Genomic DNA, 69,685 nt, shown 5'->3' with positions numbered 1-69,685 from the left:
CCAGCATCCTTTGCTACTGACCAGTCCTCCTTTATGTTTATTCCTTAGTCTGTTTATCCCTTTGCTGATGGCTATTGGTTGTTCCTGCTTTATAGTTCCTGTGAATACTGCCTATTGATTGACAAGTCTATGTGGAAAATTTAAGTTCACATTTCATCTGTTAATTTATAACTATTCGAGGAGCCTCTAAATGTCCATAGAGATATATCTTATATGTCCACCCTGCGGGCATCTCTACATTCTTGTGGGAGTGTAGTACTTGTTATTTTATCAATAATAGTTACCCACACCATATGAAGTATGGTTTCATTGTGCTTTGATCTGAGTTTCTATAATGACCAGTGATGTTGAACCCCCTTTTGTGTGCTTATTAACCATTTGTATGTTTTGGAGACATCTTCAAGCCCTTTAAAAAAAAAAAAAGACTGGCTTCTGTTGTGTTTTGCTGAATTGTATGAGCCCACCTTAATCTAGGTTTCTTTACCGTGCTGAATATCGAACCTCTTGCATGTTGAGCATGTGTCATTCTTTATCTTAATTCTTTTTCAGACTATGACTTGCCCATATTTCTGTCATTCCCGTTTGTCTTTTTCACTGTAGTCTTACTTTGCTTGTTGCCACAACAAAATAGCAGACAAAAGAAACTTAAGGAAGGCATGGCTTCTTTCGGCTCACAGTCTGAGGGGATACAGTCCACCAAGGTGAAGAAAGTGGTAGTGGCAGGAGCCTGTGGCTCACTGCTCTGCTGTCAGGAAGCAAGGAGGTGAATGTGCTCACCTTGCTTGCTCTTTTTTATTCCTATTGAGGTCTCAGCCCTCAGGCCAGTGCTGCCTTTGTACAGTGTCCTTCCTCTGGAGTTGAACCTTCCCAGGGTCATCCGACATCTCAGGTTAACCCTTTGATGAGCAAGTTTAAAATGTAATAGTCCAGTTTATGTTATTTGTTTTTGTGTTACTTGTGGTTTTGGTGTCATAATTGTTGCCAAGTTCAGTGTCACTAATGTTAGTCCCTGATCAGTTCTCACTTTTGTATCTGATGCAATAGTCTCCTCTCTCTTCTCTTCTTTAAATGTCGGCTTCTAGTTTTCCTAGCCCTCTTATTGAAAAATAAATAAATAAATAAATAAATAAATAAATCAAAACCCAACCTCAGGTTCTCCCATCCAATGGTCTTTGTACCCTTATTGGAAAAAATATTACTTAAGCATATTTCTGGGCTCTTTTATATCTGCCTGTACTCAGAAATAAACTGTTTTGACATGGAGTAATTAAAAGGAAGACTTGTGAGTCTTCTAAATTTCTTTTTAACAACAGAGCCTCATTGTGTGGCCTGGCAGGCCGGGAACTCAGAAGTCTGCCTAACCCTCCCTTTCCAGTGCTGGGTCACGTGTACCACCATGCTGGGCCCCAGATTTTTTTATTCTTACTACTTTGATAATTTGGTATTTGCTCAGTTTGTTCTGCTTTCATGATTGTAATTTTGATAGGACTGCACTAAATATATGAAATGTTTTGGGTTATTGCCATTCTAACAATTAAATTTTAGGGAGTATGTACTTGGGATGTCTCTCCACTTAGGTCTTTAATTTCACCCAAGGATTTTTTTGTAGTTTTTAGTTCACAAATCATTTTCTTTCTTGGTAAAATTTATCCTTAAATAATTTTTATAGATGCATAGGATAAATTAATTTCCATTTAGCATTCTTTTTTTTTTTTTTTTTTCGAGACAGGGTTTCTCTGTGTAGCCCTGGCTGTCCTGGAACTCACTCTGTAGACCAGGCTGGCCTCGAACTCAGAAATCCACCTGCCTCTGCCTCCCAAGTGCTGGGATTAAAGGCATGTGCCACCACCGCCCGGCCACTCTTGTTTTTAAGGCATAGGAATGCAACCAAGTTTTACATGTTTATTTTGTAGACTGGCACTTTGCTGAGTGGATGTATCAGCTGAGAGAGGAAGAGAAGGAGAAAGGGAGAGAGGGTGAGAGAGAGTTAGATTGAGGTTCTTGATCATTCTTGACCAATTTTAATGATTCAGTCTTTTTGTTACTGGTTTAAAATTTTCCATTTAGTATTTCTTCTTGGTGGCTTAAAGGTGCCTAGTAATATACACGTTTTCTCTTGGTTATTCAATTTACTACCATTTAATTATTACTCAATGTCTTCTGGTCCTGTGTATTTCTGTTGTGTTGGTTAGAACAAATGCATTTTCCATTTTGATTCCTCTCTCTTTTCTCAGTCAAGTTATGTTTTGTTGATTATTTTTTTTTTCTCCCATGAAAAAGGAACAGTTTCCTTTGAGGGTATCCAAACCTTTTGCGTTGTTTTTCTGGTGTCTTGTTTAATTCTCTCTCATCCTTATTACTCTGTTCTTTCTACAGACTTTAGGCTCCTCTTAGTCATCTTTCTGTAGATATGAGACATAATAAGATTGAAAGTATGTGTTGATGTGTGTGTGTGCATGTCACAGTGCTTACCTGAGTGCAGAGGACGAGCTTGCGGAGTTGGTTCTCCTTCCTTGTTTTCTTTCTGGGTTCTGAGGATCAAACACAGGTTGTCTGACTTGAGACAAGTGTTCCTGATGAGCCATCTTGCTGCCCTAAAGAATCTTTTTTTTTTTTTTTTAAACGTTAGCATTTATTGCCATAAACTTCCCCTCTTAGCATTACTTCAGCTGCACACAGTGAGTCTTGGCGTACTGTGTTTCTGTATTCATTTGTCTCAAATGAAAATTATTTTAGTTTTCTTTTTTTGATTCATTGGACTTCTGTGTGTTTAGTTTTCATTTTAAGAGCTATTATTTGGTTCCCATGAACTGGGAAACATTTTGAACTTTCTCCTTTTATTGATTTATAATCTCACACTATTGTGGTCAGAAAAGATTGTTCTTACAGCTTAGCTTGGGACTTGGTTTCTCCCCTCCCCCATTTCCTTCCTCGTGCAGTATCTTTCTGTGCGTGCCTTATGCAGTGAACCAGGGGCTCATGCTTTGCAGTGCTCTAGTTAGTATTGAGCAAGTCCCTTAGTCATCTTTAAAATTTTCCTTCTGTGTTGTTAAAGGCAAAATGAGTATTCACCATCCATTGAGATGTATCTCTTCAAAAACCAAAATTCATCTTATTTTAAAAGTGTGTGTGTGTGTGTGTGTGTGTGTGTGTGTGTGTGTGTGATAATGTGGGTAAATCATGATTGGACAGGTTAGAGAGTGTAGCCAAATAATGAGTTTTGATTGCTGGACCTTGGCAGTTTGATAGTTGGACCTTGGACTTTTAGTCAGGCACAAGGAAGTGGCCAAATAAGGGGGTAGACCTTGGTGGCTGGCTTTAGGAATGTAATCTAATGGTTTAGCAAGGGAGAGGGAAGAGGGGTAGCAGAGATCTGCTGGCACCTTGTTTGCCGTGCATGGGCTTGTTTTGTTTTGTTGTTTTTCGAGTGCATGGGCCTATTAGAGGGTTGTCAATACGTATTCCAGAGTGCAGGCACCAGAGGAGGCCAGAGGGGCTGGATCTTCTGGAACTGGAAGCATAGGAAGTTTTAGCTACCCAATGTATGTGTTGGCAACTGAGCTCTGATCTACTGCAAGAACAGCAAGTATTCATGGGAGCTGGAGAGATAAACTCTGTGCACTTGCTGTTCTTGCAGAGGACCAGGGTTCAATTCCCAGCACCTGCTACACAGCATCTCACAACCATCTGTGACTCTGGTTCCTGGGATTCTGACACTCCCAGGCACTGGATTCATATACACAGGCAGAAAAAATATACACATGAGCAGTTTTTGTAAAGAGCAGCAGTATTCTTAACCAGAGTCAGCTCTCCAGCCTCTGTGTGCCTTTACTGGAGAACTAAACTAATTCACATTCATGCTGTATTGGTAGGGAGGCTTTACCATTGCCACTGGCCTGTTTTCTGGTTCTTTTACAGACCCTTTGTTCCCTTCTTGGTGTGTTTCTTTGTAATTAGATAATTCTTTTGAAGTGTAACTTCTGATTTCTTTTTTTTTTTTTTTTTGGCGGGGGGGGGGGGCAGGATCTTGCTGTGTAACTCAGAATGGCCTCTATGATACTTTCACATGTGTATGTCCCAATGATACTTTCACGTGTATGTCCCAATGATACTTTCACGTGTATGTCCCAATGATACTTTCACATGTGTATGTCCCAATGATACTTTCACATGTGTATGTCCCAATGATACTTTCACGTGTATGTCCCAATGATACTTTCACATGTGTATGTCCCAATGATACTTTCACGTGTATGTCCCAGTCCAGTGATACTTTCATGTATGTGTGTATGTCCCAGTAAGTTGCACTAGGGATGGTCACATGGATATGGGTGATACATGGATAGTTTACAGCGGCATGGACACTTGAGCAGTGGCTACATCAGTGAAGAAAATCTCTCTCCCCTATCAACCATTAACTGTGTCAATCCTGTGGCCGAAGAGGTGGCTCAGTGGTTAAGAGCACTTGTTGTTCTTGTAGAGGACCTGGGTTCAAGTCCTAGGACTGACATGGCGCTTCACAACCATTCATAACTCCAGTTTTAGGGAATCAAACGTCTCAGGCACCAGGAGCTCCTGTGGTACACACGCAAATAGATATGCATACACATAAAAAGAAATACATCTTAAAAAACAATGAACCTGTGATAAGTAATCCCAGCTGCTATAAATCCAGGATTGCCACAGCTAAGTCATGCCCAGAAGTCAGAATTCTACACCGCTCCCCAACCCCTTACTTCCTGTCTCCTTTCCTCCTTCCCTTCACTCTTTTTCTTTCTATTTCTTCTCTCATCATGTTCATTGAGCCTTAGAGAGGGTAATATCAATATGGATGTCCCATTATGACTGGGAGTTCAATAGTGACTTATTATCAATACTTTGATCGCTTATGAGTCTGTGCAGTCACCATCTTGAAAACAAACACACCAACAAAACCCCAAAAGTTTCTCTGACCAATGTAGCCGCCCGCGGCCACAAGTCAACTGGATTCACCTGAAAAGGGGGCTGGGAATGAAGGGGGAAGGAGGGCGAGAAGAGATGAGGCCAAGACAAAGTTCTCTGATCAAGGCCCCAAAGCTTTAATGTTCGGCTCTCAATTTAAAGGGGAAGACCCAACCCACAACCCCTCCTGGTTTCAGATGGGTGGGATAATCCATAGTCCATTCCAGGTCACGGCCGGAGATGCCTCAAGGCAAGCCCAGGGGCAGTTCTGCTGTGTTCCGGGCAGCCAAGGTGGGTAACTCCACCTAGATCCCGTCACTTGACCTTGCTGTGGCAACCAAGGTCTCAGTCCTGCTCATGGGGGGAGAGTACAGTTTCCCCCGTTTTAGTTAACTAAAAAGAAAAGAGAGAGGTGAAACAGGAATAGGGTCGTCGTCGTGATATCTGGCTACTTCCTGCTGACATTGGGGGCGACGTGTCTCTAGGGGGAACCTAGAAGAATGGGTATGTAGGAGGGTCGGCTGTGTCCTGCTGTCCAGGGTTTATGGAGCCCATCTGAGGATAGGTCAAGAGGAACAGGTCCAGTAGAAGCAGCTGTGTGGGGTACACGACTTCATCCCATCTGAGGTGCGGAGTAGCTGGGCTTGTTGGGAGAGATCTTTATGTGAAGGCAACTTATCTGCTTGAGACACAAGGTTCAAACGTTAACAGCAATATGATTATCCAAGCCAAGTAGGAAATAAGGTTGAAAATGGAACTGTTTTAGTATCTAATCCAACTGCTGGTTGACAGGGATCAGATACAAAGTCTATGACTACTCAGGCTGGTAGATTTCAACAAAGGCTGTCTGTTTACAATAATTCATAGCCCTCTGTTTCAGTGTTTTTCCATGGAGACCTAAGACTCTGAGTGGGCAAATAAGCCAGGCCTATTGCTGAATTTTAGGCTTATAGCTGATTTTAGGCCTTCAGAGTTAAGCAGGGCTGTCCCTGAAGTCTCCTCTCTTTTCCAAGTAAAGAAGGACCGTGGCAATTCTAATCTTACCCAGGCGGGGATAGAGGCCTGACCTCCAGTAATTAAAGGGAACCTTGTAATGGCTCCAGTCCTCCTGTCGTTGTCCAGTAAGGCCTGAAGGTCATACCCGTCCTGATGTCTTTTTCCTGGAGAGGGGATACTTTTGACATCAACCCCTATGCAGTCAGGCTTGTCCCTCAGGGAACCCAGAAACATATTTTTAACTTTTATTTATATTCCCCTGCAGTGCTTAGCCTCGCAGCCTTAGCAAGAATTCAGATTGCCAGACAGAGGGGTTCTGGGTGGCCCCTCTCTGCTTGGTCTAGGGGCGGAAGTCCCCTCTTTTAGGTTGGATGGAGATGAGACTTGGGAACACCCTGGATAGAGTAACAACCTTATCTAGAGTCTTGGGTCCTCCATGGCTAACACTGACTAGATTTGTTATCAGATTCTTCATTATCAGAATCATAATTATTAGGCTCAAGATCTGTATCTACTTGACGGACCAATCTTTCAGGCAGCCATCAGGCTCCATTTTCTTTTTCTGAGAAAATACAGACTGATCCACGACCCCAAATTAAGACAGGGTCAGGACCATTAGTTAGGGGGTCTCTCCATTAGACCCTGGAAGTGACTGGATGCCAGTGGCGATCTGCCGCAGACTGACCTTTAACATCAGTTTGCAGAAAATTTAAGAGAAATAACACAAAAGCAAGATGTGCTTTTGGTGATCTTGGAGGGTATAATTCTCCCCCCCTTTTTAGTTTAAAAAGCCAACCTTTTAGAGTATTTGTAAAATCAGGGAAGAAGCACCAATAGCTGTTTTTCCCACACTCAGAGAGTTATAAAGATATTAAAGTCTCATAACCTCTCTTTTACAATTTTGAGGATAATAAGGAATTTCAATATTAAATTGTCAACAAAACATCTCAAATGTTTGACTGTAGTCAAATAACTGCAATAGCCAGTTCCATTACCTATCTTAGTCTGGTATGGAACACCAAGCACAGGGAAATAATATAGGCAATAACTATATTTTTAGTTGCTTCTCTTGTTAAATTAGTTGCAACTAGAAAGTCTAAAAAGTGTCAAGTCACATGTACATATTTTAATTTTTAAAAATCAAAATGAGTAACATCTATTTGCCAAAATTGATTACATATGAATCTAAGGTTTAACACCATTATGAAAAAAAAATTGAAAATACTGAAAACAAGTTTTTGCAATTTAACTTGCACACTTTTTAGAAATGCCAAATTATTGTATCAAGATGCTGTAAAGAATAAGATAGTATGGCCAATTATTTGCAAGGCCTATAATCTGTCTAGTATACAAATCTGCTCTGGCATTGCCCTGGGGTTCAGGCAATCCAATGAGCTTTTAAATGTCTTAAAAAGTTCAGAGACAGTACATGTTTTAAAAATTAAGCTGTATTTTTATAAATAACTATAAAATTTGAGAATTAGCAATATCTAAAAAAGGAACAATTTTAAGCAATTATAAATTATGAGCCATTTACTGGCTATAAGTATATAAATTGAAAGCTTGATTTTCTAGTATTTTAAACAGTGACTACAACACATAATTTAATTATTTGTGCTCAAGTAGAGAAAACTCAAGAAAATAAACATGTGATCTAAATATGTGATCTAATTACATATACTGCCTTCTCAATAGATGAGGCATCTGTAAATACAGTAAATGTCTTTTCTATGAGCTGCATGCGTAGTAAATTTCAGGAAATATAAAAGCATGCAGAGAAAAACTGTAACAACTTATCTTTTGGATAGTGATCACCAAATTTGCTTAAAATGTTTGCCATAATAGGCCAAATATCATTTTTCAATAACCAATTTAATTGCTATTTGGAATAAGGAATAAACATTTTATTGAAAATGTTTTTAGGATTCTATCTTACAATCTTTTATTAACACAAACTTTACTTGTAGATGAAGAAGGATGAATCTACATAAATGGTTTCTTTTGCCAAAGGGCTGATGTGGGCATGAGTAATAATAACACAAACAGCCAACAATTTTCATAGTCTATATAATTTGTCTGTTGATAACTAACAGCTTACTCTACTTTCCGCAAAGCTATTTTTCCTTTAGTTAATTGTCAAGGGGAATTAGGACTTGTATGTCCCTTGAGAATATCAAACATAGGTTCAAATCCTCGTATGGTAAGCTTAAGATGAGGTTTTAGCCAAATAATCTCTTAACAACTTTTGAAAATCATTAAATGCAAATGAAATTAAAAGCAAACCTTTCCAATAATGTGAGAACCTTGGATTCTCAATTACCAGCAAATCTACTAAATGCAAACCTAACGCCTTACCAGAAATGTAAAGGAATGGTATAAAAACAATCTTCTAGATCTATAATAATTATATACATATTTACTGAAATGGCAGCTGGAGTAGGCAAGTCAGGCTGTAATGCCCCATTAGTCTTATGAATCTTAAGTTTAAACTTTGTTTTGGATTAATTCAATAACCAATCTATTTTAGCAGAGTGAGAGTATCAGATGAATGCCAAGCTGAAGGCAATCTTCTAATTGTTACTGAACTTAAGATTAGGTCTCTTGCTAGTGATAGACTGAACCCAATATATATTAGAGGAACCAAAGCCATCTTGTCCTTTCTCTTTCTTAACAATTTGGAAGGAACTAGATGCAAAGGAACAAAAAAACAAGTTGAACAATTCTTTTTCCAGCAGGTAGTTACAACGCCATGGGCGGAGCAGCCATTATTTAAATTTCTCCAGCATAATCATTACAACTCTTGGCCCTGAAGCTGACCCTTCCAAGGAACAAACAAGGCAATAAACAAATTCCAGAAAACACCCTTCAAGGGGCTGGTCAGGATGACCAAGGCAAAAAGAGTATTTGTCACACAAACTTCTGCCGCACCCATTGTACTTAATCCGCACTGTACTTAATTCAGATGTAAATGTTTTTAATCTTGGCCTATATCCTGAGGCCTAGCCCAGAGATTATCTTTCCTGCACCAAGGACAAATTTCTGTCTTGTGACCGGATTATTTGCTAGTGCCTGTTTTTGGGACAGTCATTTTAAAAATGACTTGAATCTCCACATTTAAAAACATCTTTTATCTTTACGGTTCTGTGCAAGCATTGCTTGTACAGTGGTCCCTTGTAAGGCAGACAAACCCTGATGGTAAGAGGGCCCAATTTTAGCGCAAAGACGAAAGTCTCCATGTAAGTCTGTCTTTGCCTTATGCAACAGGCTGCATTAGCATTTTCATAAGCCAAATGAGTAACAAAAGGAATTCCTGTTTGAGGATCTCCAAAAATTCTACCAGCTGCTTTCAGCAGCCTGTCCACAAATTTCTGGAATGGTTCCTCAGAACCCTGATTAATACTGAATAAATTTCCACTAAGGTCCCCTTTAGTAGGTTGATTTCAAGCACAGCAGGCAACCATTGCAACCTATGTATGCAATCCTGCAGGCAGTTTAACCTGATTAGCATTACCTTCATATTAACCTTCTCATAGAAGCATGTTAAGATCCCAATCTGCATTGCCTGCCTGGGCAATCATCATGGCGGTTTTCTTACTGGTATCACGCCATTTTGAGCTCCAAAGCAAGTAATCTCCTCCTAACAAAGTAGCCTTACATATAGTTTTCAAATATTTGAGCATTAAATTTGCTTCTACCACAGTATCCAATAAAGCTTGTGTGAAGGGGTCATTAGACCCATATTGTGCCACAATTGTTTTTTAACTCTTTTTTTTAACTCTACCTGCTATAGCCTTTCTTCTATAAACATAACCGAGTCAAAAAGTTTTCAAGCTCACAATTCAACTGCCTGTCAGCGGCAGCCAAAGGAATGTTGGCAATTAACCACATTTTTAAGTTTCCTTTGCAATATTAGCATATAACCATAATTTTTGGAAACAAAACCAATTTTTAACAATGTAAGCAATCTATTTTTCTCTAAAATCAACACCAAGTGGATTACCTTACAAAGTTTGTCTGCAGTTCTTATATATGAATGCACGATAGTGCAGCCTTTAATATCTCACTAAATAGACATTGCTTTTATATCTTTTATACATCTGGTTTTTGAATGACTAACCCTGTGTTACCAGTTTTAAGCCAACTTTTTGTTACCAAAGTTGTAAATTTTTAATCAAACCCAATAACTTATAGGCCAATAATTTATAACCAAGACATGAACATATTTGTACCTTAAAACCAATTACAAACAAAAATGAAGTAACAACACATCTTATATATTTAAACCAAACAAAATTTCTCGCTTTTTCTAGCCACAATTCTAAAATAAAAGCACCTTGTCACAGAGATTCTTCCAGGACAAACAACTCTTAACTTCCTTATTTAATCCAAGAAACCTGCCTGTCCCTTTAAAAGCAGCCTTTCCAGCTCAGCTCAGCTCCCAAACTTTTAGCTACAGGTGTTAAGCAAACTTATCCGGTGCTCTGCATATTAAAACTGCCTTTGAAAACCAAGTTAAACCAAGTGTTGAATCAAGCAATTTTAACGATCTTTTAAACATTAAACATAGAACATGAAACATAGACGACCAATCATTCATACAACGAGACACATGGACAGAAAACACAATGAGACACACGTGGACATTGGTGCACCAAGGACAAGACAATAAACAAAGAAAGCAGAACTAAGAATTTCTCTTAGTTTCTCTTAGTCTAAAACGTCTCCTGAATTTTCTCTTGTTCCTAGGAGAGCTCTGAAACAGCCTTTCCATTCTTTTTGCTGGCATAACCCAGAGAGAGAACAACTGCTTTTCAAAACCCGTTCTCTCTCTGAAGTTTAAGATCTAACACTTTATCCCTTTCTTTAGGAGATGGCTGTGGCTGCTTTTTTAGTTTTCCAATTTCTTCTAACCCTGCTCTTTCTCGTCTGAGGCAGCTCTTGAAGGCTGCGGGCATCTGCCAGTCTCCTATCCCGAATTCACTGTCACCCCTAGGCAAAGTAGGCATCGGGTCAACACCTATTTGACCTAGACCTATACCTATCCCTCACAACGCACTTCCTGCAAACATGGCCTCCCAAACTTACCTAGCGCTAGATTCAATATTGTTTGCTACTTCCTAAGTGCGCGGGATACATTCTTTTATTACCTTTTTCCCGTGGGGCCCCACCTAAGACAGTGTTTCCTCAGCTGGTCCCCGTTTTCAAGTCCCACGATGGCGCGCCAATCTGTAGCCGCCCGCGGCCACAAGTCAACTGGATTCACCTGAAAAGGGGGCTGGGAATGAAGGGGGAAGGAGGGCGAGAAGAGATGAGGCCAAGACAAAGTTCTCTGATCAAGGCCCCAAAGCTTTAATGTTCGGCTCTCAATTTAAAGGGGAAGACCCAACCCACAACCCCTCCTGGTTTCAGATGGGTGGGATAATCCATAGTCCATTCCAGGTCACGGCCGGAGATGCCTCAAGGCAAGCCCAGGGGCAGTTCTGCTGTGTTCCGGGCAGCCAAGGTGGGTAACTCCACCTAGATCCCGTCACTTGACCTTGCTGTGGCAACCAAGGTCTCAGTCCTGCTCATGGGGGGAGAGTACAGACCAAGACTAGAACCACTGTTAATAATCTATGAGAATAAACATAACTATTTAAAAGGCATTTTGACAGCTACACCGTGTTCAATTAGCAAACCATCAGTGGCTTTGCCAATAGGACATATTCCCTCCGCAGCCACTGGGTCTTGGTTGGTTTACAGTACCAGATGTGAATTTTCCATTTGTGCAGTGGGCAAAAAAAGCCAATCACAAAGAGATTGGTTACCTCCTTGACAATCTAGCCACTTATGCACCAGTGGGCTCATCTTTACAGTCGATCAGAATTGTTGCACACAGGGTCCACAGTGAAATAAGACTTGGATGACAATTTTCTTCCAGCAGTTGGCAAAGCATATTCCAGTACCGTGAGGGCTCGCCAGTAGAGACGAACTTTCTAGACCAGTTCTACCTTGATTTTCTCTCTGTGTCTAGAAATGAAACTATGTGGTGTTCTTAGCAATTTTTTTTAAAGTCTTACTATCCAGTTCAGGCAGGCAACCAATAGCAGTGGCATTATTAACTTGGGAGTCTCTAGGTCTCCCTAGCCAACAACTTATAGGGAGGGGGCTCACTCCTGGCCCTGGGGTTTTTGTTTAATAACCTATAACTGTTGGGTGCAATTTAAGCCACGGGCATAGTATATCTTTGTCAACCTCTTAAAAACTAATTTTTGATTAAGTTATAAACCACCCTACATTTAATTTTTTTTATAACAGACTTGACACTTTTTCCATTGCATTTTTGCAGATTTTTAAAATTTTCAGCCGGGCGGTGGTGGCTCACGCCTTTAATCCCAGCACTTGGGAGGCAGAGGCAGGCGGATTTCTGAGTTCGAGGCCAGTCTGGTCTACAAAGTGAGTTCCAGGACAGCCAGGGCTACACAGAGAAACCCTGTCTCGAAAAAAACCAAAAAAAAAAAAAAAAAAAAAAAAAAAAAAACCAAAATTTTCAATACTTTTGTGCTTTTTATCAGCAGTGTAGGAATGATTTATTTCTATGTCACCATTGCAGTACGTGGGTATACTGAATTTGATAGTGTCCTTAATTTTTCTAGTGAGTTTTATATCTTCATTATGTATAAAACATCCCCTTCTTTCCATTCAAAGAATGTCCTTTAGCATTTCTTAGTCATGCCTGGTGGTGATAAAGGCCATTAGGTTTCTGTTTGGGCAGGTTTTCTTTCTCCTTCATATCTAGGGGACAGCTTTGCTGTTGGCATGCTACCCCCTCTGGACTTTGAATATAATCATCCCTCTGTAGTGTGACCAGAAAAATCAGCGCCCACAGGTCTGTGCTGAGTAGGAACTCAATTATGCCATTTGCGTCTTTTCTATGTGTGACACAGTAGTCTTATTTGGTTAAAAAAGTTTCGTCACCTTGTACCCAAATATCTATATCTTCCCGCCATTATTTCTCCAAGTCAGCTTCCTCTTCCTTTGTTCTCTGCTGAATACAAATGACTCACGCACTTGGTCTTTGACTCTGTCCTTAAGTCATATAAATTATCTTGTTGTTTTGAGATAGGATCTTAGAGGGCCTTGAACTTGCTATATAGCTGAGGACATTTTTGAACTCCTCGTCAGCAGGTTCAATGTCCTAAACCTATGTGGACCCAGTATAGTGGCAGAGGCAGTGTCGGGGACCCTCTGGAAGCGAGCATGAGCCCCAGGGCTGGGCATGTGTGAGGACAGTAAGAGTAGCTCCGTCTCCCTCCTTTGAAATCTTACTGCAAAACATCTCATTCCTTGCCCTATGTGAACTTTGGGGACATTCTTTTAGACATTTCATCCTAGTATTTCATTTTCTGGATTCAGATATTTTTCTCTAAAATATAACATCCAGCTAAATGTTTAAAGGACCGTTGCTATGGATTACTTAAATTGTTTTCTGACAAGATTTCTCTGCTGTGATTCTGTCCTTGGATTCTAGCTACCCTGACCCACTCAGACTACCAACTGTCTGTCCAAGCAGGACAGCCAGGTTTCCTTTCAATTTATCCTATTTTGTGACTAGACTTTCTCTAGTGGGGCACATACATCTCGCCTCATTCATTTCCTTTCTCAGAACTCACTGGCCTCTGTTATCTATCTATCCTTTTTTAAACTTGTACCAACCAATAAATCGCACTTTCACAAGGCTAGACAGCAGGACCGAGCTGAAGGATCAGCCACAGGACTGTGGAGAGAAACAGCCTGTTCTCTCTACGCTGGACTGTGTTTCAGAGCTATAGTTCTGGTCGATTGGGTATATGGAATTTATTTTTGATTTTTTTTAGTTTACAATGGATATATTATAAATAGCTGTATTTGTAGGTCAAATGCATCTGTACTTGTGAAGATCAAATAGAAAGAACTACAGAAAGTGTAGTGCCTGGACCAAAGAAATATCTCTTCTGAGCGAGTATATTGTATTACTGCCTCAGAATCAATAATATTTTACATTTATGATTTTTCCTCATGGGAGAGTTACTTAAAATAAAAGTAATATTGGGCAAATGTTCTGTAAGCAGTGGGTAGATACAAGGCTTTGGAGTCATGTAAACTTACATCCCAATCCTGATTTTTGTTTGTTTGTTTGTTTTTGGTTTTTGGAGACAGGGTTTCTCTGTGTAGCACTGGCTGTCCTGGAATTCACTCTGTAGACCAGGCTGGCCTCGAACTCAGAAATCTGCCTGCCTCTGCCTCCCAAGTGCTGGGATCAAAGGCGTGCGCCACCACTACCCGGCCCCAATCCTGATTTTATTTATTCTAGTGACATACTCCATGACTATCTTCTTTGTAAAACAGAAGTTTAATTCTCCGTGGTTATTGTGAAGATGCATGCCTTTGTTCCTCTAGACATATAAGGAACATCTATCCCACAGTTCATGAAAGAGGATGGCTCAAGAATTTACCCTTCCTTCTCCAAACAGCAGGCGGTTTACTACATTGTGTGGTGGTTTGAATGAGAATGGTCGACATACACTAAATGTTTGGCAAGCATTAAAAGGTGTGGCCTTGTTGGAGGAGGTGTGTCATGGGGCATTGATTTTGAGGTTTTAAAAGCCCACATCATTTCATCCCCCCTCACTCTCTTACTCTCTTCTTCTCCTTTTCCCTCCCTCTCTTTCTCTCTCGCTCTCTTGCTGCTTTTGGTTGTCTCAACATGTAAGGTCTTAGCTATTGCTCCAGCACCGTGCCTGCCTGTTCCTATGTTGTTCCCTCCTTCCTCCTTCCCTCCTCCTTATCTCCCTTCTTCCATGTTCCTTCACATTCAAAAGCATCTCTTCCTCTTTATCTTCTGTTCATTTCAAGGGTCCCATCTACAGGTTTAGTTTCTTCTGTCTGCTCAAGTCAGTGCTTTAACTTTATTGTACTTTAATAGGCGATGTTGTTAGTTGTTAGAAATCCGACCGCAGTTCAGAACAGACCACTCCAGACCACATGGTTCCAAGGGGGAGGAGGTTTATTCAGGAGATAGGGCAAAGGTGGGAGAAGAAGGTGGAAGGATAAGAGAGAAGAGAAGTAGAGGCCGGCCATGACCACGTGGAGAGAGAGGAAGTGGGGAGGGGACAGAGAGGCAAGAGAGTAAGAGAGAGGGTAAGAGAGTAAGAGATTAAGAGAGTGAGGAGGGGGGCAAGCAGCCCCTTTTATAGTGGGCCAGGCCTACCTGGTGGTTGCCAGGTAACTGTGGAGGTGGAGTTTAGACAGAATACTAACAGATGTACCCCATAGACTCACCTGCTTCAAAACTTGGTCTACCATTGGCTCTGTTTTGGAATGTTGTGGAACCTTTAAGACATGGATCTTTGGTGGAAGAAAGGGATCACCAGGGAGAGGCCTTTATAAAGCCCCACTTGTCTGCTTCCTGACTAGAGACAGTGTGCCCAGACAACTCAAGCTTCCTCCAGGTGTCATTACTTCTCCACATGATAAACTATCTTTCCTTGAACTTTAAGCCCAAATAAAACCCCCTCTTAAATTGTTTCTGTCAGATACTTTGGTTACGGGAATGAAAAAGTAAATGATACATCATCTTCATCTGGAAGTGGATGGTTCTGCTATCTGTGGTTCGACAGAGATGTTCCTAATCCATCTTTTTGGTGACCGTTTCTTCTTATGAGACAGGGTCTTGGGGTGTGAAAATAAAATTTGAAAGCAGCGTTGAAACAATAACAAAATTCATGGTCAGCAAAAAACCACCAACAATTTTGTTAAATTTAGTCATAATAAAATATTAAGTCCCTGCAGGGGCAGGGTGACCAAAAATAAAGGCATGCAAGGGTGTGCCCAGACAAGTCCAAACAAGCCCAAGTGAGTAATGGGCTATCTGGTGTTTAGTTCTGAAAGTTGCTGATGTTTGAAATATCCAATCATGTGTAGCCGAGTGAAAGTGCAACCAATCATATGTAACCTCGCCAAATTTTCCCGCTCTCCCCAACCCCTACCGATAAATATCCCAAGTTTCCTGGGTCCAGGGTCGGAATCTCTATCTCCTGTGTGAGATATGTTCTGGCCCGAGGGCCCTCGTCATTAAACCTCCTCTGCAATTGCATCAAGATGGTTTCTCGTGTGTCTTTGGGTTCGTGCAGGTCCGGACTTGGATGAGGGTCCCCGTTTGGGGATCTTTCAGGGGGTAGCCCTGGTGGGCTGGAGCAACTCACAGAGATCTACCTGCTTCTGCTTCCTGAGTGCTGGGATTAAAGGTGTGTACAGTTATGCTGGCTGATGGCTGCTCTTTTGAATGTTTTTTTTGTTTCTGTTTCTTTTAATGAGTTTGTTTTCAGGTAGACATGTGAAAAAACTATAATTTAGTAACTCTGAAAATCAAATAGTTTTCTTTGACCAAGATTTGTTGATTTCATTTTTTTTTTCAATTGGCAAGAGCTACAGTGGCCTGTTTGTTCTGGGATTTCCCCTAGACTACTTTTATAAAGATTATTTTTTGTAGGGGCCGCTGAAGTTTCCATTCATTTTGTCCATGTTTAACTAATACTTTGAGTCTTATTGAAAAACAGGAAGCCAGGCAGTGGTGGTACAGGCCTTTAATCCCAGCTCTTGGGAGGCAGAGGCAGGAGGATTTCTGAGTTCGAGGCCAGCCTGGTCTACAGAGTGAGTTCCAGGACAGCCAGGGCTACACAGAGAAACCCTGTCTCAAAAAACAAAAAAGAAAAACAAAACAAAACAAAACAAAAACAGGAGCTAAACCTACAAAGAAGGAAAGGAAACTCCAAAATCCACAAAAGAAATACAGAAAACCAAAAAAGATTAAGAGAAGCCCAACTGCTGTGCTGCCCCTCCCCCAACCCCCCTTACACCTTCCCTTCAGTGAGGCTCCAAAGATCCTAAGTCTTTTCTGGGCATGTGTCTTGCCTGGCATGTGGGTTGCTTTCCAAACTCCTTTACACACACAATTTCTCTGGATGTCCTGTTTGCCAAAAGAATTTCATGCCAACCTCTATAGTTCTTAGGTAGTGTCTCTCTCTCTCTCTCTCTCTCTCTCTCTCTCTCTCTCTCTCTCTCTCTTCCTCCCTTCTCCCCTCCTTCTCCCTCTCTCATTCTCTCTCTCCCTCCCTCCCCCTCTCTCTTAAAACAGGGCCTCATGTACCCCAGCCTTATCTTAACCTTACTATGTAGCCAAGGGTGACCTTGAACTTTGTGATCCTCCTGCCTCTACCTCCAGAGTGCTATAACTGCAGGCATGTATCACTATGCCCAGTTTATTTGGTGCTGGGATTGAACCTAGGGCTTTGTGTACACCAGGCAAAACGCTCTTCCAACCAGGCTGCCCCTCTAGCCCCAAGGCAGTATGCTAAGTGTTTTTATCACCGCCATTTCTGTGGAGACTTCTATGAGCATGTAATCTACCTTGTGTCCTTTGTATGTGGTATCCCTCAAATATCCACCCCAGAGGGGTTATTGCCATATTATAGCAAAAACCCCATCTCTGGGAGACTCAGAGACAAGGTTCAGACACTTAGGCAAACACACCAATTGAATCAATGATAGAAAGCAAAAAAATGTACGTGTGTGTGTGTGTGTGTGTGTGTGTGTGTGTGTACCTGTTTATGTGTGTGTGCTTGTGTCCATGAAGGCCACAGGTCAATGTTGGGTGTCTTTCTTCCTCAATCACTGTTTACTTTTTGAGATAATGAACCAGCAGCTCACTGAAGTCGGCTGTTGGCTGGCCACTGAATCCAGGGATCCTCCTCTCTCCGTGGCCTCACGTTGAGGTTACAGACAGGAACTACCAAGCCTGGATTTTACGCGGGTGCTCAAGCCCCGAATTCAGGTCCTCTTGCATGTGCAGCAAGCACTGCATTGACTGAGCCATCTCCCCAGCCACTGCAGAAAGGAAATGGATGTCTTAGGTTCATATAGGGAAGAATCAGGACTAGGGCAAGAGGCCTGCATAGCTAAACGGCCTTGGCCGAGGTGTGGTCGGTTTGGCCAGTATCTCAGCTCTAGTTTCACAAGGTGCTTGAAGGAAGAAACCCTCATTGCTTGAGGGGATAAGCCAGGGGTGGCTTCGGGTTGGAGGTGATCTCACCGCCTGGTGATATATCCGCAGGCTAGGCTATTCCCGAAATGTCAGGTGACTGGCGGTTCAGGACGGTGACTGGGAAGCTTCAGGGGGTCTGGAACGGCACGTTGTAAATGCTGACTCAGGTCTTCTCGATTGCACACTGGTGAGACCGGGATAGGCAACAGGCTTTTCGACAGACACACCTTAGTGATTCAGGTCTACTGAGAGTCAAGCCGTTGACTGTCCCAAAGCAGTAAGAAGTACACTGTCCGAGATGCCAGGCTTTGAAGCACTTTTAGTTACTTGTGAGCCTATGTGAGGAGTCAATGCCCATGAACAGAATTACTTTCTAAGTGTTGGGTGTAAGATCAGAACAGCTATACTCAGTATATTTCAAATAAGGTCTGTTCCTGCTCTAGTCCGAAAGAGGGAACTAGACTCTGGCTGCCTTTCCACATAGGGGGATGGGCCCAACGTGAAAATTCCTCAGGACTTCCCTGTGATCTTGAAGGTGGCGTTTCCCACCCCAGCTGCGTAAGTGTGTTAGCTCAGCGGCTGCAAAGTTTTCCCTGTTTCATAGAGCACTGAAAACGCTGGCCTTGACAAGTGTTTGTTTCCTCATTCCTGTGGGGCAAACGTGGCTCCAGCTTCCTATTCCACCACTTTAACCTCTGCTGTCCTGTTTAACCAAGCCTTGGTAACAGTCTCTCAAGGGATATGTGCTCATTTTATTATTATGTTGTTGGTAACACTAACTCCGGAATGATGAGAGAAGGTGACACACAGGACCGAGTGCTAAGAGATGGAGCAGTTGGGGGACATTACAGAGGTTGTTTATTGTGGGAAAGAAGCATAAAGTCCTTCCCCTGCCCCCCCCCCCCCGAAAAAAAAAGATCATGGTTGATCTTACAGATTAAAGCTGGAAATTTCTGTTGGAGAAATGTAAAGGCCTAGATTTAATTCAGACAACGATTGCTTTGCTCTGGTCTGACATCCACACAGTGACTTACAGATAGGACTGAGTCCGACAGGGGAACCTCCCAGACACCTGAACAAAGCCCAGCCAGTGAGCTCAAAAGCAGAGGTCTGCACAGGACAGTAGGACAAGGGATGTCTCAGCAGAGGGGCGGGGAAGCTTCTCCTTCAAGAGGAATTGAGTTTTCAAAGATGGGAGAGTCAGTAAGATTCAATAAGTGGGGTCACTTCACCCCCACCCCCAAAGATGGGAAAGGCTGTGGGAAAACCTGAGACTGATGGATGCCTCTAAGCAGAAGTTGCTGTGTGAGGATAGGCTAGGGGCTTGTGGGCCACATGCAGCATTGCACTTATAATGAAAACATCTCATGTTGCCCAACACGGAACTGAAACTGTGTGTGTGTGTGTGTGTGTGTGTGTGTGTGTACATGTACAGTGTATGTGTGTGGAGTGTGTTTGCTCATACTTGAGGCCAGAGGCCAATGCTGGCTGCCTCTCTCAATCAATCTCTCTTCTGTCTGTCTCTCTTCTGTCTCTCTTCTGTCTCTCTTCTGTCTCTCTTCTGTCTCTCTTCTGTCTCTCTTCTGTCTCTCTTCTGTCCCTGTCTCTGTCTCTCTCTCCCCCCCTCCCCTCGTGTTTGAGATAAGATCTGTTTCTCCCCGGGCGGGCAGTGGTGGTTCACACCTTTAATCCCAGCACTTGGGAGGCAGAGGCAGGCAGATTTCTGAGTTCAAGGCCAGCCTGGTCTACAGAGTGAGTTCCAGGACAGCCAGGGCTACACAGAGAAACCCTGTCTTGAAAAAACAAACAAACAAACAAACACAAACAAACAAACAAACAAAAAAGTTCTGTTTCTCACAGAATCTAGGGCTTGCTGTTTAAGCTGGACTGGCTGGCCATCAACTCCCCAGAATCTGTTAACTTTTTGCATGGATGCTAGGATCCGAACACAGGTCCTGATGCTTGGACAGCAAACACTTCACAGCAAGTCAGCCCCTAGCCAGGAAGATGTGTTTTGGTAGAATTTACAAGGCTGTCTGAGGACACCTTAGAACTCCTTAGGAAGAAGCAGGAAGGCCATTTTGTAGGAGAGTTTGGGGTTTTAAATGATGGGAGTGGCAGGGGAAAGCCATTTCCAGCACAGTGAAAATTTCCAGCACAGTGAAAGGCTAGGAATGCAATGTAGGAATGAAAAAGCTTGGTAGCCTTGTGAGAAGTGACAGAAGAAGTTTTAGCTGGGTCTGGGCTGGGAGAGGGGTCTGCTGGGAATTTTGTATCCTTAGGGTTTTTTTGTTTTGTTGTTGTTGTTTTGTTTTGAGATAAGATCTTTTTTTTTTTTTAAGATTTTTTTTCCCCCCCTTTTCCCTTCTTCCTCTCGCTCCGGCCGGCCTCACTTGCTCGGTATGAGATACTTCCCCCACTCTGAGATTTTTATTTATGTATTATATGTGAGTACACTGTAGCTGTCTTCAGACACCCCATAAGAGGACATCAGATCTCTTACGGATGGTTGTGAGCCATCATGTGGTTGACTGGGATTTGAACTCATGACCTCTGGAAGAGTAGTCAGTACTCTTAACCGCTGAGCCATCTCACCAGCCCCCTTGAGACAAGATCTTATTGTATAGCTTTGGCTGGCCTCAAAATCACCCTGCTTTCAGAGCACTAGGATTAAAGGTATCATGCTCTGCATAGTATTATTTTTTTAGGTCTATTTTACTTTTTTTGTTTGTTTGTTTTTTGGTTTTTTTGAGACAGGGTTTCTCTGTATAGTTCTGGCCGACCTGGAACTCACTCTGTAGACCAGGCTGGCCTCGAACTCAGAAATCTGCCTGCCTCTGCCTCCCAAGTGCATGCCTTTAATCTATTTTACTTTTAATTACACACTTCTATGTGTGTCTGTGTGTGTGTGCACTTCACTTCAGGTGTCTATGGTGTGGGATTTCCTGCAGCTGGAGTTATAGGCGGTTTCGAGCCGCTGGACTTGGGTGCTGGGACCTGAACTCAGATCCTCTGCAAGAGCAGCAAGTGTTCTTAACTGCTGAGCCGTCTGTCCAGCCCCAGCCATCCTATTATGGAGGAAAACTGTAACGCAGCAGGGATGACCACAGTGGGAAGATAGCTCAGTGGCAGAGCACTGGCTTAGTCTGTTTAATAATCTAGGTTCGACCCCTAGCTAGGGAGAGGGCAAGATATGAGTCTCTCCTAGAACTTACATAATAATGAACATTAAAATTATTAAGTGTGTGTGTGAATGTGCGTGTATGTGTGTGTTTGTGTGTGTGTTTCTATATGTGTGTGTGTTTGTGTGTTTGTATGTTTGTGTGTATGTATGTGTTTGTGTATGTGTGTTTGTGTGTATGTATGTGTTTGTGTGTGTGCTTATATATGTGTGTGTGGTGTGTATGTGTATATGGTGTGTGTAATGTGTGTTTGCGTGTATATTGTATATGTGTGTGTTTGTGTGTATGTGGTGTGTGTAATGTGTGTTTGTATGTATATGTGTGTGTGTGTGCTTGTATATGTATGTGGTGTGTGTAATGTGTGTTTGTGTGTATATGTGTGTGTGCTTGTGTGTGTATGTGGTGTGTGTGATGTATATATGGTGTGTGTGGTGTGTATGTGTGTGTATGTATAGTCTATGTGTGTGTGGTGTAGTGTGTATGTGTATATTGTGTGTGTGTGTGTGTGTGAGAGAGAGAGAGATCGACAGAGACAGACAGAGAGAGATAACATGCGTATGAAAGCCAAAGGACAATCTGTGAGAGTCAGTTCTCTCCTTTTATTATTAGGCTCCAGGAATCAAACTTAGCCCTTGATTAGGCTTGGTGACCAGTATCTTTACCCACGGAGCCATCTCACCAGTCCACAGACATTTATAAATGATTAAAATATCTTACCCTTAAGCATTAAGAGAATATTTCCTATTTATTAAGACAGCTCATGTTTCTTATTGGAAAATGTCTTAAAAAAACAAAAACAAAAACTCAACCAACTAACCAACCAACCAACCAAACAAACAAACAAACAAAAAAAACCCCAAGACAACCTGGCAGTGGTGGTGCACGCCTTTCCCCTTTTAGTTCCAGCAGTCTGCATCCCAGGGAGGCAGAGGCAGGCAGGTCTCTGAGTTCAAGGCCAGCCTGCTTGACAGAGCGAGTTACAGGACAGGCACGGCTACTTGGAGAAACCCTGTTTGGAAAAAATAATCAATGAAACAAAACAAAACAAAACAACCCAAATAAAACCATCAAGGCAACAACAGCAGCAACGACAACAACAACAACGAGAACAAAACACCCTAATCTCACTGCTCAACGGAATAATTTGTTAAATTTTAATGTGTCTTCTCTAAGTATGTGTCTGTGGATTTTTTTTTTTTTTTTTGGGTTTTTTTTTTTTTTTTGGGTTTTTTTTTTTTTTTTTTTTTTTTTGAGATAGGGTTTCCCTGTGTAGTCCTGGCTGTCCTGGAGCTCACTCTATAGACCAGGCTGGCCTCGAACTCAGAAATCCACCTGCCTCTGCCTCCCAAGTGCTGGGATTAAAGGCGTGCACCAGTGTCTGTGGATTTTAAAAAGCCTTCAATTGTACAAGTATACTGAAACGATTTTTAGTAGTGTGTACTTTGAGTATGATAGTTTGGGCTGGAGAGGTGGCTCAGTGGGGAAGAGCAGTTTCTGTTTCAGGAGGTTGGGAGGCTACAAATTCCTGTAGTTCTAGTTCCAGGGCTCTGGTGCCCTCTCCTGGCCTCCCTGGGCGCCTACACACATCTGTGCAGACATGAAACTGGGTCAATAAATGTGTGTATTTTAAATCCTTTGGCTCTATCTTGTCGAATTTCTCTGGAGAAGAGTACGCCAGGGAGGCTGTTGGTATTTTGTTAACACTTCTTTGCCTAAGTTATTTTAAAGTCCTTTTTATTTAGTAGCAATGGGAGTCTATGAGAGCCCTCTAGTGGCTAACCTAAGTTTTGCAAAGATTTTCATCTGTGGAATTAAATTTGAACGTGTAAAATCTTCAGAGAGCTATCTTGTCTGTTTAAAGGTCTTTTTTCTCAGCCAGACTTGTTAGTGCACGCCTTTAATCTAATCCCTTGTGAGGCAGAGGGAGGTGGATCTCTGATTTTTGTGGCCAGTCTGGTCTACCAGGTCTATGTCTTCCAGGACAGTCAGGGCTACACAAAGAAACCCTGTGTCCAAAACCCCAAGTAAGTGGAGACCTTTTCTTGTAGTTGGAGCAATAAGGTGCCACTTGCTTTCGTTTCAAACTCTGATTTTGTAATGGGTAATGAAATATTTTGAATTTTGCTGTTGTGCCACATAAAACAGTGCCTCTGTTTGGAAACAAATTTATAACCAACCAACTAACCTTTGGTTAAACTAATACTTATTGGTCACTTACCATGTTTTACATATTATCTACTTCACACACACACACACACACACACACACAGATATGTACACATAGATACACATGCACACACAGACACACACAGATATGCACACATAGATACACATGCACACACAGACACACACGGATATGCACACCTAGATACACATGCACACACAGACACACACGGATATGCACACCTAGATACACATACACACACATGCACACACACACACACACACACACACGCACCATGTGTTGTGATAAGAGAACAGCTAACCTGGGTTGGTTCTCTCCTTCTATTGTACAGGTCCCATGATCAAACTCGGGTCATCAGGTTTGTCAGTGTGTATCCTTACCTGCTGTACCACCTTACAGGCCCTGTATCTATTTCTTCTTTTTAACTCATCTACTTCTTAATTGGCCTGTCTTGGAGGTGGTGTTCAATACAGGTTTTCTAATAACCAATAACCCTGCAGTAACATCTCCTTGGTTCTTGGTACCCAAGCATTCAGGATAAACTATTAAAGTAGAATAATATTTTCTGTAAGGAACAGAAAAAAAAAAAAGTTACAGACATGATGAGACATGCCTGTAATCCTAGCATTGAGAGTCTGAGAAAGAAGGATTACCAGTTAGAAACCAGCCTGGCTTGTGTAATGAGACTTGATCTTGAAAAAAAGCAAGGAAAAGAAGATACATAAAAAGCCATCAGAAGCCTCTCTTCCTGTTCTTTAAAAAATGGAACAGCTACATAGTATTAATAACATAGTATTAATAACAGAATTTCTTGTTTTCAAAGACTTATTTTTAAATTATGTGTGTTCATGGATATGTGCACATGTGGCAGATGCCTAAGGAGTCCAGAAGCATTAGAGCTCCCTGGAGCTGGGTTACAGGAGATTGTGAATTTCCTGATAAAGTTTCTGGGAACTCAGGTGCCCTGCAAGAGCAGTAAGTGCTCTCAGGCCAGAGCCAGCTCTCAGAGTGTATTCTTTCTAAATCATGTTTTAACACATACGTTTTCAGTAAAAGGTTTAAAACTTGACAAACTGGTCACTGTACCAGTGTTCTGTCTGGTTAATGACAATACTTGTTCTTACTGCCTTTAGCTACAGGACTTAATGGTGGGGCTTTTTAGATTGTTTTCTCATTTTTCTATCTGGGACTCAATACTTTATTCTTATTAGTTTTCTCTAGGGACAAGTCCCCTGAGAGTAGCCCATGCCCAAGCCTTATACTTATGTGAACACAGATGTGCATAGAAGATGGCATGAATTTGAGAGGAAGATATTGGGGGAACATGGGAGGAGCTGAAGGCATGAGGGGTAGATATGATAAAAACGCATTGTACTTGTGTATGGAAAAAACTAAAAGGTAAAAATGTAGGCTTTTGAAGAAATGGTTTCACTGAAGTTGAAGGCCCAGAAATGGGGCTTTGAACACCTTCTGGTAGCTAAATAGCTGATTTAAAACAATGATTTTTTTTTCTTTCTTTTTTTTTTGGTTTTTTCGAGACAGGGTTTCTCTGTGTATCCCTGGCTGTCCTGGACCTCACTCTGTAGACCAGGCTGGCCTTGAACTCAGAAATCCACCTGCCTCTGCCTCCCAGGTGCTGGGATTAAAGGTGTGCACCACCACCGCCTGGCCAATGATTTCTTTACTTGAGACTGGATCTTGCTGTTTTGCCAGGACTGCTCTCACATTCCTGAGCTTGCGCAGTCTTCCAGCTGACACTCAGGTCTACCTGAGTATCCACGGCTGCAGGAGCACCATGGTGCCTGGCTTTCAGCAGAGTCCAGTTCTAGAAAGAGCAGCAGGTGGCACTCACTCTGCTGATAGATTTGCAGAAGAGACCATTGGCACTCCCAAATAAACAAAGAGGTTCTGACTCATTGCTGAACAATGTCGATCTCTTTTCTGTTGGAAAAGCTTGCTCTGCCTATTGACAGCAGGTGAGTGTGGAAGCACAGAAGGTTAGACTCTGCCATCTGCCCTCTCCCTAAACCAGCGCTGATTCCTGATGTCGTCTGCACAGTGTCTTCCTTTCCTAACGGGACCTGGAACACTGCAGTCTTGGCAACCCCCACCTCTCTGATTTAGTGCTATTTGATCAGTATGAAGTTTTTAGTGTCCTCATGGGTGCTGCCTGGGCAACCATCTCAGGTCTCAGTAAACACACACACACACACACACACACACACATGCACACGCACACACATATACACACATATACACACATACACATACATACACACAAACATACATACATACACATATACACATACACATACACACATACACATGCATGCACAAACACACACTCATACACACACACATACACTCACACACACACACACACATAATCATTGGCGGTAGAGAGGGGGAGGGACTTGGAAGGGAGAGAGGAGGGGAAAGGAAAAAGTGGGGGCAGGAGCAGGTGTGGGAGGAGACATGGGGGGAAGATGTACAAAAGGTGAGGAAATTGAGCAGAGGTGTGTAGCAATGGGGGATGGGGAATGTGGGGGGGGGAGTGTAAGGTTTGTCAGAAAGGGAGGAACTCCCCCCACTCGAACTTCTGGAATTCTCGGCCACCCCAATAACTTGAAAGACACTGAACTCGATGCAACAGCAAGAGGTATATTTCGATCAATGCGTTGAGGTCGCACTTCTAGCCTGACCTACGCACTTAGCCTGACCTACGCAGAGGCAAGCAATGAAGTACGGCCCCGAATTAGAAAGGAGTAGAGGGTTGAAAGGAGTAGAGGGTTGTTTTTTTTTTTTTTTTTTTTTCTTTGAGACAGGGTTTCTCTGTGTATCTCTGGCTGTCCTGGACCTCACTCTATAGACCAGGCTGGCCTCGAACTCAGAAATCTGCCTGCCTCTGCCTCCCAAGTGCTGGGATTAAAGGCGTGTGCCACCACTGCCCGGCCCAAGGAGTAGAGTTTTTAAAAGGCAAAACCGAAACCCAGGGGAGATGAGGGGGGAATCATGATTAAGTATCTATAGAAAGCACCTGTCCAGTGTTCAGTTTCCGTGACAGGTTCAAGAAACGGTCATGGGGAAAATATCTTATACAAGCCTTTCTTCTTTTAAGAATCAAGTCCCGTTCAATTTATTTTGTGGTCAGTCCAGTTCCTGGAACCCAGAGTGCACGAGCACGCTGACCTGAACTCCTAGCTCTGGACTCCTGGTTCCGTATCTTATCTAATTTGTCTTGTGGATAGCCGATTTCCTGAGACGCAGAGTGCAGAACAAGCTGATCTGCACTCTGGGCTCTATCTGTGGAAGGTTTAAAAATTTTTAACTCTTTCAGAAGATGTACAAAAGGTGAGGGAATTGAGCAGAGGTGTGTAGCAGTGGGGCATGGAGAACTGGGGGTAGCCACCAGAAAGTCCCAGATGCCAGGAAAGCAAGAGGCTCCCAGGACCCAATGGGGATGACATTAGCTGAAATACACAACAAAGGGGAGATAGAACCTGTAGAGACCATATTCAGAGGTTAGGCATGGCCCCTGGTTGGGGGATGGGGCCACCCACTCATCTTAAAAATATTAACCCAGAATTGCTCTTATCTAAAGGAAATACAGGGACAAAGAGTGGAGCAGAGACTGAGGGAAAGGCCATCCAGAGACTGCCCCACCTGGAGATCGATCCCATACACAGACACTATTGCTGATGCCAAGAAGAGCTTGCTGACGGGGAGCCTGATATGGCTGTCTCCCGAGAGGCTCTGCCAGAGCCCGGCAAATACAGATGAGGACACTTGCAGTTAACCATCGGACTGAGCATGGGAACCACAATGGAGGAGTTAGGGGAAGGACTGAAAGAGCTGAAGGAGTTTGGAACCCCATAGGAAGAATAACAATATCAACCAACCAGACCCCCCAGAGCTCCCAGGGACTAAACCACCAACCAAAGAGGACTCCTGGCTCCAGCTTCGTATGTAGCTAAGGATGGCCTTATCTGGCATCAATGGGAGGAGAGGCCCTTGGTCCTTCCTATAAAGGCTCAATGACCCAGTGTAGGGGAACGCAAGGGTAGTGAGGCAGGAGTGGGTGGGTAAATACTCTCACAGATGCAGGAGGGAGGGAAATGGGATGGGGGTTTCCAGAGGGGAAACTGGGAAGGGGGCTAACATTTGAAATGTAAATAAATATCCAATAAAAAAAAAAAAAAGCTGACATGGGCTGAGGAAATGGTTCAGTGGTTAAGAGAACGTACAGAACCCACATCAGGCAGCTCACAATCGCCCGTAACTCCAACTCTATGAGGTCCGATGCAGAGACACAGTCAGTCCCTGGAGCTAAGTGGCCAACCATGATAGCTTACGTGCTGAACTTCCAGGCCAATGAGAACAGAAAACAAAAAGCCAGAAGGTGAATGGTGTCCAAGGAGCAACACTCGATGCTGTCCTCTGGCGTTTCCATGTACCACACACCCACAGTTGTGTGGTCCCACTCTTGCACAAACACGTCATGTGTGTACCTACCCCACACAGGAGGAACTTGTACTCTTAGAGCAGTGGGTTCATAGACACCTTGTGCTTTCATATACTTAGTTTCCTAAAGAGATGCGTATTTTTAGCGTATGAAAAACAGTGTCACAGAAAAATGGCAGATTTTAGTTACGTCTGTCATGTGATTGGCTCGTGCGAAGTTGGGGTTAGAGGTCAGTCCATCCTCCATCTCATAGTTCTCTTCAGTGCTTTTTAAAAAACTACCTATACAGGAGGTCCTTCCCGTCTGGGCCTGAGCACTGAGCAGATCTTGGGTGGCAGCTCTGTCCCCAATCTCAAAGAACCTAGAGGAAGAGGGGCTCTCAGGAGCTCTAACCTGGGCAGTATCTTAGGTAAGTAGACAATAACGCCTGCCCCAAACAGGGAGTAATTGGGACCCACTGGGACCCAGGAAGTCACTCCTGGCCCGGAGCACTGGTACTTTCCTGTCTGCGCCTGATCACTGAGCAGATTTTGGGCCCCAGCTCTTACCCCAGTAGTAACACCCACCCCACACAGTTCTGATACAACCAAGATAATAGGAAAGACAGGTTCCAGTCAGAGACAGGGCACATAGCACTAAGGAGATTCAGATGGCAAAAGGCAAGCACAAGAACATAAGCATCAGCAACCCAGGGTACTTGGCATCATTAGAACCTAATTCTCCCACACTAGAAAGTCCTAATTCCCCATATCACTAGGAAAGCAAGATTCAGGTTTAAAATCATTTCTAATGATGATGATAGAGGACTTTAAGAAGGACATAAATAACACTCTCAAGGAATTTGAGGAGAACACAGGTAAATAGGTAGAAGCCCTTAAAGTGGAGACACAAAAATCCCTTAAAGAATTACGAGAGAACACAACCAAACAGGAGAAGGAATTGAACAAAACCATCCAGGGCATAAAAATGAAAGTAGAAACAATAAGAAATCACAAAGGGAGACTACCCTCGAGATAGAAAACCTAAGAAAGAAATCAGGAGTCACAGACGCAAGCATCACCAACAAAATACAAGAGATAGAAGAGAGAATCTCAGGTGCAGAAGATACCATAGAAAATATTGATACAACTGTCAAAGAAAACGCAAAATGCAAAACATTCTTAACAGAAAACATCCAGGAAATCTAGGACACAGTGAGGAGACCAAACTTAAGGATAATAGGTATAGATGAGAGTGAAGATTCCCAACTTAAAGGGCCAATAAGTACCCTCAACAAAAGTATAGAAGAAAACTTCCCTAATCTAAAGAATGAGATGCCCATAAACATACAAGAAGCCTATAGAACACCAAATAGACTAGACCAGAAAAGAAATACCTCCTGTCACATAATAATCAAAACATCAAATGCACAAAACAAAGAAAGAATATTAAATGCAATAAGGGAAAAAGGCCAAGTAACATATAAAGGCAGACCTATCAGAATTACACCAGACTTCTCACCAGATACTATAAAAGCTAGAAGATTCTGGACAGATGTCATACAGACCCTAAGAGAACACAAATGCCAGCCCAGGCTACTATACCCAGAAAAACTCTCAATTACCATAGATGGAGAAACCAAGATATTCTATGACAACCAAATTTACACAATATCTTTCCATAAACCCAGGACTACAAAGGATAATAGCAGGAAAGCTCCAATACAAGGAGAGAAATTATACCCTAGAAAGAGCAAGAAAGTAATCCTCTTCCAACAAATCCAATAGAAGATAGCCACATAAAGATAATTTTACCTCTAATAACAAAAATAACAGGAAGCAACAATCACTGTTCCTTAATATCTTTTAACATCAATGGACTCAATTCCCCAATTAAAACACATAGGCTAATGGACTGGATACAGGACCCAGCATTTTGCTACATACAAAAAACCCGCCTCAGTAACGACAGACTCTACCTTACAGTAAAAGGCTGGAAAGCAAATGGTCCTAAGAAACAAGCTGGAGTAGCCATTCTAAAATCTCCAGCCCGAGAACACAAAGGAAAGGACTCATGGCTCCACATGTATAGGTAGTTGAAGGTGGCCTTGCCAGGCATCAGCGGAAGTGGACAGCCTTGGTACCTGAAAGTTTGGATTCCTTAGTGTTGGGGAATTTCAAGAGCAGAGAGGTGGGAATGAGAGGATGGTGGGAGCACACCCTCATAGTAATTGGAGGAGGGGAGATGGGGTAAGGGGTTAGGCATCAGTGGAAGTAGAGGGCCTTGGTGCCTGAAAGTTTGGATTCCCTAGTGTTGGGGAATTTAAGAGCAGGGAGGTGAAAATGGGAGGATGGTGGTAGTACACCCCCACAGAAACTCCCAGAATTATATGGATTAGACATGACAGAGGCAGGTCACCAGAAGACTAGATTCCAAAAATTTAAACAAAAAAATTATCTTGATACTAAAATTTGTTTTGAGAATTGTATATTACAGAATACACAGCCTTGGTGTATCTACTCATCAAGCAAGCTGAGCAGACCTGCCCAAACCTCTGAGGTCCTGGAATTCCAGCTGGATGCAGTGAAGACACAGTGTCAGAGGCTTATCAATTTACTCTTCCTCCCACCCCTCTTCTAATATCTCAATACCCGTAACCAGCTTGAAGAAGTTAATGAAGAGTCGGCACCCTTATTCCCTGGGCTTGGGGACTCAAGTGGTTAATATTGGGCTGTATTTCTAGGGAAAAGTAGTGGTTTTGGTGGAACAGGGAGGATTAGCTAGGATTTATTGCATAGCCATAACCTACTGATAGAAATATGTATAATTGTTATTAAGATGAAGTTATAATTTCTTAAATGGTACAAAATTTACTTTGATTTCAAATTTAAGGTTTTCATTTGTACGAGCTTCTTATTGATATAAAAGTGAGATGAATATTATTACTCTCATAGGTATGGTGCCTGTATAACACATTTAGGAATACAAGGCTTAGACCCAGTCCTTCTTTAACTTTTTTAACCGATTTGAGATGGTTAGACTGTGAATTAATGGCCTATAGAAAATTCATGGCTTTGAGTTTATTGTTAGGGTGTTTTCTATATTTTATTTAGAAATAGCTGAGAGGAGTTAACAGACAACAATCCAGATTACCTTACATGGATAGTTGGCTTTCAAAACATCAGAAGTCCACAGAATTGATGTTACAAACATTTCTGTATTAATGTTCATTTTGATTAGAGACATATCTGCTCCTGACAGCTTCCTGTCTTGGATTCTAAGAAGAAATTGAGCATCTTTGGAGTTATTCCAATTGTGGTGAGACAGTTACTAGGCAAGAATTGCCTCTTTCCATCTACAGACAAATCACTGCCCAGAAAAGTACACACTAGCAGAATAGTCGACTGATTATATCTGCCTAGACAGAGTAATCAGCCCTTAATAATTCTGCATCACTAGGTCTGTCAGATGATCCTGAGCCAGAAGGCTGAAGATCGGATGCTCCAACGTTTTGTAGTATAGGAACTGTCCAGGTGTTCAGCGGTCTCTATAAATTGGCTATGTTTTAGAAGCTATGCTTTTCAGTTAACTCAGTCATTCTGGATTTCTGATGGGGTTGAAAACTTATAGCCTTATAGCCAATCCTGGCTATTTCCTTTGGGAGAAAAGATTTGAGAGGATGGTTTTCAGCTGACATTCATTCTAAAGCCAAGAAAAAAAGCCAGGTTTAGAACTAAGTCTTCTAGTTAGGAGAGATGACAGAGGTTCTGCTTAGTCAACAAAATGATGGACTGGGTATTAGGTCTATCTTGCACCTTACTGACACAAATTGGTATAGTTATGCTTTAATTGTATTTTGAGAGAAAAGTTTTATTTTAAACTTTTTTTTAAACAGGAAGGGTGATATGTAGGAGGAGCTAAGTTGGGAGGAGTATGGAGAGGAAGAGGAGGAGTAAGGAGAGGAGGAAGAGAAGGAGAGGAGGAGCTAGGTGATGAGAGAGAGAAAGAGAGAGAGGGGGACATGGAGGCAGGTGTTCACATGTCTCCGCCAGTCAAAGATAGTTGATATATCTAGGTTGGGTATTGGGTTACACTTCTGATATTGAACACTACCAAACTTATAAAGCCTTTGGTTAACATTTAAAAAATTGTATAAAAGCAAAAAGGAGAAGGGGGCATGGGATAGCGGTTTTCTAGGGAGGGGAAATGGGGAAAGGGGATGGCATCTGAAATGTAAATAAAATATCCAATTAAAAAATAAATTAAAAAAGAAAAAAAGAAAAAGAAAAAGAAAAAGAAAAAGAAAAAACCCACCTATACAATGACAAAGTCACTAGAGGGCGCTAAGAGCACACTGATTCGCCCAATGTTCTCAGCATGCTCTATTAGATGCCAGCAAAAGCTCTGGCATCCAGTCAGTCAGTCAGTCATACACAGCACTAACTGAATGGCCTCTAGTTTGGCTGGCCAATTTCAAGTGTAAATGGTAGAATAGCATTTAACACAGCTGTTTCCTTCACACACGCACACACACACACACACACACACACACACCCTAAACCTTTCTTTTCAAATACTTTTCAGTATAAATTTTCATACCGAATATAATATCAGATTTAAGGTCAGAAGATAGAAACTCAGATCTCCTCAGAACTTTCCAGTTCTGTGTCATATTGTGGGGATGTGGAGAGGTGACACGGCAAAGTTTCTGAGAGAAAAGGAACTGAGCTGGGATTGACTGGGAACCCACTGGTGACACTGTCTGGGTGTGGTTGGACTCACTGTCACATGGGAGCGGGGCCTGAGATTGTGTGGGGCTTGGGGATGTTCATTTATTGTGTTGTATTATGTGGGAAGTCAGATCGTGATCTCTGGGGACACTTGCGATGCAGTCACAGCAAGGAATGTGGGAGAATCCCTACATCAAATAAAATAAGGCGGAAAAAGAAAACACAACCACAAGAGAGCTGGTGGGCTTTACCCAGAACCCAGAGCGCCTGGCCATGGGACTGTGTCCTCAGCCTCTGTGGCCCATGGTCTGTGCTTCTGTGGCTGCCGAGCCTCCTTTGGAGTGGATAACCTTTCGTTCCTGGCTAATTTATTCAGCTAGATTATATCTCTGCTGGCCTCCCGCAGGTACCGTTTTCTGTGTGTCTGTCATAGAACATGATAACAGCTTAATTATTTAGTGTCTCGTCTCTTACATGCACCTTGCATTTTCATGTGATTTATGCTACCTTCATCTTCACAATGCCCCTGGTGGGAAATTCACTCTTCTCATTTCCAAGTGGATATCATGAGAGTCACATGTGCAAAGGAGCAAATCTAGAAGGAACGTGTTCCCTGGTGTCGCCTTCCAAGACAGAAATTTTGACATCTTAGTAAGTCGTTTTACTACTCTGTGCCAAAGTTCTGAAATCTGACTTTGCAAACACGTGTGTGTGTGTGTGTGTGTGTGTGTGTGCATTCATGAGACCCGTGGGTGGGCAGGCCATTGCTCAACTCTGATTGACTGAGCTGTCATGTGTAGAACACTAATTCTAACAGAGTTCTAAGAATGTAAGTTTCATAGGTAGTTTTGCAATGAATTGTTGGAGCTTGGGGCTTTTATATTTTATATTGCACTTAGCAGAAAGCTAGTTTTGGATATTAAAGAAAGTATCTGTCAACATCCAGATGAATAAACCTCATGAAATACTCTGTAGACTTGATGGTTTATATTTCTATAAAATAGCTTGTACAAGTCCTCACCTTACATGAGCAAAAGAGGAATGCAAGAACAAGAATTCTGAGCTTCATATCATAATCTAGTAGCCAGGTTTCTTGAGGATTTGTACCAAACATTGCTTTCAGATCCGTATGCATAGTGAAAGAGAACCGTAAGGTAGGTGTTCACCCCACTTTACAAATGACAGGAAACCAAGAAACATTACCTAGGACCGACACAAAGGCTCAGCAGGAAAAGGCACTGCCGTCAAACCTGAAGTCCTGACTTTGGTTCCTGGGACCATGAGGTGGGAGAACTCTGACTCCTGCAGTTGTCCTCTGACCTTTACGCATGTGCCATGTACACGCACCCACACACGTATACACGCACACAAAGTAAGTAAATGAGAATGTAATAAAAAAGACGCATGAAATGATCAGAAAACAAATACAAGTGTAATATTCTTTTAAAAAGCAGTGTGAAATGTTTTGATCCCATAGGCAGTAGTTGGAGTCAGAACTATGCAGCCTGGTCCGGGTAGCTCAAACAGTGATTGACATTGTCAATCAACAGCACCAGCTCTGTATCAAATACTTTGTAGGAGTTATCCCCCCGTAGCCCACAGTAACTCTAATGACATGTCTGCCATTTTTACTCCAAGACCAACCCACCAGTCACACAGGCTGAGAGACAGCCTACCTGTCTCCTCCATCAAGGGCAGTCTTGCTTTGAAGACTTGGTGACATGTGTGACTCCAGCGTGAGGACTAGCTGCAGCAAGCTCAACACCAGTGGTGCGTGCATGGCATCTGAGGCCTCTGCATGTTGAGCAGAATGTGTGTTTGCTGATATCTGCCACCCTTTTAAATAGAATAAGTGGAGAGAGGGAAGAGGTCCAGGTGACTAGATGAAGCCATACAGTAAGATAAGCAAACACCTTCAAGACTTAAGAATGAGCAAGCCTGAAGCCGTAGCTCAATGGTGGAGCATTGCCTGGCATGCTCAAGTCCTTGGGTTTACCCCCAGTACCTCCCTCCACCCAAGGGAACAGAATGAGCCTTATCTGAGTGCATGTAGAGAAGGGGGCTCCCAGATAGCCTTTGCTGATAGCTTCTGCTTCCCACTCAGTCTGGGATAGCAATTTTCTTGGTGGAGAACAGAAGCTAACTTATTTACAGCGATCTGGGCAGAGTGCCTGGCTTTCAATGTATCATAAATGGAACACCAAGCACTTTAGGGGCATTCAGAAAGTGATAACCAGGATGGATTCCCAGGAATGGTCGGGGACAGGAATGAGATGGGCCATGGATTCTCCTTCCTAGCTGTGTGAACTTGAGAAGCTTTTCCTTTGGGGGTGGGGGGGGGTTGTTTCTTCTGTGTAGAATTGACAGTTGTTCCCACTACAAAGTGTGGGCAATATAATAAGCTGTAGTATAAAAACACATGTACGTAGTGAGTCTTAATAACAGTGAGTAATTGTTGTCACCATTATTGTGACTAGAGTTAACTCTGCTGGCACCAAGGGAAAGCATCTTTATTGTGTTGTTTCTTGCAGAGTGTGTGCGTGTGTGTTTATGTGTGGTGTGTGTGTGCGCACGTGTGCACTAGGAGGATGTCCCGTGTCCTCCTCTCTCCCCATCTACCTTATTTCCCTGAGTTACAGAACCCGACGCTAGAATGGCAGCCAGCAAACTCAGAGATCTTTCTGTAGCAGTCCCACAGCGCCGGGGTTACCGATGTAAGCGCCATGGCAGGCTTTTTATTGGGTACTGGGGATTGGGATTGAGGTTCTCATAAATGCAAGCGCAGCAAGTGCTTTGACTCGTTAAGCCATCTCCGGGTCTTTTCTTGTGGTAACATCGGGGCGCTAAATGTGTCCTCTCTGTTCCTTAGGGACATAGGAAACCGTACTGGATGCTCTTGAAAGTGTCCACAGCTAAGAGGGAGCAAGCGGAGAGTTGGTAGAAGTTGAGGAGGGAGACACAGAGATAAGAGAGGGGCCTCAAGAAGAGAGATTACGTTTAGCAAGCCCAACAGGAGCTGGACGCACCCCCTTCATTCTGGGGTCTCTATCAGGATGGGATTAATGTACTTTCCAGTGCTGAACGTGCGTCACCAGCCGGTGGGGCGGTCTGTTGCCCCTCCTCATCCCCTGCTCCCTTCCACACCCCGCACTGGAGCCTGGCCCGCGATTGGCCGGCTCGGCTCGGGGGCTGTCGCGGATTGGCGCTTGCCAGCCCGGGCCACGGAGTTTAAAGAGGGGGCGGGGACGCGCTGCCCAGCAGCGTTGCGGTCCCCGCCAGGCGCACCTGTCCCCGCTGCTCGCCGTCGTCGCAGCAGCGCTCGCCGCTTCTCTCTCTCCACCTCGAGTATCCCGGAGCCAGCGGCTCGCGAGGGCGGGAGAGGGCAAGCCTAGGGAAGGCTCTGTCCAGGCCGGCGCAGGGGGCACAGTCCGTGTGGGTCGAACCGCGAGGACGTCGCTGCGGCCACCATGGTAGCCACTTGCCTGCAGGTGGTGGGTTTTGTCACCAGCTTCGTGGGTTGGATTGGCATCATTGTCACAACGTCCACCAATGACTGGGTGGTGACCTGCAGCTACACCATCCCCACCTGCCGAAAAATGGACGAACTGGGCTCCAAGGGGCTGTGGGCCGACTGCGTCATGGCCACTGGTCTCTACCACTGCAAGCCCCTGGTGGACATCCTCATCCTCCCGGGTAAGGGCCCCCGAGCTTGCAAACAGTTTCCAGAGGCAGGTTGGGCCAGAAATGGTGGTTTTAGACAGGGCTCTCAGAAGTTCGGAGACTCAGAGACATCCGGGTACATTTTTGACATCTCCAATCCAACCCTGTAGGAGAATTAGTCCTAAAGATCCGCCTGTCAGCCTCAGTTTCTTTATCTGAACATGAGATATAAAGGCAATTTGGCTACTGGTAACACTGGTCTACGACTTTGAGAATTTAATGAGTCAAATCATATATACACATGGTGGGAATCACTCTTGTTAATTCCCATGATGGATTCCCAGGTACCCAAGCTAACCCACCAAAGACACTACAGTCCTGGCTCCTTGCAGTCTCCAGTGGGCTTCTGATTAGGGCCGTCTGAGGAGAGAACAAACAGCAATCTCAAATAGGTGTAGGCTGAGTTTCTTAGAGTTAGAGTTCCTGGTACTCAGGAGGCATCTGGGTAAGGTTAGACTGCCTGGATTAGTGAATCCCAGTTGATTCTCTCAGTTCAGGGGCTGCTTTTCTGACTTGTCACCATCCCTACCTATCTTTTGCCCCAGGGATTCATCAATAGTAGGCTACAGCGACTGTGCTAGCCCCGCTCTCCGCTCCCTCCCCCCCTCCCCCAACCAGGGTGACACCCTTTTCCAGTTCTGTCCAGCGGGCTGCTAGGTATTGGGAAGAACCAGTACCCTGGGGGAGAGAAATTCCATCAGGGCGATTCAAGCCAAAGCCTAAGGTTGTGGTGGTGGTGGTGGTGGTGGGGCGGGGAAGGGTGGGGGTGGGGCTTAGGTCGGGAGATGTTGGCCAGCCTCTGAAACCCAGGGTGAGGGAGTTTGGGAGGGAGCATCTTCCTTTGGGTGTCATGGGAAAGTTTTTGGAAACCTGCGGCCAGTTGGATGACTTGGGTGGTTGTGAGCACCACTCGTAGATTTCTGCTAGAAATCTGTCATGCCCTGTGACTTCACCGTCACCTAAATGAGGTGGCCTAACTCTCTCTGGCCTTGGGTGATGTATATATTTAAGGGCATACATAGCCAGGCCCTTAAATGAGGAGAAGTCAGCCCTAAGATCTTGAGAACAGCTAAATTTGTACCTTCTCCAGGGAGAGCATCGGGGATTCCAGAGGCTCTGTACCCCTCTTTTAGAGCCTTAGGTGCCCTCTCTTTTCCAGACAGGACATTTGGAATTCACTTCCCTCATTCCCAGCTCACCCATTGCTGACTTATCTTTAGCCCAGGATGCGGAATTGGGAATTGAAGCCAGGGCTTTGTCTATGTTAGGCCAGCTCTCTCCCCACCCCCATTACATTTTAAAATCTCTTTGCATTCTTAGCTGGTCCATACCTTGCCTCTACCACATGGTATACCACACAGTGCATGTCACACTTGTCATTTGCTACCCCTCTCTCCCCTTGGACATTCAGAACAGACATTAGAGAACCCTGGTGTGGACTCAGTTCAGTTAATACTGGCTTTGGTAGGCCTGGGTTAGACTCCAGCACTCACAATCTGGATTATCCGAGACAAGTTGCTAACCTCAACAAACCCTAGTAGTTTTTCTTTAAAGAATTTAAAGCAAGCCAGCCAGTTGTCTTTCAGGTCTGCTTGTGGGAGCCAATGAGTCAAGAAATGAAGTCTGGTTCTGAAGTAGGGGGTGCTTTAGGGTAAATGCCGCTTTCTACCAACAGCTGGGCATGGCTGTGGAGATTTTTAAGCGATGTATAAAATCATTTTTGTTTCCTTCCCCTGAAATTACATTTCCTGAGCAGTCAGTGCCAAATGGTTTGTGTTCAGAACACACAGGCCACGCGGGGGGGGGGGGGGAGTGGAGGGGGCAGGGGGGCAGGGAGTATATTTTTTGTAGAAGCTAATTGTTCTGCGTTCCCCAACCTTACCCATCGAGTGGGGGAGGGGCACCCCTCTGTCTTTATCTTCTGATTTCCAGAAGTGGCCTTGGTACTGTAGCACGTGGGCAGCCTTGTGCCATAAACTTCAGAGCATCGGTTTCTGTTGACTGCTGTCTTTGTGTGAGCCCTGGCTCTCCTCCCAGCTGCAAGGGAGGGCTGGGCCTCAGTCTCCTGGGGTCTACAAGTCTATGATATCTGATATGTTATCTCATTCTTAAGACGAGATGGGCAGTGGTTGGAAGACAGCCCAGGTGACACACCTTAAGGGGCGGTATTGATGCTGCATGTTGGCACACAAGGGAGGTTGGCTGGGTGTGACATGGGGGCCCTGGTACATGGGAAAGAGCTAGGGTCAGTTCTTGGCATTGCTGTTAACTCAGCCCTGTCAGGACACTAGCTTTAATTCTGCCTGAGCAAATGAAACAGATGGACAGTGGTCGTTCATAAATACATCACGTTTTTTTTTTTTTTTTAAGTGGGGAGAGTTTCGGTGAGAAGTAATAAATAATGTAAGAGTAAAACAGTAAATTTAAATCTGTGAAATTCCCCTGGTATCCGGTCATCTTTATTTTACAGGAAGCTGTGTGTATTATAATCTGCATCTTCATATGTTCTCACAGCATTTTTGACAGTGTGGAGTGGATACCTTTGCTCTACGTTTCTCTTTCAACTCACTTTTCCTTCAGTGACAGTTATGCCATCTGTTGTGGGGGCATGAAGACCAAGACAGGCGTCTACTCTACAGGGTTAGAGATAGACCTTTTAAGCACTGACAGAACTGTGGAGAAATGTGCCCAAGCACCCTTAATGAAGTGGGAAATGAAACTTGACCAGCTGAGGGGATGGGAGTCATGAGGACAGCAGCCTCTGGGGAGGAGGGAGAGGTGAAGTCTTAGTCTGAGCTTACAGTGTAGTTCAGGGCTCACATATCATCCCCAGTGCGAACCGAGGATAAAATCACGAAGCACACTGAAGATAGCCATACCACACTAGGTTGAGTGTGGTGCCTCGTGCCTATAATCCCAGCACTGGAGAAGCTGAGGCAGGAGAATGGCCTGGTGAGTTTCTGTCCTGAAACCAAACCAAACCAAACCAAACCAAACCAAACCAAACCAAACCAAACCAAACCAAACCAGTCTATCATATTGATACAGAGTAATAATGCCAGGTCTATTTGCTACCAATCTTGTCAGTACTTAGCACAGAAATCTTTCTATAGACCCTTTGAATTGTGGGCTTGATTGTCAGTAGAACTCTTGTTAGGCGGGTGTGTGGGGTTGTATTATTATCATGGCTCTATAGAGGGGGAAAGGGAGATACAGTAGGTAACTGACCACTAATGTAGCACAGTCAGATCGGGCCGTAGTAAACGGCAGTCAGCAACCTAACATCACAGGTGACCTGTCGAACATTTGCCCTTCTAGGTGAATCTTTAACAGGTGTTATAGCAATGCAAGCGAAGGCTTGGCTGCTCCACCATGGCGCAGCGTCTGTGTCTTCATCCCGGTTCTGTTTTTCTAACAATCTCCCTGAGTTGAAGGTGTAGGCTGATCTTGGACAACATTTATCAAATCTGAAGTCTTAGAGGGGACAAGAAGAGGAAGGAAGGTGGTGTGGAGTTCCTGAGAGGTGGCACTCAGTGGTAGGAGGACCACCCCCTGGTCTAACCCACCCTCTCTGCTCTCTTGTTCCCAGGCTATGTGCAGGCTTGTAGAGCCCTCATGATTGCTGCCTCGGTTTTGGGCCTGCCGGCCATCTTGCTGCTGCTGACAGTTCTCCCCTGCATCCGAATGGGCCACGAGCCTGGAGTGGCCAAGTACAGGCGAGCCCAGCTGGCTGGGGTGCTCCTTATTCTGCTGGGTAAGCTTTCTCTTTGGCACCCCAACTCCAGTGAATGTGAAGAATCTTGAATCTTGCAGTTTTGCTACTTCAAGAGAAATGTGAAAAGGACTCAAGAGAACCCACTTGCGACAGAAACCCACATTTGTATCCCTTTATATCATATTCCAGAGGAAGTTTAGAGGGGACTCTAACTCCGTCTGTGAGAGGACCCGATAGGTTAATAAGAAAAGGACAACCAGGAGAATCTGAAGGAAGTGGGTTACCGGGTGGTTCTTTGAGCAGGCTTCACAGTAGAATCGGATTTGAGCGACTTCTATGTAGTCAGACTCCATAGCAAGTCAATTGAACTGGAATTTTCTGGGGATCAGGTCAGGAAAGGTATTTTTAGGAGGCTCCTGGGGGTGACTCTCATTGCAATACGAAATGAGAACCTCATGAATATATAATGAGAGGACAGGAAAGGAGGAACAAAGGAAAGGTATGGAGGGAGGTAGACCAGCAGGTGATGGATCAACATTCTGTTCAGCAAGTGTTCATTGATCAAGTGTATCAGGTACTGTGGTAGGCAGTGGGGTCCCTGATGGGGAAAAGGAATGCTTACTTTGAGTGTGTATAGACACTCCAAGATACGGTCTGTGGTCACCTTCAAAAGGCTTCCATGTAATAAACAGGGAGAAAGGAAGGCACCTAAGTCTCGCAGGAATCCAGGGACCATTGGGTTGATGAGAAGGCCGTGGGTTGTGGGGCAGAACAATCTAGGCGAGGAAGTGTGTGCTCACTCAGTCTGCTGATCACTCACTTTGATCATTCACAGGAGTTTGAATTAACTCACTGTTGAGGGGCTGGTCTGCTGCACTGCAAAAATAAATGCTGGCCTGACAAAGCACATGTGTCATTCCAGCAAAGGGAAGGCAGAAGGATCAGAAGTCCATCCTCCTGGCTAATGAGGATAGCCTGGGATACATAAGACTTTGTCTTTTTTTTTTTTTTTTTTTTATGTTTCTTCTGGCCTTTCATAGGAGAGTTCCAGAGGCGAGGCAGCATGTTAAACTAACTGCAGACAAGCCCGGGGGGGGGGGGGTAGGAGGGACAGCTGAGGTAGATGCTTGCTTTTTTTTTTTTTTTTTTTCTTTGAGACAGAGTTTCTCTGTGTAGCCCTGGCTGTCCTGGAGCTCACTCTGTAGACCAGGCTGGCCTCGAACTCAGAAATCCACCTGCCTCTGCCTCCCAAGTGCTGGGATTAAAGGCGTGCACCACCACAGCCCGGCTAACTCTGCCCCCCCCCCTCGCTGAGGTAGATGCTTGCATAGCTGCAAGTGTGTTGCTTGCTTTTCGTTGCTTATCAATGTGTGGCTTGAAACCATTAATAGACCTTTCTTCCTCCTTCCTTCCTCTTTCCTTTCTTTTCTTTCATTCCTCTCTCTCTCTCTCTCTCTCTCTCTCTCTCTCTCTCTCTCTCTCTCTCTCTCTCTCTCTCTCTCTCTCTCTGAGACAGAGCTTCTCTATGTAGCTCTGGCTGTCCCGGAACTTGCTCTGTAGACCAGGCTAGCCTTGAACTCAGAGATTTACCTGCTTCCTGAGTGCTGAGATTAAAGGCGCGCACCACCATGCCTGGTTGGTTTTCTTTGTTTTGCTACTGTGTGTGTGTTTACGTATATTAAGTGCGTGTGTGCATACACACAGAGGGCAGCTGGGTCTCACCTTCCACCTGGCGAACAAACTCAGGCTGCTGACCTTGGAAGTGAGCACCTTTATCCACTGAGCCATCTCGCCAGGCCACGTTTTGCTTTGTGTTTTTAAAGTGGCTTGGCGTAGGAAGATGTCTTGATAGCTGAGGAAAATGAAGTGGGGCTCGAGAGAGGGTGTGCGTCTGTCAGTCCCTGTCTGTCTGTCTCCATCCAGTCTGTGGGAGAAAAGAAATCTGACCCCAAGGAGGCTGCACAGTGGTTTCTTATCACCAGAACGGGATTTGCAGTCTGGTTCTAGCTTCATGTTTTGGAGCTGGCCACCTCTCTCTCTCTCTCTCTCTCTCTCTCTCTCTCTCTCTCTCTCTCTCTCTTTTATTGCAGTTAGATTTATTTCTCAGCAGGTCTCTGCTTACCTTCGGGTTTCATGTTGCTTTGACTGGATGGAGCTGGCGCTGAAGCTTGTTGTCTCAAGAGTGTCACCTGCTGATTTCCTTCATGTCTTCTCATCCCTAACCATAAGATTCTTGTTTGCCACTGTCAGGGGCGGGTGGGAGAAGGCAGCGTGTGAAGACTCCCTTTGTGTGCAGCTCTGGGTTGTTTCTTCACTCCCCACTGCTCTCAAGTGTGTCAAGGAGGCAGGTACTGCCTCTAACAATCCTGCCTCCTTCCCAGCCTCGTGAGAACAGTGACATGAAGTATGGGAAATATTTAGCATGGCATCTGGCACACAGTAGGTCATGGTTGCCATGATTATGGCTGTTGTTGGCTAGAGGAACTAGAGGGCTAACCCACTCATGTCTGAGTTCTGAGAGGGTCACGTCCACGCACAGAACTGGAGAGGAGACTCATCTGGACGTCTCTCAGAGAGTGGGCAGGGAGGAAATGGGGCTTGGTCACCCCAGGGAACTTCTTTCATTTTTTCTTCTTCCCTTTAAACATCTGGCTAGTGGCTTTATTAACGGTGGGAAAGGTTGTTTCAGCTGTCAACGTTTGGGTTAATGGTGAATTGTGCTAGAAATAAGGATAGAGGTAAATGTGAGATGAACTGCTTGTCATCGTCACAGATCTCCAGCAGGAAAAGGGAATCCTTCTGTATGGACAGAGGCTGTGTGTGTGGCCTTTAAGTATGGCGGCCGCCCTGCCCATAAGCAGAGACCCTAACTGCTGTGTGAACCCTTCCTGGCTCTGAATTCTGGGATTGTTTTTTTGAAAAAATATTAACAAGTATTTGGATCCAGACATACCATAGAGTGACTGGGGACTAGCGTCAATCCCCAGCAACACATGCGCAAACAATAAGAATAAGACTAAATTCAGCCGATAACCATGACGCTTGTTTTAGACTGCTATAGGGAAAAGTAGCTGATGATACACGGAATAAAAACAGGAAAAATGTCAGTGTTGGACGCTGGCCAGGAAAATAACGCACTCCAATATTCCATTGACTGGATGGCATAAATGCTAGGTTTTCCTGACGATCACCTTGGTGAGAGGAGCTTTTTACGTCAGTGCTTTAGGAAAAAAAAAAAAAGACAGGCGAGAAAAGAAAAACTCAAGTTTTCTAAGCTTCAAATGGGAAAAGAACAGCAAATAGGATTCCACAACTCGCTGAGAAACATCGGTCTGAGAAAAACCACTCGGTCCTTTATCCCCCCCCCCCCGCCCCCGCCCCCGCCCCCGCCCCCATTTCCGTACGTACATACGTAGCCCTCAAACTTAGCCCCTAGTGCAGCTCAACTCCGCTTCTCTGCTGGCTCAGCTTTAACCTTCCCATCTCCCACCGCTGAGGCCTTAGATATTTCTGGTGAATATCTCAACATATCAAAGAGGATATAGTCAGAAAAACTCAAGTAATTTAATGGTGCTTTAAAAAGTCCCTTTGGCGCTGAGCAAGGGTGCAGCTAAACTTGAAAATGCAAGCACACATCATGAAAGGAGAGATGCCAGTGTCCAAGGAGTTCCTGCATCTGTTGGCTTTTTCTTTCTCCATATTCCTCTCATCTGTTACCTAAAAAATCAGACATACCTGCATTCATTTTATTTAGCTTCACCATGTCTTTTATTCTTTGTGCGCACGTGCATGCATGTGGTATGGTGTAGTGTGCGTGCGTGCATGTGTGCTGTGTTGTGCGCCTGACAGAGTATGAGGAGGAGGACCTCACTTGTCTTCTTCTGTCACTTTTTGCCTATTCCCCTGAGACAGGTTTCACTCAACCTGGGGCTAGGTCGGCAGTCAGCAGGCTCCACTGACCTTGTCTTCTGTTCCCTAAGGTTCTAGGGTTACAAGCACAGTGGCTCTGCCCAGACTTTATGTAGGTGTTAGGCATTTGAACTGAGGTTTTCACGCTTGCGCAGTACGTGCTTTTATCCACTGACCATGAAACTCCTCAGCCCACATTATTTTTCTTTGGCTAATTTTTTTAGTTGGCATCTTATAATGTCCATAGTTAAGAGGTTGCAGGGATCTCATTTACTTAATTTCTGCATATTCCCGTGCATTATTTAACCAATAAAAAGGATAGAAAGATACACTTAAGCTTTGCTTTTGCAAACGATCTTCCCAAATAATTTGTTTAGCTATGACATAACACAGAATTTTGGCAAAGAAATGTCCTGTCAACTAAGGAATACACTGTATTATATTATTTGAAAATTGTCCACAATACAGGCAAACTTTTTAAAACCTTTAATGAGGAAGGGGTTTTACGTGTGTGTGTGTTTCTCTTCTCTTTTCTCCTTCTCCCCTTTAGTTCCTTCTCTCATCCCCTAAACAGACTGCAGAGTCCTGCTCCTTCCTGTGCAGGTGCATCTGCTGAAGGAGTAAGAAATCTCAGTGCAAAAAAAAAAAATTAATATCTTGTTTTAGAGACTTAATTTAAAAATAAATTTTGACATAAAATAAAGAAGTCAGAATATCCAGTTGCTTATCTTTCTTTCTTTACCCTATGGGTAACTGTAACTTTTATAAAACTCTTTTTTTAAAAATCCCAGATATCAGGACCATTTCGAACTTCGTTTTTGGGATGGGGATCGAGGGGAGGGTAGGTAGGTACACAAATGGAAACAAATCTATCTACACAAAGTCCTTGAGAAAGCCTACAGTGATTGCAGTTTTATCACTGGTCATATTTTTTCAGTGATGTGATGATTTGACCTGAATTTTCTAACTTCACAGCACCCTGAACCCCCAAAAGCTACTGCTGAAATGGAGTATATCCTCCTTTGCTTGTGTCTAAACATTTTTCCTTTGGAGTTCAGTTGGAGGTCACTGTTCATTGGCCTCTCTCCCTTTCATGTTCTGTGGTGACCTGTCGTTTCTTGGCTGGCTCCATCTGGAGTTCATTCATCGGCCGGGAAGGAAAGCGCTCCTGGTACTCATTCTTTGTTTATATGGGTTATTAGAGAGGGATGGTTTTAATTAGGTAAACTGTGAGTTTGTGACTCTCAGTGTGTTAAAGTCACATTAAAATTTGTGATTGGGGTGTAGGCAGGATAAAGTAGAACCAAAAATGGGACGATCTTTCGTTCATCTGTCTGTCCATTCATCCATCCATCTGTTTTTTATTTGCCCACCCACTTATGCATCCAATCCTATGCAGTCATTATATAAGTGTACAGGAATTTCCCCCTTTCCTAGTAACTTACATACGATAAAGCCAGCAGCATTGCTAACACATGCAGAATCAACTGAACCTTTGGAACTCTTGGTACATGGAGCCTGACTCTTCCTAGCTGTTTTGTCTATGCTTAGGAAATAAAGGAAAGCCAAGTGGACTAGAGACCATTTCTGGTCTTGCTGTATAAAATCTAAACCTAATCTTACTGTTCTTAGTTTTCACAAAGGTGAGGAATGTTTTAAGTGCTTGTGTGGGTGTGTGCTCGCTCGTACACTTCATGTGTGTAAATTCTATGTGTAAATACAAAGTAGCCCGGGAGAGAGAGTATCACTTAATTCGAACCATGAAGTGTTTTGAAATCAGTTAGCTTTTTGTGGGATGGACTGGTTGCATTGGCCCAAATCAGTTGTTGGGGAACAGAACCTTTTCTTCCTACACCACAGAGTAGTGTAGCCCTTCCCCTGCTCCTCTCAGTGTGCCCAGGCATTGAAAAGCTCTCTGATTTCTAGGTTTGCCTGCAGCAGAGTGAATGTCCACTTTTGGGGCTGAGGAGTCTCTGCTGTTTTGCTTCTTGCCATGGGAAACTCATAGCAATTTTCTTGGGCTGAAACATTCTAGAAGAGAATTTCTATAAACTGTCCCCATAGAGGAAAAGTTTTTCTCTTCACGAGACAAGTTTCAGGCTGGCCTGGGACACACAAGGCCTTGTTTCCAAAACAAAATAAACAAAAAGAAACTCAGTTTGGTTAATTGAGACCCTTCCAATCCCAATCTCTTACCCCTGTCCTCTGCTTGGGGTGGGTCTGTATGCTTTAAGGCTGGAATGACCTTTTTTTATTCTGTATCTACACGTTGCTCACAGGGGTGGGGGATGCACTTAGTCTGTAGTTAATAAGAACCATTGAAGGGCCGAGAGCAGTGGCGCATGCCTGTGGTCACAGCTACTCCGGAGGCTGAGACAGGAGGATCGCTTGATTCCAGGAGTTCTGGGCTGCAGTGCGCTATGCCGATCGATCGGTGTCTGCACTAAGTTCGACATCAATATGGTGACCTCCTGCAAGCAGGAGACCACCAGGTTGCCTAAGGAGGGGTGAGCTGGTCCAGGTCGAAATGGAGCAGGTGAAAACTCCTGTGCTGATCAGTAGTGGGATTGCGTCTGTGAATAGCCACTGCACTCCAGCCTGGGCAATATAGCGAGACCCCGGCTCAAAAAAAAAAAGAATTGTTGAAGACTACACAGCAAATGGACAAGACCTTTCAACATGGGTAAGATTTGACCCTTAGTTTACAGCTGATGTTAAAGGAAGATTGTATTTCTTCTTCTTGGGCAGATATGTAACTTAGAAAACTTGGTAGAAACTAGATTTGAGTTCAATCCTTGGAACTCACATAGTGGACCCCTGAGAGTGTCCCCTGACGTCCACACATACCCTGTGGCATGTGGGCTCCCTGATACACATACATAATCAAAAATTAAAAACCGTGAATAGATAAATTATTTTAACCTCATGGACTATTCATTTGTGTGTTGGTGTTTTGTGATTATGAACCGCACCACACAAACGGAGACCCTTGCCTGGTCCTCTGTCACCACCTAGCAACACTTATTCTGGTGAGAGAAAAGGCCCAGGCCTTTGTAACGTGGATTGAGTAACCCAAGGAAACTGACTAGGAAGCTGAGATGGAGACCATCTTGTTTCCCAATTCTGAAGGGCCCGATGGATCATTCAGTCATTTAGCCAGGAATGGTACTGACCTGAACATTGAGTTTCTAGACATAAATAAGCCATGGCCCTGCCTTCACAGAACTGAATGTGGGGTGGGGAACAGATGCATAAATCTAATATGCACAAAGTCTAATGTGATTAGGTAAGTATAGTAATAAAATTATAACTGTAGAGAGCTAGTTAACTGAGCTAGGTAAGGCTCAGTTAATAGAGTGCACCTAGCAAGCCAGGGGGTTCCATCCCTAGTACCTCATAAACTGGTTATATCAGCTCATACCTGAAATCCCAGAACTCAGGGAATAAAGGTCAAGGTTATCCTTGGCAAAACAGAATAGCTAGCCTGGGCCTTGACTTGAAAAACCCAAAACAATAGCAACAACACACACACGCACACGCACACGCACACGCACACACACACACACACAAACCCGGAACCGGAACAAAAAGTAACTTGATGTAGAAGCGAGAACCAATATATGTGTTTGGGCATAAACAACTATATTAAGTCTTTACAAGGGTGTTTGTCTCTGCTATCTGTGGACAAAACAAGGACCAGCCACTGGACACAAGCCTATAAGTCAGCGTATTCTTAGAGCAGAGATTGCCAAAGGAACGGTGCTCTGTTTTGGTGTTTCTGTAGCTGATTAGAAGGGGCGTGGCTTGAGCAAACCTGCCTGCCCTGTGCACTTGGTGTGTGATTCGTGTGTCCAGTCACCCTCTCTCCCTGTCTCTCTGTCTCCCCAGCTCTCTGCGCCATTGTCGCCACCATCTGGTTTCCTGTATGTGCCCACCGCGAGATCACCATCGTGAGCTTTGGCTACTCGCTGTACGCGGGCTGGATCGGTGCTGTGATGTGCCTGGTGGGTGGTTGTGTCATCGTCTGCTGCTCCGGGGATGCACAGTCATTTGGAGAAAACCGTTTCTATTACTCTTCTGGTTCCAGCTCGCCAACGCATGCCAAGAGTGCCCATGTCTAAGAGGGCTGCTCCACTGCCCGCCGAGGTGCTGTAAATGCTGGGCCTGGGCCCTGGGTTTGCTCGCCACAGTGGGGAGAAGCCCACTTCCCTGCCAGGCACTAAAGCCAAAGTTCTAGAAAGTATCCTGCCTGGCATTTTGCAGTCGTAACACCCCCACCCACCCACCACCTCTTGGTTGCTTTTCAAAGAAAGCTCTCCCTCAGAAAATGCCCACTTAGTTTTCGCCTGGTGTTGCTCTTTCCTCGGGCATTCCATTGTTGTTGATTAAAAAAATATTTTGTTTCTCTCTTAAATTCAAATGTCTTGGGAGCATTGCTGGCTTGGGTGTGGATTGGGAGAGAAATAAAAGACGCTTTTCAAAGGGTTACCAACGACAATGGAAGCCTCATAGAGACAGCGCCCTTCTCTCTTTAGGCTTATTTTCAAGGTCACTTACATATAAGAGATAGAAACACATAGACTTGGGAACACGGGTGGGAGGGGAGCTCGGAACTTTTCCTCCGTGGGAAAGCTTCCTTTTTATAAGTTGAGGGGTTGGGTCTCTTTTTTTTTTTTTTTTAGTTTGCGATTTTACATTTTTCTGTACGTACTTTTTCAAGATTGATCATTTTTATAACCATGGATTTCCTGAAATTCTCAGTTCACCAATATGAAGGAAATGAACCAAGCAGACGTTAATATGCAATAAATAATAGTACGAAGATTATAACTTTAACTGACTGCCCACGGTTTCCAGGTTTGTATACTGTAGTTTTTAATTCTACGGTTGTGTATGCTTCAAATTAACACATTTAAAAACCTTTTTTCCCCTTCTATCTCTGTCTCCATTCTGTTATCGATCTTGAAGCAGTATTGTTTAACATAAGTTGTACTGTTGAATTTGGCTTCATGGGTGTAAACACTGATGGTCTGTCAGTGTCTAAGACTGGACACTGAAAGCTCGGTCCGGTGCATTTGTTCAGGTAAAATCTGTGCAATAAAATAACAAACTGTCTCCAAAGCTGCTCTTTAGTGTTTTGTTGAATTCAGAGTATTGTCTGATTTAAAACAAACCCTCAACAAATTAATTTCTGGTCACTGAGCAAAGAACAAACCATTAGGGGTTGAGGAACTGGCTCAGTGGGTAAAGTGCTTACTGTTTAAGCACGTGGACCTGAGTTCAAGTCTCACCAGCGCAGAAGTTGGTAATCCCAGTGCGTTCTCTCTCTCTCTCTCTCTCTCTCTCTCTCTCTCTCTCTCTCTCTCTCTCTCTGTGTGTGTGTGTGTGTGTGTTGTGTAGCTTGAAGTTCCCTGGGGAGTCTAGATAGGTGGAAAATTCCAGGTTCAGTGAGAGACCTTGTTTCAAAAAAAAAAAAAAAAAAAGATAATGAATCCAACATGGGGGTTCACATGTTTAATCCTATAATTTTGGAGAAAGAGTCAGGGGGAATCTCTGTGAGCCCTGCTTGGTCTGTAAAGTGAGTTTTAGGACAGCCAGGGCTACACAGAGAGACCCTGTCTCAAAACCAAAATTAAACAAAACAAACAACAAAAAAATATAAGAGTAGTTAGCAAGGATGTCTGATTTTAACCTTTGGCTCACCCCCCAACCCCACCCCCTCCAGAGACACACACACAGACTCACAGACACATGCAGACAGACAGGCTCACACCCCCTCACTCCCCCCTCCCCACACAGAGCAAGGGGGGGAGGACACATGACTTTGGATTGTTCTAACTGGCTAAAAAGTTATATTTTATTCACTATATCATGGTGATAGTGTATGATCACAGCGGCCTAGTTGTTCTCTAGATTCCTTAAATGTGACTTTGTTGCACCTGTGTCACGGGTAAACGTGCAGCCATGAGAGCAGTTACAAGCACAATGCATCCCAGTACTGCTCTGAACACTTGATGAGAAGACCGGCTAAGTCAGAAGGGAGATTTGTACGATTCATCTTATTGGCTCTTAGCTGTAATACTTTGATGTGTTTTGTCCAAATGTACACAAGACAGTTTGGATAAAGACATATTAAGGTTTTATTTTCTGTTTCAGAAACTCTGTCAGGTTCTCAGCTTTGCACTACGAGACAGGGTTACTATTTTGCCCCTACTCCTACCCAGGTATTCTGGCGTGGGAGATGGGTCAGTGGATAAAGTGCTTGCCATGCAAGCCTGGAGATCTAGATTCCAAGCTCCAGAACCCATGTAAAAGCTAAAGACAGCAGTGCACCCATACCAGGAGACTGAAGGTAGAAATAGGACAATTACCAGAAGCTTGGGGACCAGCTAGCATCAGTAACAAGAGATATCCAGTCTCAAAAAGCAAGATTGGAAGAGAGGAGGGACATCCAGGGTTGCTCTCTTACTTCTACAAGTGTACCATTGCACATGTGCTCCCTCTAAACACACACACACACACACACACACACACACAAATACACACACACACACACACAAATACACACACACACACGAGAGAGAGAGAGAAAGAGAGAGAGAGAGAGAGAGAGAGAGAGAGAGAGAGAGATTAAAAGCACTAGTTTCATTATCTAGTATCATGTATACCCAAGATTGACAAACAAAACATTCTCTTTGGCAATGCCTATGCCAAAATACCATGGTAGAAATAATTTCTAAGTTACTTATGCAGAAAGCCCACCTTCATATTATTAACACTGATTTGTTATGATTCAGTGTTTGTAGGGCTCTAAGTCCTGTCAGAGGTCCCTCTTTGCTTCACTCTATCTGTTGGGGGCATTAGGATTATGAACAGAAGGACAAACAGCCTGTGAAGACAATAGGCAAGTCAAGCTTGAAGGCCTCCTGTTCTCAACCAATCAGCAGCAGCCAAGGAGTCTGTTCTTGAAAATGTGTGTGTGTGTGTTTTTTTTTTCTCTTCTGAGGCTGCTGTTTGCCTACTCTCAGAAGGAGGTGTGTTACCTCTGTAGCATGAGATGAGTCTATCTTTGGTGACGTTGCCTAAGGAACTGAGGACCTCATCTTGTAGGTCATGCCTGAGTGTCCGGTTAGGACTCACTATCAGTTTGAGGTAGAAGGCCAGATGCTCTTTGAGAATGCCACCATCAACAGGAAGCTATAAACCATGTCTAAACCTTGAAAACTTCTGGTAGCCACAAATAAGAAAAAGCTAAAATAAACACGTGAAGTACATGTTAACATGTTTATTTGAATGTAGTCAGTCCAAAAAGTTCTCATTTCAGTATGCTTGCAGCCATCAGCTTCCCTAAGATGCTCCCTTGGTAGGAGGATTTGCGACTCTGGTATGTGTTTTTCTTCCAGCTCATCTCGGTTTGGATCAGCCATATTGCCAGGGCTGGGTAGCTGCAGGCTGGAGGCCATTGGGTTGATTAGCCCAGCTGCAAAATACTAGCTTCTGTCTCTGTCATCCTGAGAGGAATTCGATTAATTTTATCTGCTTTCATTAGAGTTCCATTAGCCCGGGGCTGGTACACTTTTTTGAGCAGTTGTTGTAAATCTTCATTCATACGGAGACAGTGATCCCTTGCCCTGTCCCCCAAGCACAGCCCAAACAACATACTGCCAATGTCTACTGTCTACCTAAACTGCAGGGAGCAGGGAGTCTGTGCTCTGGAGAGCTGGTCCTGTCAGAAACTTCCCAGCTTTAATCCTCCCCACAGTCCCTGTTTTTTGGGTGAGGAAAATGAGTGGAGAGTTTATGTGGCGTGTGAGGGTCAGGTGGTCACTGTACCGAATTGGAAGGGATTTAAGCCTACACCTAAAGAGTGACTCTAGGGGCTCAGGCACTCACCTTCCTCTCCCCTCACTCAGTAGATTTGTGTCGGAGTCACAAATCTACTGACTGTGTACTCAGCACTCAGTGTGTACTCCAGCCTCTCTGCTGGGGTGGCCTCCATTAACACACTTTGAGAGACAGTGAATTGAAGGCACTTCTCTCATGTTTTTCTGGAGTGCAGAAATCCTGCCCTTTGTCCCATCTGTGACTGTCATCCTCTGATGACTTTGAGAGTGAGACTATCAGTTCTCTCTCCCCTCTATTCTGAATAGAGCATGGAGGGATCTTTGCATTGAAAACGGACTGGGTCCGTTCATGCTTTCCAAGAACTCAATAGGAACCAAGTCAAAACAGAGAATGTTTCCAGGGAGGTGCTGGATTTGGAGATGCTGGGGACAAGACTCGGACAAAGGGAGAAGCCAGTGAGCTTGGAGAATGCATGTTACACACTTGTGCTGCATCGGTGGTGTGGTGTAACAATAGAACAAGGTCCGGCTCTGTCCTGGCCTGCCTCTTTTCTTGTTTTAGTTAGAAGTAATCTGCTTGTCAGTGTTTCTCTATACAATGTACACAATGAGCTGTAGCATCTTAAATGTTTGGCAGGACATTCATGCTCATGACATCACATGCTGGGAGGACAGGGAGGCCACTGTGGGACTGGACCCAGGGAGAGGCAGCATCAGGACAGCCTTTGAGATGGCCCCACAAAAGGGTGTGTGACAGCCAGATGTGCGGCTTCATGGGGACTGAAGCGGGATTGTGGGAGGAACGTTGGCACATGCTGCTCACGGCTTGAATAGCAGCTCTTGAGGAATCTATGTTTCTTTAGCTCGTGTATAACCAGAGCTCAGGCACCGTGGCTGTGTCTGGAAGAGTGAGTGGAGACAGGGGGACTAGTCACTGCTTTGTGTCCCTCTGTAGAAATGAAAAATGCGGGAAGTCGAAGTTATTCCTGGAGGGCTGTGGGGGACACAATCATGTCCGGCGTAGCTTCAGAAGAGTGGTGACACCCAACTGTCTCTGCCAGGGATCTTCTTTAATTAAAATGATTTTTTCTCTTTCTTAAGCTGAGTTATTTGTAGTTCTGCTGTGAGTCTTGTTAAAGTGAAGATTCTGATTAATACATGTGGTCAGGCCTGAGTTCTACATTAATTAAAAAATATAGGCTGGAAATTCTCGTTTTTCATTGATTTACATGTGTGTGGTTACACGCATACCATACTGCGCATGCAGAAGTCAGACAACAGAGGACCAGTTCTCTTCTTCCACCATTTTGGTCCCAGGGATTTAACTCAGGTCGCTGGACCTGGCAGCAAGCACCTTTACCCATTGAGCCATACTGCCAGCCCAGATTTTGCATTTCTAACAGGCTTTCAGAATGTGCTGGTGCTGCTGGCCCATTCTGGCACCTGGGGCAACCATCCTCTGGAGGCTGCACTCGGCAGAACACAGGCCATCCTTAGGCATGCACATAAGTACAGGCCAGCCTTATGTATGCACACAGTATGCAGGCCATCCTTATGCATGCATATAAGTACAGGCCAACCTTAGGCATGCGCATAACGAGTGTGCCTCTTTTGCACAAGTTACTGGGACTCATTCTGTGTCTTTCTGAATAATTCTGCAGCTTTGTTGGCTGGTAATTGTGATGTGGGATCACTCATTTGACTTCAGGCCCTTTCTTCCTCATCAAAATGTTAAGTAGCCCGTAGGCCAAGTCATGAAAGCTGGCTATTTAAATTCTAGGAGTTTTGTGTGGTGGTTCACAAGTAACTTGGTAACAGTGGTGGGATATTTATACCAAACAGTACAAATGAAGCATTTCTTCCCGTTGGCTCCCACTTTCTGGGTAGTCATCAGTCATTGGCCCACTAGAGCCCATCTCTGGGAGAACCATAGATTAAGACAATGATGTGTACCACACCTTCATTGTGGAAGACGTAATCATCATTTTCTTTAGTATAAAGGAAGGTAGGGAGAACAACGACAATGTGGGGAAACTGAGGAAAAGGAGAGGAGCTGGTCGTCAAATTGCAGTTGTGTCTTGGCCCCGTGTGGAGAGAAGGCCTCGGTACTTCCTCACCTTCTACTACAAGCCTGCATCTTAGTTTTGGAGTACAGGTGGAAAAACTCAAACACAGGGTTACCGGGTGGGTGCCTAAGCCTGGCCGAGGGCCTTCGAACACATTTACTGTATTTGTTGGTCTCCTTAACTTGGTTCCCGAGAGTCTGGTTTTCTACCTCATTACAAGAGGAATAAGTCTGGTAACATCCTCTGGAAGAGTGTTCTTTACCAGGCGCAGTGAGTCTCTTACAGATCACTAACACGGTGATCTTCATAACTTACAAATCAGGACTCATGACTGCATCCCTCTTTACAGATGGCAGGGTCAGAACAGGGATGATGGCTTCCTGAGTGTCACAGCCACTGGGTAACACTTGTTCATAATAGAAAGTATAAGCACTGGAGAAGGCAAAAAAAAAAAAAAAAAAAAAAAAAAAAACAAAAAAAACAAAAAACAAAAAACAAAAAACAAAAAAACAAAACCTAAAAACCAAACCAAAACAAACAACCAAAAAAAAAAACCAACAACAACAAAAGAACTCCAAAAAAAAAAAAAAAAAACCAAAACAAACAAACAAACAAAAACCCCAAAGCGCCCAGTCTCTCCTCATTAGAGTTGTTTTCTTCCCTGTATTTTAAAATAAAAGCCCGCGTTTTCTACATGTAGCTTTGTATGTTCCTAAAGAGGATAAATACTAGTGGACGATTCCTCATGCCTTTATGTAGTTTTCTGTAGTAGTGTTTAAATTCCTGCACAATCTTTCAGTGTCTGAGTGTATCCTAGTGAATTCTCAGGAATATTTCTGCTAATCTGGCTCCTTCCTAGTTTCTTTTGAGAGGAAAACCTTTGCTTATCTACGTGATGAACACCTTAGGAGTTCTTAGGAAGTAATTCCTGGTCCCAAATATCTTTTCTTTGTAGAGAGAGGATGCCTAGCTTCCCCTAGTGCTTATGGTGGAAAGTAGCATTTCAATTTAGTATGCCACTCTTTTAAAATTAATTGCATTTTTTTTTCAGTTTAAATGGCATGGGATTACAGATAAAGGTATTTGGAATAAGTAGTTGGTAGGAAAAAAAACTTTTAAAAATATTCACAACAAGAGGAAAGGTGTGGACCCAGAGTTTTTTTTGAAGTCATCTCAGTGGGTCCTGCTCCTCAGGGAAAGGGGCCTGCTTATATTCCAGAGACTCTGCATGGGGGTACAGCAATACCTTTATAACCACAGTCCCAGGTTTGGATGAGGACTCTGGGTCTTGCCAGCTAAACTACGTCTTTGTTTTATTGCTAAGCATAGCACAGGAGACAATTGAAACTTGCAGAGGACCCAGGTTGGATTTCCATCTCTTTCCCCCATAGAGTGGCTTACAACCATCTGTAACTTCAATTTCAGGGGATCAAATTGCCTCTTTTGGCCTCTGTGGGCACCAGGCACACACATTGTACACACACTCATTTGCATCAAACAAAAATAAATAGATCTTGAGAAAAAAACCAAACCAAACCAAACCAAACCAAACCAAACCAAACCAAACCAAACCAAACCAAACCAAGAGAATTGGTGTTTTTAACCAAGGAAAGGGGATGGTGATGTTAAGAAGATCCAGATAACAGGTGTCCATGATGCTTCCCAATACCCGATGGTTTACTTTAAACTCTCAACTTCTTGTACACTGTCTCCACCCCCAGCTGTTGTAGACCCATGACCTCACCAAGAGAATCAAACACTAAACAAAGGACACTCTGTGGGACGGTGTCCTGGAGAATTAATTGTGACAAACCCTTCCTCTAAAGCCATTTGCATTTTCCGTAAATCTACAAAGCTCACATTAATTAAAACATCTCCCCCATGCAGCCTTCTGCACAGAAAGAATGAATTCTGAAGAAGCAGGGTGTGGTGCCAGCTACCAGTCTGCAGCCGGGTTTCGTTTCTGATCACATTACCTTTCTGACATAGGGCTTTGAAATCTGCTTACTTGTGTTTGAAAAGTCACAACTCTTAAAAGTTTGGTCATTTAAATTGTTTTTTTGAGCATCTGCTAAATTATATTTGTGTGTGTGTGTGTGTGTGTGTGTGTGTGTGTGTGTGTGTGTGTGCATGCTTGTGTATCTACCTATATGAGGAAGCATGCATGTTGTCCTGGATAGTTTTACGTCAACTTGACCCAAACTAGAGTTATTTTCTCAGCTGAGAAAATGCCTCTATAAGATCTTGGTGTAAGGCATTTTCTTACTGGTTGATGGGGAAGAGCCCAGCCTATTGTGGGCAGGGCCATCCTTGGGCTGATGGTCCTGGGTTCTATAAGAAGCAGGCTGAGGAAAGCATGAAGAACAAGCCAGTAAGCAGCATCCTTCCACGGCCTCTGTATCAGCTCCTGCCAGCTGCTTCCTGCCTGTAGGCATAAAATTTTTGCAACCTACTTTTAATAAGGGTTCGCCTCTTTTCTAGCCTACCACCCAGCAGAGGTAGTGGAAGAGAAAATTAAGATATGGGGAAAGCAGACTTGTTCAGCAACAGTTCTTTGGGGGAGCACAGTCTTCTTGGGCAGTAGTTGAGTCCTGTAGCAAACACCAAATATGATTCAGCAGCTGCAGACCAGCTCTCTAGGCAGGCAGACACCAGGCGTGAACCTGCTGCTAAAGTTCAGTCCTTTCAGCAGCTGGACACCAACCAGGCAGCTGTAGTTCAATCCTGAGAAACTGCCATGCTCACCAACTGGTCTGAGGTGAGGCTGTGGAAGCAGCAAGCTGCCGCAGGAACCTCAGGAGCAGTTCTTGGGAGAGTTTTCTCTCAATGGCAGCATTATCACAAGTTGAGCTTAACAACTCTATGTCAGGCAAACCAATACACGCGTGTCATTAGGGAAGAATAACAAGGTGGAGCAAACCAAAACAGTGCTCAGTGTTTGACTCCCACTGTCTGCGGGGTCATATTTATACTCCTTCATCACGGGCCCTTTCACGTGTTTGCTATATCCAAACATCCTTTCCAGACCCATGTCTGCTTCAGGAAAACAGTCTTTCAAGTGTTTGCTATATTAAGACATCCTTTTACCTGTGTGCCCCAGCAAACCATCATTTGACATAACTAACTTTCCAAAGAACTAGAGGTTTCCAGTTTACCTGCCCTGCTTGAGTTCATGGAAGTATAAGTATCCTGACTTCACGGAAGTATAGCTGAAAAAACCTTTTCCTCTCCAACTTGCTTTTGGCTATGATGTTTCACCACTGCAGTAGTAACCCAAAGTAGGACATGTGTAGAGGCCAAAAGGCAATGTGGGCATCACTGCCCAGGTTCCACCCATCCTTTACTTTTTATTTTTTTTTTGAGACTGGCTCTGTCATTGGTCTGGAACTCGTTAAGTGGGCTAGGCAGACTGGGCCACAAGGATCTGCCTGTCTCTGTTTCCTTAGCACTGGAATTACAAATGAACCTCCAATTAATTAATTAACTAATTAATTTTGACAGAGTCTCACTGTGTCTGTTTTTTCGGACTTGGAACTTACAGGCTTGCTTCAAATTCACAGAGATTCTCACACTGCCTCCCAAATGCTAGGATTAAAGGTGTGCAACTCCACAGTGCCTATCTCGTTTAGGGACAGGAGACAGGGGTTTCAGGGATTAAACTCAGATCCCTGCAAGGCAAGCATGTCATCACCTGGCCTCCGTCTCCAGCCCTCCTGTATACTGTTCCTTTACCATTAGTGAGCACTTTTCACATGACTGTGAGATATAAGGAAATACAAAGACAGCCTCTGCCCTCAGAATAACTCAGCAGGTTAGACCTACAGTCTAGACTGTAGGCTGTTCAGTGCCTGCCACTTTCATCTTGGATCTACACTGGGAAGTCACACTGGCTAGAAAGGGAGAACAAAAGTCAGCAATGGTCCATCCTGGGGCAGACTACAGACAAGCTATGTGATACATGGCATACAAACTCACACTGTCTTTAGCTCTCCCACCTCGCACATTCGTTACAAGTGTGGAGAATCAGACAGGTCCTAAGTTTTCTGAAGTCTGCCAGTTTAATCACGAGCAAACAGTGAAGTCTTGGCAGAGAACCGCCTTCTTAAAGCTTCTTCAGGCTTTCCTGCTGAGATCTGTCGAGGAGCATAGAGTTTCTATTTAAGGCTGCAAGTTAGCTGAAGGCATCAATCTTTAGTTTATCAAGATGTTTTTTTTTTTTTTTTTTCCCGAGACAGGGTTTCTCTGTGTAGTCCTGGCTGTCCTGGAACTCACTCTTGTAGACCAGGCTGGCCTCGAACTCAGAAATCCGCCTGCCTCTGATCAAGATGGTTTAAAAATGCACTTTGCCAGGGTCAGAGCTGAACTTCTATTGCAGCTGTGCAGGGGAAATACAACATTCTTAGCTGGCACCCTCAGGTACGTCCTGGGCAGCCAGGCAGGGAGGCAGTGTGAAGCAGGAGCTTGGAGCAACAATTGCCTTGCTGGGGATTGTGGCTGGGATAAGGATGCTGATCCAAAGGGAGATAGGAAGAAAAGTGTAGCCTTACATAATTGCTTTAAAAGCACCCAATAAACAGACATTAATAGGCACCAATCTAGGCACTGATTGTTTGGCAATAAAGGCAAATATACCATTGAATAAAACATTACTAAAATCCATCTACAAGGCACAAGTCTTGTGATTTAGCCTGGGCCTAATGTGAAAGTGCTTGTCAGAGATCCTAGCTCCTTCCAGATCACTGCTTCATGGGTCCCAGGAGGAGGTTCTCAGTAACAGGTGACCACATCCACATGGCAGGTGGGAAGGACCAGAGAACAGGAGCGAAGGTCTGTGCCTGATTTCTCGGGGAGGGGGGTGATTCTTGATGTTACCACAGGAGTGGTGGTGGTGGTGGTGGTGGTGGTGTGTGTGTGTGTGTGTAGGCATGAGGATGTGTAAGTGTAAGAATATGTGTGTAAATGTGAGGATGTGTGTGGGTGTGAGGATGTGTATTGTAGGTGTGAGGAAGTGTGTGTGTAGGTGTGAGGAAGTGTGTGTGTAGGTGTGAGGAAGTGTGTGTGTAGGTGTGAGGAAGTGTGTGTGTAGGTGTGAGGAAGTGTGTGTGTGTAGGTGTGAGGATGTGTGTGTGTAGGTGTGAGGATATATATTGTAGGTGTGAGGATGTGTGTGTGTGTAGGTGTGAGGATGTGTGTGTGTGTAGGTGTGAGGATGTGTGTGTGTGTAGGTGTGAGGATGTGTGTGTGTGTGTAGGTGTGAGGATGTGTGTGTGTGTAGGTGTGAGGATGTGCATGTCTAAATAGAGGCCAGAGGACAATCTTGGCTATCACTCCTTAGGTGCCATCCACCATGTGTTTCTTCTCAGATAGACCCTCACAGTGGCCTGGAGCTTGCTTGTGTAGGCCAGGCTGGCTAGGCACTGAGCCCCAGGGCTCTGCCAGTCTGCTTCTCCAGCACTGGGATCATAAGTGTGTACCCCACACCTGGCTTTCTCATGTAGCTTCCAGGTGTTGAACTCAGGTCCTTATGCTGCTACAAGATGAGACTGTTCTGTCAACTATCTCCTCCACCCCCACAGGACTTCTTTTGAGTTAAGTTGCACACCACACAGAGCTGCAAATGAGGCTGAGGAAACAGAGCTGCTGTCTGTCAAGGCTCATTTTATAGCTTGAGGTCTGGTGGCTCACAACTGCCAGGAATACCAACTTCCAAGGATTCCTCCACCCTCTTTTGGCTTTCACACACACACACACACACACACACACACACACACACACACACACACACACGTGTGCACACACACAAGCTTTACTCCTGCTGAGTCAGGAAGAACTGGTCTGCAAAGAAACTGGGGTGCCCTTCTTTCTCGTTCTTCCTGTATCATCACTTTCGTTATAAAGTCCTTGACTAAGTCAGTAAACTAACAGAAGCAAAGCTATGCTGGGCTTCTTAGCCATTCGCATTTCTCAGAACTCTGTTGCCTTCGCTCTTTTTTGAAAGGAGTTCTGGTTTCACTGGTAAGTGTGTCCCCTCACAACCACCATACACTGTGTGTGTCTACTCAGTCATAGACATAACATATACTTAGTCCTGAACCTGCTGAACTCCTACCCACAGGGATCACCTGTGTTCTGTGCTCATGGGGCCTTGGGAATGAGTGGTTCCTGCAAACAGGGCGGAAAGAAGCTGTGTGAATTGTGAGCACTTTATCTGCTCCCCTGCATACGCCACTGGCCTGTAGGCTTCGATGAAGTTATCAGTGATTTGCAGATGTTGAGAGCAGAGCTTTAAGCTAATGGCAGGCTCCTGTCTCTGGGATGCTGAGATTGGCATGACGTTTCTCTCCGATGCTGGCCCTAGTCTTTCAACTAGCTGGCTGGATGCCCGGGTATAATTTTGATTAAGGCAATAGAAAAGAAGAAAATAGATTTTGAGGGAAACTTGCTCCCAAGCCACAACTTGAAACAGTTCCTGGGGGAATGTGTCCTCTGAAGAACTAGGAGGGACTCAAGGAGCTGCAGAAGGGAGCCAGCGTCACAGACTCAGTGAGATCCTGAGTGCCCATGCGCAGGCTGGTTCCTACCCTGCTGTGGTGTATTGAACGAAAGGGATGAAGATCGTTACCATAGGACAGAAGCAGGAACAGTTCTATTTAAAGTAATAGCATGGAATAAACTACCCAGAGATTTGCTCATTTAATTATTTTCTTAGCACTTAATCACTCACATGAGGCAAGTGTTCTACACTTTCTCACTGAGCTACAACCCAAGGAAACTCCTATTATATTTTGTTTTGATAGGGTCTTATGTATCTCAGGGTGGACTTGAACTCAATACATAGTGAAGGATGACCTGGAGCTCCTGAATTTCCTTCTTCTACCTCTTGAGTGCTAGGCTTACAGCTGTGTGCCCTTATGTCTGATTTAGGTGGTGCTGAGGATGGACCTGGGCTTCGTGCGTATTAGGCAAGTACCCAGTCAGTTCTCACAAGTCCCATATACTGGCGTTTATTAATGCATCTGTTTTTCTGACAAGTAAAGTAAATCTCTTAAGGCTTCATAATAAAGAAAGCGTGCCGTGCAGCCCTCCCTCCGTACAGCCCGACGTAACAGCCACTGTGCTAGTGTTAAGTGGCAGTTTTCCTTAGGGCAGATCATGTTGGAAAAGCCATTTGCTGAAAGCACAGGTTCATGTTCAGTGTTAGATCCTTTGACACAAATACGAACCTCATTAAAAATATTACTTTTAGCCTGGTGGTGCTGGCTAAAAGTGCTCACCTTTAACCCCAGCATTTGAGAGGCAGAGGCAGGTGGATCTCTGTGAGTTTGAGGCCAGCCTGCTCTACAGAGAAAGTTCTAGGGCATCAGGGCTATTCAGAGGAAACCCTGCTTTGAAAAAAACCAAAAAAACAAAAACAAACAAAAAGTTAGTTTGAGGTATAGGTCTGATTTCTGGGTCTCTCTGTCTTCCAAACTGACATTCTTAGACAAGGACCGTTTATCTGTCATCTACTAGAAATAAGGAGGGAGCAGCTTCTTCACAGTCTAACGGCAAGGGGATATTGCTCTGGAGAGAGGAAATACACACGTCTCTCTACCGGTCTACACATGGGCTCTCAAGAAGGAGTAGATGTTAGCTAGCCACGGGGGCAGACTCAGATGTAGGTGTTGAGGACCTAACTAATAGGGAGACCACGGTTTTCATTATAGCTGTGGAGTCATACAGAGACTCCTGTACAAGGAGTGCTTCTGCTGACTCAGCACATTAGGTGGTACTGGACAGTGTTCAGGCTGTAGGTTGATTCGTAAACAAGATGCTAAAAAGTAAGGGAGCACATATACTTGTGAGCGTCCATTTGAGGTGTGTGTGTGTGTGTGTGTGTGTGTGTGTGTGGTGCCTGCATGTAAGTGTGCTATGCGGATGTGCAGGCCAGAACAAGACATCTGGTGTCTTCTATTATTTTTTTGCCATGCTGCCTTGAGCTAGGGCCTCTCACTGAGTGAGAATCTCACCAGGAAGACTAAGACTAAGAGTCCTCAGACCCACTGTCTCTGCCCCCACCATAACACTGCAGCTGCAGGCATGCATAGTCATGCTGGGCTTTTTATGTGTATGCTAGAGGCTGGATATTAGGTCTAATGTTTGTGTAGTAATCTGTCTTACCCCCAAACCTCCTCCCCTGCCACCCTCTTTTCTTTCTTTTTAAAAATGCATCTTTAATTTTTTTTAGTAAAAACAAACCATGTAGCTGGAAAACCTTGAACATGTTAATCATCCAAGAAGGCTCCGTAAGAACAGGGCTATGATTTTTAGAGTCTTTAGAGTTAACCAGTTGGGGCTTCGAACTTAAGAGAAGACACTAGGTCAGGAGGCCCTTTGAGCACTTTCCAATCTTGGAAGATTCTTAGAAGGGCCCTAGGACTTCTTGCTATTTTAAGCCGGCCTTGGGGGGGGGGGGGCAAGAAGATCCAGGGATCTGAATTCTTAGCGCTGTCCTGTCCTTCCTAGGCAAGGAGAGAAGCGGAGTACCAAAACCCAGGAGGTTATCAAAGAGTCTCCCTGCCTGCAGGGTTGGAAATCACCTTCTGCTGTGAACAAAAAAGTCTCTGCCTGTGTCAGACTGGGTGACTGCTGGGCTCAGGGTGGGGCAGACAATGGACTAAGTACGCTCCCCCTCGAAGATCTCCCCCAACCAGATCCAAAGCTGCCTTCCTAGCTGGCTAGAGGTTATCCTGCACGACTTTCTCTGGCCACCCCTCAAAGCCTGAAATGTTCCAGCTACTCTGTCACTGGGAGTTAACAAGGGCCATATGTTTACCACCCATGGTGAGAGTAGTTTTCCCTTTCATTGGTCCTCCAATTGCGTTATGCAGGCTGCTCGCTTTACCCCATCGATTGCTCATTTGGCTGCCTTCTCTCCGTAGGTCTTTAGTACCGGGAAAAGCAGTTCATAGGCGAGAGAATCTCGCTGAAGCAGCCCAGTTAACTGTTTTGCCGGCTTCCTGGGCAGGGTGGTGAGCAAAGTCAATTCGAACCCATCCATCTTCTAATCTGTTAAGCGGAAACAAAAGCATTGCAGAATCCACCAGAAGAAAACTAAACACGTTTCATTCTCAAAACACCAAACTGCTACAGGATGATAAATGAGAAAAGTGCCTCTAATTTCATCCTGTGTTCTCTCCCCATAACAGGCTGGGCATTTTCTGGCACCAGAGACTATCGTCACATCCATGAGTTCAAATAAGTGTGTTCTTAGGGAAGATACTAAACGAGCTTTAATTTGGTAAAGTGAATTAGTTTAATAGTCAGGGTTTGACTAAACGACACATCGGATGTGTTTTCAAGATACACACACACACACACTTCCGTGTATTATGCTTTCTTACACACACACACACACACACACACACACACACACACACACACATTAGGGATGGCATGGTGGCAGGAGCTCCTAGCAGCTGGCCACATTGTGTTCATAGTTAAACAACAGAGAGGGATAAATGCTGGTGTTCACCTGGCTTCCCTTTCCTACTTTATCGAGCCTGAGACCCAGCTCGGGTATCACCTACATTAAGGGCGGGCCTTCCCATCCTGTTTCAGTTGGTCTAAAACCCCGCCCAGACACCGTGATTTTAAAATCAGCTGACCACAAACATTAACCATTTTCCCTTTCCCAGTTTTGTGCCTTTCCTTACAGAACTCATGGTATGTGGGGGGGAGGGGATGGGGGTTCCTGGGTGGGTGGGTGGGGGGAAATGGGGAAAGGGGATTATATCTGAAATGTAAGTAAAATATCCAATAAAAAAATTAAAAACTATGCTAATAAACCTTACCAGATTTTCATTATGTGAACGTTTTTTGGCTATCTCTATCTAGAGATGTATGCATCTGTTTAGTGTTTTTACACATAAAATTATACAAATTTGTTATGCATAGTATAAGATGACCATAAATATTGGAATAATAAGAAAGACAAAGCAACACTTAAATTTTGTTTTATTAACAACACAAACTCTTTATTTATCTTTTAATGCTAGTGATGATATTTGAGTGAGACAATGATTCTGACCTGATAGACTCTGAGGGCTAGCTTCCATAGTACCAGGAGATGTTCTGCATCTTAATCACTAGCCCCACCCAGCTGTGATGCTGTGAGCCCAGCAATGGCGATCATGGTAAGATAGCCCCAAAGGAGCAATAGTGGTATTTATGTCTTGGCACCAACCAAGTTTAACTGAACTTAAGGACCACTTAACAGGGAGGAAATTATGTCTGCGACTAGAAGCCTAGGCAATTGCTCATTGCAGGTTAGGCCGTGGAACTTAGCAGAGAACCTGCTATTGCCATTTCCCCAAGCCAGTAGTTCTGAACTCTTTCCATCATTTAATATTTACATTGAAAATTCATTATCATTAGTGTTAGTTTTTTTTCCTGTCTCTTCTTCATGTCTTTAAAAACAAGGACTTGCCGGGCGGTGGTGGCGCACGCCTTTAATCCCAGCACTTGGGAGGCAGAGGCAGGCGGATTTCTGAGTTCGAGGCCAGCCTGGTCTACAGAGTGAGTTCCAGGACAGCCAGGGCTACACAGAGAAACTCTGTCTCGAAAAACAAACAAACAACAAAAAAACAAAAAACAAAAAACAAAACAAAACAAAAAACCAAAAAACCCAAGGACTTATTTTTAATTGAGTGTGTGTATGTGTGTGTGTGTGTGTGTGTGTGTGCAGGAGACCAAGGAGGTCAGAGATGTCAGATTTCCAAGGCAGTTGTGAGATATCTAATGTGGGTGCCTGGAACAGAATTCCAGTCTTCTGCAAGAACAGAATTGTTGAGTAATCTCTTCCTTCCTTCCTTCCTTCCTTCCTTCCTTCCTTCCTTCCTTCCTTCCTTCCTTCCTTCCTTTTCTGTTTTCTTTTTTGGTGCTGGGGGTTGAGGCAAGAGCCTCATACACTGGAAGTGTGCACTGGGTCACTGAACTACACCCTCAGTCCAGTAATGGCTTCTTTGGCAAAAAAAATATACCTCCCATGCATATATAGAATCATAGTTGGAAAAATACATCAGTAGATTATTACACTCTTTGTCAACATCTACCGATTTTTACAAAGACTTGTGCTAAAATCTGACAGTTCTCATTTTCATGAATACTTTTCTTTCATTCTTGCAAACTAATCAGAATCTATTATGCTTTTATGATTCCAAGACATGTTTTGAAAGCCCAAGGACATTCTTCTTGATTTGTAAGATTATTATCCTAATTTTAAAATTCTAAAATTTCATCAGATACAACCGTCAACTGTTTGCTTAGTTGAACTACAGTACTTTTAATAGTAAGATTATATACACACTCAAATATCTCTTTGCAAACTGGTCTTTATGCAGTATTAATTTTCTTTGAAAATCAGTTGCTGTCTTAGTTAGGGTTTTATTGCTGTGAAGAGACCATGATCAAGGCAATTCTCATAAAGGAAAACATTTAGTTGGGGTTGGCTTACAGCTTCAGAGATTCAGTCCATTATCATCATGGCGGGGAGCATAGCAGCATGCAGACAGACATGGTGCAGGAGAAGGAGCTGAGAGTTCTACAGCTTGATCCGCAGGTAGCAGGAGACTGTGTCACTGGATGTAGCTTGAGCATAGACCTCAAAGCCCACCCCCTCACTGACACACTTCCTCCAACAAGACCACATCTACCCAACAAGGCCATACCTCCCAATAGTGCCGCTCCCTATGGTCAAGCGTTCAAACATATGAGTCTATAGGGGCCATACCCGTTCCACCACAGCTGCTTTCTCGTGGATTATCATGAGATCACAGATTAACAATGTCTAGTGTGTTTTAAAATTCCAGCAAGGTAGCAGACTTTTGAACTTTTTACTGTAATGGTGTCTTTGTAGGAGTCTTTTAAACTGAGTTTTTCTGGGGTTGGTTTAGTAAAAATGATAATGTACTATTAAGAATCCACTTAAATGGGCATTTATGATCTACAAATGCCATATCTTATGGGGCTACATTATCACGCTATGTTCCGTAAACTTGTGTAATTACTGTGCCAACTAAAATAGTTTTAAACGGTGCAGGGAGATGGTTTAGTTGGTAAAATGCCTGCTGTACAGTCATGAAGATCTGAATTTGAGTCCCCAGAGTGTAAAGGTTGGTTGTGGCAGCGGATGTACGAAACACTGGTGCTGGATGACAGGTTGATTGCAAGAGTTCATTGGCTTCCCCAGCCTAGACAACCCAGTGGGATCCAGTGAGTCTGGTTTCAGTGAGTAACTCTGGCTCAAAACAAGGTGGAGAGTTGTAGAGGTTTGGCTTTTGCTGTGTATTGTACTGCTAACTACATTACATAGTTGTTCCCCCAGGCCTGTTTTCCCAGGGATGAGAAAATCTGCATGCACATAAGAAATGCTATATAACCTTGCCCCCAAGTTATCCCTGATTGGTGAATAAAGATGCCTACAGCCTATAGCTGGGCAGAAGAGAGATTGACGGGGTTTGGGTTCTCAGGCTTGGGGTCTGAGGTTGGACCTGGAGAAGGAGAGAGAAGAAGGTGGTGAGAGGATAAGACAAGGTAGGTGAGGCCTGAAAACATGGCCGTGAGGGCTGGCCAGTTGGAATTAAGAGCTGCCCAGATGGAAAATAGCAAGTTATAACCCGAGGTTCTTGATAGGGAATTAGGCACAGGACCATAGAGGGTAGGTATCTGCTCAGCCCTAGTGCAAACAGCTTATTATAAATGTAAAGTGTGTGTGTCTTTTATCTGGTAACTGAATGATCAAAGGTGGGGTAGAAACTCCCAATTGAGATTAAGTATTTAGTACAACACGGAGTAATTGAAGAAGTTGCCTTTGTCAACCTCTGGCTTCTGTGTGCACATACACAAATATTCACCATGCACCTGCACTCATAGGAACACATAGAAACATGTACATAGAGCACACATCATATTTTGAACAAAAGGTGCTATGTGCTCTCCTCCCTGGTGGAGATCTGCCTTCTTGACTATGAGGCTCACAGAAAGGCAGGCTGATGGTTGTGTGACCTCCATACAGAATCCACAATTAGCTCTACAATATAACACAATGCACTGCAATGGAAATTACCTTTCATATCAAGTACATGAGAACTTTTTCTTTCTTTTTTTTATTGGATATTTTATTTACATTTCAGATTCCATCCTCTTTCCCCATTCCCTCCCCCCCCCCCAGAACTTTTTCTTAATATTTAGACAAGACATACTCTAGAAAAATTGTTCTAATGTATGTATATCTCATATCTTCCTGGACACTTTTGAAATATAGGAGCAAAGAGACATATGAGCAAGTAACTGCTTTGACCATGTAAAACACATTTGTACGTGATGAAGAGGGTCCCATGTAGCATGGTGCGTGTGGTAGCAGGAGAGGGGTCAGAGGGCAAATTCTAGAAATTTAAAGCCAAGTGACACACTTAAAAGGATTTTGAAGGGTGAGAAATATTTTTGAATTGACAAAGAGATGACAGAGATGTGAGATGCCACAGAGAGGGTATGACTGTACTTATACGGAGGAGTGTGGAGCCAGAAAATAGGATACCTGGGGGCAGTTAGGCATGAGACTAGAGGGTTATATGAGATGCAGATTCTGAAGGGCTTTGCCTTAGAGGGGTACTGGAGATTAAAATAAAGGAATGACCTCAATGAAAGACATATAACATTTGTAAAGCATGAAGAACATCAATGTTTTAAAAATAATTTTTGGTAAGTAAATATGAATTTCTTTTAAATATAATTTAATAAATACTTATTTGGCACATTCTTTGTCAGACAGGATTACCCGTGCAAGATAAAAGTAAATCAGAACGAATTCTATACTTGGTGGAAGGACTAAACTGAATATTTGCCATGATGTTGCCAAAATATGCCATAGTGTTCATTTCTTCTTTTAAATTGTGTTTTGGGCATGGAGAGATGGCTCAGTGGTTCAGAGTACTGGCTGCTCTTCTGGAGGACCCAGGTTTGATTCCCAGCCCTCACACGGTGGCTCACAATCATTTCTAACTCTAGTTCCAGGCGATTCCATGCCCAAGGGGGTTGTATTACTCACTTCTCTGTCCTGGCGATAAAATGCCAGAACAAAAGCCACTTAAAGGGCTTACTCAGGCTTACAGTTCTGGTTCTAGAGAGGTAAGAGACCATTAAGTGAGGAGGCCCAGCACCAAGTGTTAGGCATGGTGGCAGGTACAGGACGCTGAGAGCTCACCTTTCCAAACATGGTCACAAAGCAGAGAGGGTGAGAGGGAGAGAGGGAGGGGGAGAATAAGGGACAGAGGGAGAGCAGTGCGCTGAGGAGACATTCTCATTTAACCACTACAAGAAGGAGGTACCTTAACCAGCACATACATACGGACAGGGAGAGAGCTGTCAGGACAGTGTGAACACAGATTCTGTTTCTTGTGCTATTATTTGTGAGAAGGACTAGGATGCCTCTTTGGTTGTCTGTTAAGGGACATGGAAAATACCTGGAAAAACAAAAGACCCACCCCAACTTCCAGCAGCCCTGAGACTTATAGGGTCAGTGTAGTGGGGTGGCTCAGCGCTGCCTGACAACCATTGTTCCATCTTGGGCACTGTAGCAGGAGAAGGAGAGGACCGACTCAAGGAAGTTGTTCCTTGCCCCCTGCACAGCCACACACAGTGGCAGGTGAAAACTGCATGGAATAAATGAGATTAATTACATTTTGTTTCAAGCTGCAAAAAAAAAGTGAAACTTGCCTTTTAAAGAAAATTGAGAGAAAAGAACAACATACAGAAGAAAACTCAAAACCCGCCGCAGTCACACTTCTCAGGGTTAGTATTGCTCAATCTTCTGTGTATTTCCTATAAATGTTTTTCAAAACGATGCAAACTACACATACTTTCAAATTTTGTGTAGCCACTGCAGTGCAGGACATTGTGCTGAGCCCCCTCACTTTAATGGGCTGGTACCCCTCTAGAACCGTAAGCCTGAATCAGCCCTTCCACAAGGTGTAGAAAAGTAAGTAACCCAATCCCGTTGAGCACGGAATCTCCTGGAACTAGAGTTACATCTGGAACTTACCATTGTGAGTGAAGACTCCACATGCTCTGACACGTGCCTTTACGTGCTGGGTAGCACAGTGGGCTCTTTGTGTCTCCTGTCTATGATTCAATTAACCACAGTTTGAAAATGCTGTACTTGTGGGGACTTGTACTCTTGTTATTATTCCCCAAATGTCACAATATGACAAGTGTTTATACAGCATTTACACTGTACTTGCTATTGTAAATAATCTAGAGGTAATTTAAAGCCCATGGGAGGACTTACGTACTCATACACAAATACCACATCACTCTGCGTAAGGGATTTTAACATCTGTGCCTTTTGGTATCTGTAAGGGAAACCTAAAAATCATCCCATATGGAGATTATCAAAGGACAGATATGTTGTGTTATTTTTGTTGTTCTTTAATTAATTCGAACCCCACCCATCCTTTTGAGGCATGGCTGATTGCATTTTCCACAGCGATCACAAATACATCCTTTGGTGTAAACATTTCGTTGTGTCCCTGTTTATTTTCCTAGGGCCAGCTTATGGATGTAGAGAGAGGACCTGGAATTTGAGCTGCTGACCACTTACAAGGGATGATGGAATTGGCCTCACTTTTGCAAACGCATAGCCAGGCCCTCGAGATGGTTAGTGGAGCCAGTTTCTACGTACTCTTTTTCTCACCTAACACTTACTGGATGCACTCTGCAGCACAGGCTGTACCCTAGAAGAGAGACATGCATGATCCTCCCAGCAGTGACCTGGGTAGCTGGAAATCATGGGGCAATTCATTTGAGGACGAGGAGACAGGGGCATGTCTTGTCATAGTGACAGACAGCTGAGTCCAAG

The 69,685-nt window shown here is 44.0% G+C and overlaps 1 protein-coding gene across 1 annotated transcript; it reads left to right on the top strand.

The window, feature by feature from the left end:
- The first annotated feature begins 35,792 nt into the window (after positions 1-35,792).
- Positions 35,793-49,001, top strand: Cldn11 (claudin 11). Its single transcript, XM_034500220.2, has 3 exons — positions 35,793-36,229; positions 39,846-40,010; positions 47,769-49,001. Exons 1-3 carry the CDS (start codon positions 36,004-36,006, stop codon positions 47,999-48,001), a joined length of 624 nt encoding a protein of 207 aa, XP_034356111.1. The 5' UTR covers positions 35,793-36,003; the 3' UTR covers positions 48,002-49,001.
- Positions 49,002-69,685: the final 20,684 nt, after the last annotated feature.

This window comes from Arvicanthis niloticus, chromosome 4, assembly GCF_011762505.2.
Source record: "Arvicanthis niloticus isolate mArvNil1 chromosome 4, mArvNil1.pat.X, whole genome shotgun sequence".
Classification (NCBI taxonomy): domain Eukaryota; kingdom Metazoa; phylum Chordata; class Mammalia; order Rodentia; family Muridae; genus Arvicanthis; species Arvicanthis niloticus.
This window is presented reverse-complemented; position numbering and strand designations above follow the sequence as displayed.

What these genes read in the sequence shown, in the direction of transcription:
- Cldn11 (XM_034500220.2), top strand. Translation starts at nt 36,004, where the DNA reads ATGGTAGCCACTTGCCTGCAGGTGGTGGGTTTTGTCACCAGCTTCGTG. An exon ending in GGACATCCTCATCCTCCCGG is followed by an intron (nt 36,230 to 39,845) that starts GTAAGGGCCCCC and finishes TCTTGTTCCCAG; the next exon opens with GCTATGTGCAGGCTTGTAGA. An exon ending in GGTGCTCCTTATTCTGCTGG is followed by an intron (nt 40,011 to 47,768) that starts GTAAGCTTTCTC and finishes CTGTCTCCCCAG; the next exon opens with CTCTCTGCGCCATTGTCGCC.